The sequence below is a fragment of the Lissotriton helveticus genome, chromosome 9 (assembly GCF_964261635.1).
Source record: "Lissotriton helveticus chromosome 9, aLisHel1.1, whole genome shotgun sequence".
Lineage (NCBI taxonomy): Eukaryota > Metazoa > Chordata > Amphibia > Caudata > Salamandridae > Lissotriton > Lissotriton helveticus.
In genome coordinates, this window is record NC_136070.1 from 904,187,192 (window position 1) to 904,259,280 (window position 72,089).

Genomic DNA, 72,089 nt, shown 5'->3' on the forward strand with positions numbered 1-72,089 from the left:
ATTCTACTAATCTGACATCACAAATGGCACTGATTTAGCGATTGGTTTGACCACTTATCGTCGCTCAACATATGTGAAGAGTTCTCTGTTTGCTCTATAAAATAGACCAGCTGACGGCAGTACACCATATCCCCGGTTACTCTAATTTCTTGGATTGTTCACTGTCTTGTTTAATGTACAGATTTTCTGTGCCCTGAAGAATTCCTTTTGTAGGGACGAAACGCGTCGGCTGTTTTTAATCATCCTGATTGTGTTTTAATCCTGTCCCAAAATAAAAGAAGAACTTTGAGGAATACATTAGTGGACACAGATTTTGAAATTCTTTCTCCTTGTCTTGGTCTTTTGTGGTGCACCTTTGCTTTCTTTTTTAAACTGTGATATTCCTGTATTGGAATTGCATTGTGACAGTGGGTGCTTTACAGAGTGCACACGGATTTCTGGGTAGTTCTAGAGTATATATATATATGACATAGGAATAGCGGGTCAGGTTCAGTGGCTAATAGGGTTCCACTGTCCAGCTTTACTTTTGCTAAAGGCTTGCAAGTCCTTTATAACAGTACGGGTGTCAGCCGAACACTTTAGCCAGACCCATAGGAATCAAGAGCAGGAATCTACTGCAACCAAGATGTATTTGTAAGCCCCATCTAATTGTGGTCCAAATAAATGCACACAAGCTGCTTGTTTAAAATCAGTAGAGGTGTCAGTGGTGGGCCTGCTATCGTCGAGCCCTTCATCTGCTGGCAGATGTCACATTTAAGGACAAAGTACCTAGCCTGTTTGTAAAGACCTGTCCACCAATAGTGCTGCTGCAATAACTAATTGTAGCCGCCACCCCTGCCTGTGCAGACGCTAAGCTCTCGTGTGCTGCTAGGGTTAAACCCAACCTGCAATCTAAATTTGGTATTACTCAATCTCCCACTCCGGGAATAGTAGCAAATGGTATGTTTTTTGCACTTAACTGGTAGGAGTACTTTGTGGAAAAGCCTTTCGGAAGGTGGGTGCCATCGCATACAGCATGGACAGCCACTATAATGTCTTGATCTGTTCTTGTACTGTAATCAGTTATTGCAGCGACTGCAACAGTTCCACTGTTGCTTTTGTGGCTTCATCAGCCATTGAATGCCCTGCAACGTGTATGCCTACAATTTGGTGACCCACGGTGTGAATCACATGAGTCTGTGGTAAGCATGCTTTCAGCTTAGCCACCTGTCCCCAAAGCATTTTATGCTTTATTGTTTACCCTTTAGAATCTTTGAACTCATTAGGGCTCCATAAGTGAAAGTATTCATCGTACACAATAATATGAATCACACACTATTAGTATCTGCAATCTGGGATCGGTATTCTCCAGGGCTAGAATCAAAGCTCTGAGTTCTGCCACCTGTGCTGTGCCATCGCCTAGTGACTGCACGTAGGTTTTTTCAGGATGGAATTCTCCATACTGCATATGCCCTTTTACGGCTGCACCCGCTGCTGAAATTGATGTTATGTCCCTACTGCAGGCTGAGCAGAGCCATCAGTGTAGATGATGTAAACACACTGATCAAGAAGCATAACTTCATTAAACAGAGGATATTTGTGTTCATACTGTAGGAATGCTCGTGTTTGTATGTACAGTCAAAGACGTAGTATACATCTGTTGCGGTGAGAAAATTGACCCATTGTATCCATCGTGGATGTAAAGCTTTTGCGTTATGAACGCAGACCTTTGTCACAGCCTCTAAGGTCAGAACTTGGGTAACAGCAATTATTTGTTTCCCCTGAGCCAACGCTCTCTCTCTCTCACCACAGCAGTCTGTACCTCCGTCAGTATTTTTTCTGTCAGTGCATAACTCATTTTAGCATTAGTTTATAAATGTGATTTATAAGCAATTGATACAGTGTCACCTTCATTGAACTTTACATAAGTGGCTTCTGATTCCCCCACGATTATTTAAATCACCAGGTTTGTGGTGTTCATGCACATGTGTGTAAGTGTTTCGAAGGTAACATGTCTACCTGGACTGAGTGTAATATCTGTGTGTGTTCAGTTGTCCAATGTGTACTTGAAAAGTCTGGATGGATGAGGTTGGAGAATGGTTTAATCCATTCTGCGCAATCTAGAATGTATGTTCGGCCAAAATTTAGGAACCCAAATATAGATTATAGCTTCTTAAATGAGTTTGGTGGTTGAAAAAGTGCACACTTATATGTGTGATACATGGCTTTTGCCTTCATTCGACATTTCGCATCCCAGAAACAGGACATTGAGATGGGACATTTTTGATTTTTAAAGTTGAACTTGTAGCCCATGTGAGCAAATACCAGAGCTATGCGATCTACTCTTGTCAAGTGTGTAGAAAGGTCATCATCCATCCAATAAATGTAATTGACATAGGACAATGCTTTGTCATTAGATTGTTGTAAAAGTTCTGCAACCTGGGCTGAAGAACAACACAGGGCTGTTCTTATATCCCTAGGGTAAACAGCAGATCTGTTTTTGAGAACTCAGAGTGCTGAAGCTTGTCTGTCAAATACCTGCTTTCAGGTGCTATATTTTGGCAGAAAAATCCATTGGAGATACCTAGTGGTGTTTTGTATTTTCCACGGACTATATTGTTGATTAGTGCTACGCTGTGCGCACTCTGTACTGCAAATGTACATGTAGCTGAGTTTAGATGTCTGTAATCTAATACTAGACAATATGAATTGCCAGGTTTCATTACTGGAAATGGGATTTTTCAGAGGAGAACTGCAACTTTCTATTACACCTTGGTATTCAAGTTGTGTGAGAATTTCTCTAACTTGCTTTTTGACATACTTTTTGATGAGATACTGTATTTGAGGCTGTGGGGTTAACATCACTGGTATTATGTGATATGAGGAACTGTCATCCTGTAGTGTAGTTCCTATTATCCCAATAGGCTCTGCGCATTGGAATAATACCTTCAATAGTATAGGCCTAGACCAGACGTTAACTAGGTCTACTACTGTCGATATTAGACTTAAAGTTTTGGGTTTGCCAGCTTGCTCAGAGTTCACTAGAAACTTTCTCGAATAGGCAAGGAGGAGTTGAACCTCCCTGGATAGACAAGAAGGGATTTAGTTTCTAACAACCATAGAACATGACAACTTTGCTCTCCCCTAATCAAGAGTGTATCTCTAGAGTCGTGTGAAAACAAAAGACGACTTATTTTACTCAGTCAGTACGTGCATTCTTAGTCTCACCAGATTGTAGAGAAAAGGAAGAGACGGGCGTGTTCAATAAAAGATGGTATTTATTGATCAGTCTCTTTTCTCATACAAGAGAAATGGATCGATATTATTGCAATACTTATGGTTAAGTAAAGTGCATACAATAAAAGCAGAAGTATAAAATAATACTGTAAAAACATTTATATGGTTTCTAAGCCATATGATGGTTTAAAATGGATAAAATAGATACATACACATATACATTTGACTAATCGTACTCAACTGGTGTTTCTAACTACGCCTACCCCAGTGTACCTGACCTAAGCCTAATACGTGGGCGGGAATAGAAAGTAGCACTTTAAGTTAAGTTTGTTTTGCCAAGTGACTGACTCAAGAATTCTCTGCGAGGGGTTATTCAGTTCTGTACCTGGAATTTAGGATGAATGAGGGATGGTATCTCTCGTCTCTGGTCTCGATATTCCAGGCTGCCTGCGAGGGCTACCCGGAAGCGCCGGAGCTGGATTTCTCGGCAGGAGAAAGCAGCTTCTCGTTCTCAGCGCGTCAGGAAGGCGGGGCTGCGCCAGCGGGGTCTGCTCTGCTCTGGGCTTCGGCAAGTCTGGCTGCTCCGATCTCGTCACCACCGCGTGTGTTTGCATAGGGCAATATCGGTAATATTTATACCTTTAAGGTGCCGAGATTGACGTAAGGATGGACATAGATACGTCAATAAGGATTTCATACGACCTGGTCGTTAGCACATTCTTTTGCTGAAGTTCTCGGTGAAATCAAAACATTGGCCGCAGGGTTTTTCCCAGGTTGTCATAGGTTTGATTTGTTTTGAGAACTCCGTATGCCTTATCAGGGGCTGGAGGAATATCGCTTGTCTAATTAGATTGCAAGCGTTATGACCTAATCAGATAACACGTTCATGTGCCGTAGTGTGGCTTAATCAGATAACGGTTTCTGCATCATGGGGGTTGTCTGCATCATGGGATGGCTGCTAGTTAACTTGTTAACCAGAATAGGGTCAGGAATAGGGGGATTGATACAGAACCTATAGGAATACATCACACCCACTCCACGCTAACTATGGACATATTTACGAATCTAGGCATAGTAAAACATACTGTAGAGTATTGTGTATACCTTACCACCCCAAAATACATAAAATGCATTTTGAAATTATCAAATATACGGAAAAAACAGTCACATGTATTATATGCACTCAAGCTGTAGAATAACGCTAAAGTAATCACGCATATCTATACATTATCACTAATTTGTATATGAGAATTTACACATGAAATGGCTCTTAATACAGAAAAAAGGTTCGAGACCATTCCATCACAGAATAAAATAATTATGAACATACCAGCGGGCAGCTAATGTCTATAAAGTATCTAAAAATAGAAATTTTAGTTCTCTAAGAATAGTTCTTACTTTAAGCAGAAGATAAGTGTCCCGAAAAATTCGTAAAAATATTTTGGGGCTGCTGAAAAAAATTGCTGTCCGTGAACTGGAGGAAAAACTGTTCATGGTATTTTGCTATTCTAGCTGAAGGCCAAATTCAGGGAACGCCGTGTGCGAGCTTGCTCAAAAGTCTCTATTTCTGCTCTGGTGAGAACATCATATCATTTAGACTGTCGAAAAAGCTGTCAACAGCTTCCTGGGAGAGTTCCACTAACTCGGAAAAAGGTGTAACCATGCATTCGTGCGCATGATTGTCTCCATTGACGTTTTGATTAGTATTGCTGACAGAAGGTCGTACCTGATCAATGCTGCTTTCATCTTGAACTTCACTACCCCTTAATCGTAGTGGTGAAGCTTCCACGAATGCCGTCATCAGGATTGGTAGCCGTTGAGGGCAGCACAAAGCATGAGCCTTTATTGGACTCAACAATGTTTCTGCATCCATTGGCGCATCCGATTGTAGCGTCAGACAGGTGTCTAACACGCATTCTTCTCCGCATAGCAAGCACCTTAATACAGGTAAAACGCATCGATGCCACATTGGTCGAAATGAAAGAAACCAAGTCATGTTCAGGTCTCTAAGCCGGGAAAGTCCCAGGATTTTTGGATATCCGGTCCCGGTATCCAATGGCTCGGATTGTTTCTTCCCTTGTCGCAGGTGTTTTGTCTGTGACACGGTTTGCCATAACAAAATATTAGGACCAAGAATAGGATTCCTGCAATTAGTCCCAAAATGAGGGGAAATCCGCCAAAAATTGAATGGACGAAATCTGGAAAAATACCCAGTATGGCTTTGAATGGTGTTAATGCCATCGAAAATACTGTCTTAAATACTTTTGAGACTCCACTGGTATCAGAAATATTTAAGATTTCATTCAGGATTTCTGCGAAATATATGGGGGAATTAGTTGATAACAATGAGTGAATCTCTGCAGTCGTCCTTGCGACTAGGAGATCATACGTTTCTTTTGATGACGTGAGCCTTGTCGGCGTCTGAAGAAGCACTGTTTTCATTCTGCTTAAAGTATCTATTCGAATAGAAGTAATTTTCAAGTTGGGCCATGCCCTTGCCTCCCTGTCTGGAAAGGAGCTGGGGAACAATAAGCGTCCACAGCACTTGACCTTCGCAGTCGTAGTTACGAGATAAGGAGTCCCGGGCATAAGACTACAACATCTGCGATCCACAATTAGAATGTAACTCCCATTATAGAGTCTTTGAAAGAATGGTTCTATCTCTGTTGCAGGTGCGCCTAGCTGGTGACATGAAAGGTTATTTGAGTTCCCTTCACAGGCTCCATGCAAACTAATTCCATTACACAGAAGTGTACCGCTCAGTGACATTGCACAATTATTGCCACTAAGAAACACTTTCTGTCCTTTATTACTGACACATGCATGTGAATAGGGCAAGTTCCATGTTGTTTTAATGTACCCTTTTCCCAATTTTTCGTACATGCCAGCCTGTATATATTTTTGGCAGTATTGAAACCTGAAGGTTGATATTGGAATATTAATTATCCCATGTATTATCCATTCACTGACAGGTCTTTCTGTCATTGTCACTGGTAATCTCTCAAGTTTCTCAATGCTCAGGATTGTATAATCAGCACCCTTCTGTGCCATACTGATTTGTTTATCAGTAAGGTTAAAGATATTGAATAGTGACGTTGTGTTGATTAAACGCCAAGGCACATAGCCTGAACGCAGATTTTGTAACGTCCAGCCAAGTTGTACAATAGAACGCAATTGAGACTGACCGTGTTGTAACAACAGTAAGTCTTGCGATAATATGTCAATTGCTGAAGACACAATGCTGTCCAAAGAAAAAATTCTGGAGGACAGAGTCATTAACCCATTGTCCACTACAGAAAGTGATTTTTCCAAATTAATACGGTCAATTTCCCGTATACTTTCTGCTGTCTCAATTTGAGTTACCTTCCAGGCCTCGTTGTAAGCTGCATATACAGAGGCTGCTATGAAGCGTTTTTGACGCTGTTTGCGCGGTCCCATAATGAAATCACGCAAGTCAGCACCATCAGTAAGTAAAGTTAGGTGTTGCTTAATTTCTGTCAGTGTGGAAGTTTGTAGCCATTGAAGGCATAATTTGCCCACACTGTAGGTGGTTATTATCCCTGGGTGTTGTCTTTGGGAATATCTAGGGTCTGGCCTGGTCAATTTGAACCCCTGTGTTTTGTTCAGGAATCTGTCTTGACAGTTATTAGTATCTGTGGGCCAGATCAACCACTGTTTCCAATCTGGATGTGTTCTGTTTTGGTTTAATACATAATTTACGTCTATCTCTTCATCTGTAGAGCTATTGCTGTTCATCGTTGGTTTTGGAATAGACGGTTTATTTAAGTCTTTGATTTTGGCTAGGCCAAGACAGGTAGTTTGTTGAACAGTGTCATTTAAAAATATAATTTGTTCTGGGATCATGCAGGCTCTAAACAAAGATTCTATACCTTGTACTTGCCATTCTTTTGTACCCCAAACACTTTTTACTTCAACATTTTTGTCCCAATAATCAAAACCAAAAGTATTCATTTGTTCAAAAAATTAGTCTGAATATATCAATTTCGTGTTTGTTATCATGGTCTTTGTCCCTGTCTTATTTGACAATTTGAAATAAAATGTTTCCGCATTACTTGTGTTAAAACCTGAGAAGTATGAATATTTGTCATAAAAGGTTCTTGAGCTTTCTTTTGGAGGGGTTGCACAATGTTCCCATTGATTATAATTTAAAACATTTCTAGGTTGTGCAGATCTATGTAGAAAATGGTTACCATAGTGGTTATAACAGTACATACTATCATAATTTGTTGAACCCTGCAAATAATCATGTTTGGTAAATTTAGCAGACATCACTAAGTCAGACATCATATTATTTATACTTTCAAAGTCCCAATCATCAGCAAATGAGCTTGGTTTTACAAAGTCACTCAACGAGATCTTAATTTGGTGTGGATATTTCAGGATTTCAACCGGCCCATAAATTTCGTAGTCAGTGTTGTCCCATGCTACCCCGCCCGGTATAGGATTGGCTGTGAAGTTGACTGAAGAAAGTTCTCTTTTCTCGACGTGTGAAGATGTGTGTGGTTTGAGGATCAAGTTGATTTTCTGACTTGCTGTGTCCATTTTAGCATATTTTCCCTCAATGAAGCGTCCCAAAGTTAGTACCATGATGAGCCAAAGTATGAGGATAAATGCACCAAAACCCACCCAAAATTCAATCCATGGAGAAATCAGATATGTTTCTTTCAGTTGTTTCAAAAGTTCTTTAACTTTATCTTTAAAGGTTTTTGTTGATGGCTGTGTTTTTGATTCACTGAAGCCTTCAGAGGAATCATCGAAGTTTATGAAGTAGCCGGATGCAGTTCTGTCAATTGTTCCAATTGCTTCAGGATTACTGTTTCTTGCATATTCGTTTGTTACTTCATTGTAGGTTGGTGTGTCTCTGCTAAATGTTTTTATTTGGGTTTTCAGAGGTTTAAGTTCCATTGCATTGTTGCATAGTCCTTGTTGTTCTTCTGTAGGCGTTTCAAATGTGATTAGCCTCTTAGTTAGGACCTCTGTATTGGTAGCAAACCTTGGTGTTCTACTACTTATCGGGAGTCCACTTGGCCTACTATTTGTTATCGGCCACATGATTGTGGTTTTACCAGGTCGATGGATACAACTCGGTTCTCCTTTTTACCAGCAAGCGGCGGTAGTACAACTGATCTTGTCCCGTTGATGGACAAGACAGGAACTGCTTTTCTGTAAGAAGGCCCAAATTCCTTCTTTACCGCGATCTTTTCTCTGACTAGATCCCCGACTTTTGGAATCCAGACAGGTCTTGCTGGGACAGGTGGTGGTTCTTCAGTGGTTGTTGGCTGCTGTTTCAACTTTATGTTGCTCAGGTCTTTTCTTGTTTCGTTTAAGTCCTGCAAAATAGCCAAACGATCTTTGATATCAAAGCTTTTTTCCTTTACCACTGAAGTCTGACTGTCGAGATCTAAGACTAACATCCTAGTTCCAAACAATAATTCGTACGGACTGAATCCCTTCAGAGAATTTCTTGGCAGGTTATTTAGACTACGTTGGACACTTATTAGATGTTTGACCCACCCAGCTCCCGAACCTAATACCCTTTCCGTTATCTGCCTTGGTTTTTTCTTTACACCATCCCGTATCCCTCAGGAAGGAAGTGAGAAGAATCCCGCTGTGCTATGCTCATTTGGCCATGTTTCCCCACAGGCTTGAGGGCTAATGTGAAAACATTGGTCAAACGTAGCATGTTCCTAGCGTATATGCCATTTAGACTCGCAAATCTTTGTATAACAGTCCAGACGTCAGCCGAGTGCTGAGGATCTACATTATAAGTGGAAACTAGCCTGTATATGTTAATTGGACGCTTTGCTTTTTACTGTTGATCTTTTCTGGAGTGAAACGCCACGGTAGTATACCGTTTCTCTCGCCACTGCGATCCCTGTTGCAGTTCGGGCATTTTTTTACAAAAATGTGATGCTGCAGGCTCATGCCTGGCCACCAGTACCTTGATTGTAATTCTTCCAGAGAATCTTTTAGTTTGAGGTGTCCGAGACCCTCACCCATATGTGCGTCTGCAATTAATAAGGTTCTCCTGTCCATGTTTGGAATTACTCTATCCCCCACTCCAGGGATTCGAGCAAAAGGGACGGAGCTTGCATCGATTATGTATGTGTAATTGAGTGGATAGTTGATCGGTAGCGCTGAGCAGTCGCCTTTTGATGACGTTTTCACTGCCAGCACTGTTTCACCGTCAATGTATTTTAATGTACGCTTTTTTCTAGCTACGGAAGCCGATTTAGTTGCTACCGCTGTGGCTGTCTCAGCCAATGAATTCCCTGCAACGTGAACGCCATCACGCTGATGACTCAGTGAGTGTGTCACGTGAGTCTTTGGTAGTTCTTTTTGTAACAGAACTATTTGTTCCCAAAGCAGTTTTTGCTTTATTGTTGCACCTGTGTCATCTTTGTAACCGTTTTGAATCCATGTCTGCAAATCGTTGTTATATGATTTGACGCAGTAATATGAATCGGACACTATAAGTGTCGGGAATTCGCGATCCGCATTATCTAGCGCCATTTTCAATGCTATTATTTCAGTCTGTTGTTCTGAATTAGTTTCTACTGAGTGTGTTTTTGTTAATAGAGGTCTTAGTTTACCTCCGCGCCACACTTCTTTTGTAATCTCACATGTGGAGTTGTATGCTTGTTTTCCCCAAACGGAGGGTTGAGCATGTCCGTCTGTATAGATTACACAAGCGTATTGTCGTAAGGGCAGAATGTCGATTGGCAGAGGGAATGTTCTTTCATATTCTAGATTTTTCAATTCCTTTAGTTCTGGATCAAAGTAGTAGTATACTTTGTCCGTTGTAATTGAATTCACCCATTGTATCCATTCCGGATTCAATGCTGTTGTTGGTAAATTCCACGGTGTTGTTAATGCCTCAAAGGCTGATTCTGCTGTTCTGACTGTGATACGTCTACCGTCAGCTTTATCTTTTTCTCTAGCTATTGAGGTTTGGACTGCATGAACAATTTTTTCTTTAATGCTGAATTTCTTTTCAGCTTCTGTGTACAAGTGTGATTTGAATGCAATAGGTACCTTTTCTCCCTCATTAGAGGTCAGGTATGTGAATCCGCATCTTCCTGGGATGACTCGAATCACAAGATTGCGTGTGTTATCACGTGTTTCTAATTTTGTTTTAATTAACATGTCTGTTTGTAAGGATCTCAGAATTTCTGTGTGTATTTGAGTCCAATTGGTTCTTTTAAAATCTGGTTTTATTAGATCATAAAGGGGTTTGACCCTTTCTGCGTAATTTGCAATGTATGTTCTTCCGAAATTTAGGAAGCCTAGAATTGACTGTAGGTTTTTTAGTGTTCTAGGTGCTTGGAGTACGGCACATTTCTCTAGGAAATTGTCAGCCAGGCTTTTGCCTTCACTTGATAATTCATATCCTAAGAACAGGACTGTTAGATGGGCAATTCTAGATTTTTTAAAGTTGAATTTGTAACCCTCTGCTGCGAACCCAAGTATTATGGTGTTCACTCTCTTCAAGTGAGTATCCAAGTCATCATCTGTTAGGTATATGTCGTCGACATACGATAATGCTTCGGCATCATATGTTTGTAGTAATTCTGGTACTCTCACTGAGAATACCCCTGGGCTATTCTTGTACCCCTGGGCTAATCGACAGAATTGTTTTTGAGTGCCATTTATTGAGAACGCAGACAAATATCTGCTCTCTGGTGCTATGTTTTGACAAAAGAATCCATTAGAGATGTCTAATGTTGTTTTGTATTTTTTGCGCACTATGCTATTCATTAGTGCAGCACTATGCGAGTTTTGCACTGCAAAAGTTTTGCAACATGAGTTAAGGTGTCGGTAATCCAAAACTAGACAATATGAATTGTCTGGTTTGGAGACCGGAAACAAAGGGTTGTTCATTTGTGAGGTGCAAGTTTCAATCACCCCCTGGTATTCTAATTGATCTAGGATTTCTTTTACCTGTTTTTTAGCTTCTTGCTTAATTGGGTACTGTCTTTGTGCAGTAGGTTGTGATTTTAACTGGCTTTTGTGAGGAGGAGAGTCCGCATCCCATCCTACATGATTTTTATATAAAGCAGGAGCTTGAGCTACTGCCCACTTTCTGGCAAGTGTGTATTTTTTATGAATTGGGATATGATTTGAGAAGGCAGGCATAATTATTTCTTCGCCATGAGGGCAGTCCCTGAGAAACTCTGGTGGCCAGTCTTTTTCAGCTAGAAGGATGTCATAGCCCTTGGAGAGATTATCCCAAAATAGTCCCCTTATTTTTCTAGTCTTATCCCCTTCTATACGTAAAGTTATTTCATATATTTTGTGAGGTTTGCTAACTCTGGTGTCTGCAGTTTCCACTTGAAGGTATTCATTCGTGTCCACTGTCTCCAGATGATTCATAAGGACTTTGCGAGCTATGCTCACTTCTGCTGCGCTGTCTAGCATTGTCTGAGCCCATTCTCCGTTTTTCAGTTGTGTCCTCAGTATTCTCGGCATTGTTAACTACTTTAATACTGGCTACCTTCTTTTTTGGAAATTGTAATTTCTTTTTTAGATGAGCAGGTTCCTTGTCTTTGGACTTGGCGTGCTCTTCTCTTTGTTCTGATCGTCCTCTTCTTTCCGATTTCTGCGAGGAAGTCTGAAAAGATTGAGAGGGACGTGTATCAATGTCTTGATATCTATCAGGCTTCTTTATATTAACCCTATTTCTAAGGTTATATCTTTTCCCAGAGGGGTCACTTTGGGGTGACCTCTGTCTTTGGTTCGGAGATTTTTCTCTCCGCCGAGGAGACCTTCCTCTGGACTGGAATTTCTGTTCTTTAGGATTGGATTGTTTGTTTCCATCCCAGCTCTTTTTTTGTGATGTTGAATTATTATTAAAAAATATTTTTTCAGGACTTTCAATCAGTTGTGGTTTTACTGGTATTCCACCTAAACTATCTCTACCTAGTTCCTCATAGGACTTTTCTATAATTCTGGCAATTTCAGCTGGTTGGTCTGCTATATCTGTCTCTTTTAACCTCTGGCGGATCGCCACGTTTGCTGCTTCTCCCTTTATGTTGGCTAATAATATAGCCGAGACCTGCTTGAAGTCTTTTAGTAATTTCATACCAAGAGTTAAAGCGGGTTCTGGACCGTATTCGTCTTGAATTTGTTTTAGCACATCTGGTATTACCGAAATGGATGGAACACCGTGCGTTTTTGTGTAGATGGAAGCAAAGACTGTACCCCAAGTGTCACAGTCCTCCACGTGTGGTGCGATTCCCATTGGAAGACAGATAGTCAGAATCCTGTGTTTTTCTAACGGGGTGGTGTCTGGAAACACCGCCTCTATTTGGGTGATTTTTTGTGCTAACCAGAATGGTATTTGTTCCCGTTTAGCTGGTACTTTACCTAGGCAGGATTGTATGTTCTGTGGTGTAATTTTATTTGTGTTCCCCTGATGAGGGGTCAGTTGTGGAATTTTGATTGCTGGTTGGATTGTTGAAGTCCGCATCACATATTGGACTAATTGTCTATGTAATTTTATTAATTGTTTTAGCTGTGTTAAAAGCTCTGCTGCAGACATCCCATCGATGTCTGGATGTGGTGTGTATCCGGCTAGGACCGGCCACGTTGCTCCTGGTCTACCTAAGGGACCGAGCCTGGTGATGTGATTATTATGTTTTAGGGCGCCATTAAACAAGAGCAGGCGCTCTTGAAATTTAAGTGGTACTTCCACCTCCTCGAAAGGAGTGTACTCATTAGGAGGTTCCTCTGTTTTGTAATAGTGGAAGACCTTTGTTCAAGCATTAGCTGCTGGAAAGTTTATCCATGTGTAGAATACCTCTGTCTGCCGATATTCGTGTGCCTCAATTACGAATATGACTGTGCCACCTCTAGGTGTCAGTCCATTCTCTATAAGTTTTAAAGTTATAGATTTTCTTGTGTTGACCGGGATGATTATTATACCCGGGTCTGCTTCTTGCATAGCAGTATCAGCTGCTGCGAGTTCAGTTGCTATTCTAACTGCCTCTCTTTCTCCTTCACTGTCTGACATTGTACTGTCCAGAAGGTTATTTTGTTTATTTGCAGATCAGGTTCTTATGGAAACAAAGATTAGATGCACAATATTTTGGAACAGTGTATCCTTCAATGTTGACTAAACCAAGAACCATACATAGGAGTTTCCTCCTGCGAGGTTTGGCGGATATGACCTTTCACCCACTCCAGACGTCGTTGGAGTATTATGGGAAAAAAGGGGTCTGAGTGAAAAAGCACGACTGAGTTACTCTAAATGTCTTACGTTAGTTTTATCGCCTATCCAAACGCGTTGGGCGCCATGTAGTGTAGTTCCTATTATCCCAATAGGCTCTGCGCATTGGAATAATACCTTCAATGGTATAGGCCTAGACCAGACGTTAACTAGGTCTACTACTATCGATATTAGACTTAAAGTTTTGGGTTTGCCAGCTAGCTCAGAGTTCACTAGAAACTTTCTCGAATAGGCAAGGAGGAGTTGAACCTCCCTGGATAGACAAGAAGGGATTTAGTTTCTGACAACCATAGAACATGACAACTTTGCTCTCCCCTAATCAAGAGTGTATCTCTAGAGTCGTGTGTAAACAAAAGACGACTTATTTTACTCAGTCAGTACTTGCATTCTTAGTCTCACCAGATTGTAGAGAAAAGGAAGAGACGGGCGTGTTCAATAAAAGATGGTATTTATTGATCAGTCTCTTTTCTCATACAAGAGAAATGGATCGATATTATTGCAATACTTATGGTTAAGTAAAGTGCATACAATAAAAGCAGAAGTATAAAATAATACTGTAAAAACATTTATATGGTTTCTAAGCCATATGATGGTTTAAAATGGATAAAATAGATACATACACATATACATTTGACTAATCGTACTCAACTGGTGTTTCTAACTACGCCTACCCCAGTGTACCTGACCTAAGCCTAATACGTGGGCGGGAATAGAAAGTAGCAGTTTAAGTTAAGTTTGTTTTGCCAAGTGACTGACTCAAGAATTCTCTGCGAGGGGTTATTCAGTTCTGTACCTGGAATTTAGGATGAATGAGGGATGGTATCTCTCGTCTCTGGTCTCGATATTCCAGGCTGCCTGCGAGGGCTACCCGGAAGCGCCGGAGCTGGATTTCTCGGCAGGAGAAAGCAGCTTCTCGTTCTCAGCGCGTCAGGAAGGCGGGGCTGCGCCAGCGGGGTCTGCTCTGCTCTGGGCTTCGGCAAGTCTGGCTGCTCCGATCTTGTCACCACCGCGTGTGTTTGCATAGGGCAATATCAGTAATATTTATACCTTTAAGGTGCCGAGATTGACGTAAGGATGGACATAGATACGTCAATAAGGATGTCATACGACCTGGTCGTTAGCACATTCTTTTGCTGAAGTTCTCGGTGAAATCAAAACAATGGCCGCAGGGTTTTTCCCAGGTTGTCATAGGTTTGATTTGTTTTGAGAACTCCGTATGCCTTATCAGGGGCTGGAGGAATATCGCTTGTCTAATTAGATTGCAAGCGTTATGACCTAATCAGATAACACGTTCCTGTGCCGTAGTGTGGCTTAATCAGATAACGGTTTCTGCATCATGGGGGTTGTCTGCATCATGGGATGGCTGCTAGTTAACTTGTTAACCAGAATAGGGTCAGGAATAGGGGGATCGATACAGAACCTATAGGAATACATCACAATCCCACCCCACACGGTTGCAGTATAATGCATGGGCCAGCGCTTACGCCCACTACTTGGAGTATGAATGTTTGAATCTGGGACAAAGTCTTTAAAAGTAGGTAAAATTACTGTTTCTCCCTTTGGGTAGTCCATGACAAATTCTCGTATCTAATCCTTTTCAGGTAAGAGAATGTTGTAGCCGAACGGCAAGTTCTCCCAAAGAGAACCTTTATTGGACATTGTATACCCCCTTCAATCTGGAGCTCCATCTGGTATCAATGATGTTGAATGCTCACTCTTGTATACAGTGTTTCCACCTGGATAAAGTCACTCAATGCTACTACCACCAGACAATCCAGCCCGTTCTGGCAAACCGTTATGACTTCTGCCGTGCTGTCCCGCATGGTCAGAGTCCTTTCCCCATTCAGAAGCAGTGTCCTCTGGATTGAGACTTGGACTGTTTAGGTTTTTATGATGTAGTTAGATGAGCAATGTGAGTCCTTCTTTGGTTTCACGTACTCCTCTGGTCTGCGTTCTGACTGTCTACCACTCTCAGAGCCGTTTTCAGATGATACCTGAAAGAAATGAGATAAACATGTAACAGAATCGCAATACCTGTCAGGAGTTTTGATCGTTTCATGGTTGCACAGATTATAGCACTTTTCAGTGGCTTCTGTTGAGGAGACCCACCTAATTCTGTCAGAGAATCAAGTGCTGGATTTGATTTATCCTTTTTAGAATTACTCATAATTTGTGGTTTAGCAAGTCTGGCTCCCAAATTATCGCTACCCACTGTTGCATACGTTTCTGCGATAATGTTTGGTAATTTGTGCTCCTGTTGTCCGAGAGGCAAATCCCTTAGGTAATGGCGTATAGCCAGTTCTGCTGCTTCCGCTCTAATGTTACTTAATGTTACTTAACATTATTGCAGTTACTGTGGCAAAAGTGGCAGAAGTAGCCATCGCTTTTATTCCCAAGTCCAGTGCAAATGCTGCCCCGGGCTCATTTGGATCTGTTTTAATACTTCTGGTAAAGCAGCTACTGAGGATGTACCGTGAGTTCCGGTATACACTGCAGCGAAGACTGTACCCCAAGTGGCACAGTGCTGTACAAGGTGGAGCCAACCCCAGTGGCAAGCCTATGGTAAGAATCCTATGTTTTTCCTGGGATCCCATATGGGGAAACACTGACTCCAGCTGACTTGTTTTCTGTGAAATCCATAACTGAATTTCCTCCCGCCTGATGTGAACCTTCCTTATGACTGCATGATTGTTTATGGGCTGAAGCCCTGTGTAGCTAATTGTGGTTGTGCAGCTTGAACAGCCATCACAGGATTTAAAGTAATTGATCACATAACCAACTGTGTCAGGCTTCCATATATTCTGACTAAACTGTTATAAGGCGTTCGTACTTGTGCTGCTGTTAAATTAGCAATATTTGGATGTGATGTGTAAGACATGCCTTTCTGCTCACTCATTGCTAAGGGGACCAGGTCTAACTTCTTCTATGGTGTGTGGTAGGGTGCCATTAAACCAGTATTGGTGTTCTTGGTATGTTAGTGGAATTTCTAGATCCTTGTAAGCTGTATAGTTTTGGGGAACATTAGTTGCATTGTATGAGTTAAACAATCTCGAGCAATCGTCAGCTGCTGGGAATTTAACCCATGAGTAGAACACCTCCGTCCTAAATTGTTTGTGAGACTCAACCACAAAGGTAACATCCCCAACTGTGAGTGCAAGACCATGTTGATGCAGCATCCGTGAAACTAGATGGCTGCTGTTTTTAGCCATGTTTATTGCTGCTGGATCGGCCATCAGAGTATGTGGGAATCAGAGAGGGTTTCACTCTGGGACAATCCCTTGAAAAGTTCAAGTTTTGACAACCTACATCCAATACATAGGGGATTCCCTCAGCTGAGGAGGATTTTTCCCTAACAATTCGGGTGTCTTTGTTTGGTAGGGGAGTATGGTTCTTTGGGTATACAAAAGAAAACTACTCAGGCAATCCATTACATAAGAGCCCAAGTTATAATGTTGGTGTTGCCATGTCATACAGTTTTATACTTTCTCAGTAAAACCTGTGCATTTGTTGGACAACATAAATGTTGAGATGGTGCAAGTCTGATTCCTCACAGATGTAGGCCTATAGTCCTGCTAGCTCACAGTGCACCATCTGCACCTAACCTTACAGGGGAGCAAATGTGTGTGCAAACACAGAAAATGACAACCATAACTCCCCAAGTAATCGTGGTAACAGATTTAGAACCTTTTTATTCAGACTCTTATGCAATTACTAATACAATGAAACAGATTACCATAATTTGCAATACAAGAACAGTGGAAAGAATGAATAATTCCGCCATTGTGCTAAAACAATGAATACATACTGACATATATGTGGTGTACTATAGTATAATGTAGTGTGCTCCTACCTAATGCTCCCTAATCTACTTTGGCCTAGGGTGCATGATCTGCCAAGAGTTCCTGCTGGGTGTTCCAACTTCCCATTGCCTGTGGGCAAGTGTCATCAGGCTGTCCGTCATGGACATGACAGGAATAAGCAGAGCTTTAATTCTGGCGTGCTGTGACCTCAAAGTGTCAGCAGAGTGCTACTATAATTTTAACAAGGAAGTATATTCATATATATATTAAACAGTGTCCATGCAGGCATGCCAAGGTCTTTGTCAGGCGGCAATTATTTATGTTATCTAGATAGCATTGTCGCCTACCGGGCAACAATAAGCTGTGGCATTTGTGCAATGAACTCTATACATCGTACTGAATGTTCAACGTGTCATTATAAAATGCCTATGAAGCTGAAATGTAAGCAAATACGATTTCAGAGAATCCTATCCTGCACTGAAATTTACACAAATGTATGTCAAAAGTCACTGCAGAAAGAAGGCAACTTAAGAAACGTGAGCATAAAGATGACGTAGTTTCTAGCTGGGCCATGTGATGCTGCGATAATTTCACATAAAATTCAAAGAAATGTGCAAAACACTGCATTTTGTACATCATCTTTTTAAAACCACTTTGAACAGCAAAGCAATGAGAATTGTGTGTATCTATAGGCCCTACCACAAGTGTCACTATGAAAGAACCTCTTTAATAGGGGGCAACCCTCTGGGGGATATTCTCAAGAACGTACAATAATCATCGCCAAAATAGGTAAATGCAAATTTTCATATCACCGTCTATTGCGGGAAATTAACTCTGTCTTAAAGTTGTATTCACAACACGGCTGTAACATGCGATAATGCGTCAAATGTCTGCAGGAAAATCAACGGGGCGGCGATAAAAATCTAAACCCGAACGTAAAAAAAGTCGCGATGGGCCCAACTGCGATAAAAAGTTCCGGGATCTGCAGAGCCACACCCGCAAGTCCCACCAGTCAAGTCGGGAAAAATCACTATAAAAGCGGCAACAAAAAACACAAACAACTGCGAAGCACCATGGAGATAGCCGGAGCAAGTACAGGGGACAACCAGAACCCCACAAGCCCCATGGAGGACCAACTTGGGACAATCATTGGGGAGACAATGGCAGGAGTTGGGGGACCAGACACTGAACAACATGACCTGAGCCAACAGCAACAAGGTGAGTAACGACCAGGGACTGGAGGGGGGGTCCTGGGGGTGGTGGCGGTGTGTGTTGTAGCCCTCTTGGGTCTCCGAGCTCCATGATGAGTAGCTCCATGACATGTGTTGGTCTTCAGTTGTGGCTCTGGGCTGGGCTCCCTTTCATACAGCAGGTTGTTGTCCTGCTTAACACCAGTAAAAGGCAGGTGTTGAATCCCTGCTGCTAACGTGCCTTATCACCTGTTTTTGGATCGCATTGCATATCTGGCTGGTTGTTGAGAATGTCGCAAAGTGGTGCTTTTGTGTGTTTTTGCGCTGGAACGCCGACTCTGCATATCATTAGTGTTAGTTGTCGCTCTCATCCGTGGCGATGTTTTTGTGGCAGCTATCGCTGGAAAACTGACAAATTCGGCAGTTGCACCAGCTTGAGAATAGGGTGATAAATCTATTGCCACTTTTGCGGCGCTAAAGTGTCGATAAATCGACGGTAGGTCCTTGAGAATATGCCCATCTCTGTACTAGCTTGTTTTCAAATAAGATAGCACAAGGGGGCTAATGTATTGCAACGTTATTGTTTTCTTAACAGCTGTATATATTCACTCTAATTTAAAAAGTTTGTCATTAAAATACAAATATATACAGCTATATTAATGTTCCTGTTGCAAAATGTACTCATCAATTCCATTATATAATGTGGGCGGGAAGATGGGGTGGGTTCTGTAAGACAGTGTGCTTTGGAAATGAAAGTGAATTCAATCACACATGCAATAAACATTTTAGTTTATACAGTTGTAAAATAGAAGTTACAAAGAAAGCTCAGGTTTATACAATTGAAATCCTCCCGTTCAGCACAGGGTGCATGTACGTGCATAGAGGAATTCACACCACACATAAAAAACTTAAGAAGAGTAACTGTTACTAAACTCAATATTGCTTAAATGATACTTAAATTAGACTATTTAGAAGAGTGTACAGCATGGAATGTATATTGCATTGAAAGATAGTATGAAAGTGGCAATAAATGCTTTATGGTTTGAAATACCATTTCTACTAAATGCAATAATGTATAGGGGAATAACAAAGAGGAATATTGCAAGAAATGAAACTCAGCTATACCGAAAGCAATGATATATTGATTTAAAATGGTACCAGGTGAAATGTGTGTGTTAGAAATTACACTTTCTGCAATAATGTAGAGTGAAAATGATAGTGTGCAGAATATTGTAGGAAACCGTTTTTTTCTGAATGCAGTAATGTGTAAAATGAAAATATTAGTATACAGAATACAGTATGGAATAGAATTGAAAGTAAATACAATCATCTATATAGTGAAAATGATATTATGTGGAATATTCCATAGAATCGATTTTATACAGAATGCAATAATTTACAGACTGAAAATCAGTCTAAATGGCATATTGCACTCAATGGAATTTATTCATTCTGAATCTAATAACATTAAAAGTGAAAATATGTTATATGTGCAATATTGCATGGAATATAATGTATACTAAATGCAATTATGTTGAGAATGAGAAGCTACTATGTGGCGATTTGTTTGGGATGGGGTTTATTCTGAATATACTAATTATGGAGAGTTAATTATACTGTTTGGAATAATATAGGAAACGGAATTTCGACTATGTTTATAATAAGTAAGTGGCAACATTATGCTATGTGTAATAGTGTGGGGAATGGAATTACAGACTAAAACATTGCATGGTTTATAAACTATTCATCGTGTAATGAACGTGGAATTAAAGTAGCTCACAGTATATGCATGTAGCGAGGTAACATTGTTACATTTTTAACATAGAAATTATACTGAAGCCAGTAGAAGTGCAAATGTCAAGAGGGAAGATGGGTCGCCTGACCCTTGGCCTCTGAATTTAAAGGGATTGCCAGGCCCAGCCCCCAGGCGCCTCTGGCACTGACTGCCCACACTCTTTCTTCCTGGGCTCCTGCACCTTTCTCAGTCAGAAATTCACTGACGATTGCCCAGAAGCCTCTCCTGCCACCAGGGCCTGTTCTTAATGGCAGCACCCGATTAACTTGGATGTGCTTTGTGCATATTGTATGTCCTGAACAGCATACTGGTTGTAAATCTGGGTGGAAGGAATTCCCGCTGCCTGCACTGCTGCCTTCGCTAAAACATACTGGACATATTCATGAGTGGGATGTAATATATATTCTAAATGTCATATTACAAATGCTGAAACTCATTGTGGATAACAAATGGATTGTCTGTAGTGTACACGTAATGCAATATTGCATATACTGCAATTCATGGTGAGTATGATCATGGAATGCATGAAATGTATGCTGGGTTGAATGGATGGACTGAGAGTCATACTAGAATTCATTATAGTTGAGATGGAATTTATACTCAATGCCATTACGTGCACTGAAACTCATATTGGATATAGTCATGGATGGAATGGAATTCATACACAGGCAATGTTGCTGGTGCTTATACTAAATATAATCATAAATTGGAAGGCATGCTGTACTTAATTTGAGTCGATGGTTTCTGGTTCTCAGCACCAGCACTTAATTCTGAACACCAGCACTAATGACAGTCCACCACATGGTGGCACCGTAAGTCTAATTTTGAGATGAGCACAAAACAGTGTTTATTATGTCAATATACATTCAAAATTAATAATACCTGGGACCCACGTTATTCTTATAGCTTTGAGTGGTGTGAAATAGTCTGAATTGTCAAACTTATAGGAATGCAGTGGTTAGTAGTTGTGTTGGTACTGTCACTGGCTTGGACAAAGGGTGGTGCATGTTGGAGTGGCCTTCCGAGAAGGGACCTGCATGTACTTTTATACAAATTAAGCACTGTAATGTGCATCAAATGCAATATTACAGGCTCTGAAAGTCATAGTGCATTTAATCATGGATGGATTGGAATGTATGCTGAAAGCAATATTGCATGCCCTGATACTCATGCTGGATATAAGTAGGGATGAGGTGAAATTTATCCTGAATGCAATGCTACGTGTGTTGAAAGTCATACTAGATATAATCATGGAAGGAATTTAATTTATACTGAATGGAATTTTGCATGCACTGCAAATCTTGGTGGGTGAAATAGTGAATCGCATATAAATTATGCTGCATTCAATATTGTAATATTGCATGCTCTCAAAGTCAATCTGAAAATATTTAACGCTAAGATGGAATTTATGCTTAGTGCAATATTACATGCCCTGAAACTCATACTGGCTACAATCATGGATGGATTTGACTTTCTTCTAAATGCGATAGTATATGAACTAAATGTCATACTGGTAACTATCCTGAATGTGGCAACATATTTACTTTGTCATGTTGCATGCAGTGTAAGCCACACAGGTTATAATCATAGATGAGATGGAATACATAATCTTTGTGATATTTTAAGCAATGCCAGTCATAACGAAAGCAATAATTTGAGGTAAAAATTATACCAAATATAAGAGAAATTAATGTAATAGACTTTAGATTGAACGCAACATTGCCGTTGCACTCATAATGAAAATAATCATAGGTTGAATGGAATGTCCATCAAATGCAATACTGCATGCACCTCAACTCATAGTGAGTATAATAATAAATGGAATGAAATTTACACTGATACAATATTGCATACACTGTAACTCATGCTGGGTATATTGATGGGTGGGATGGAATTTATGCTGAGCTCAGTATTGCATGAGCAAAAATTCATACTGGAAATAATTATAAATTAGATGAAATTTACATTAAATGCAATAATAAATGCATTGAAACTCATACTGCATACAATCAAGGATGGATTGGACTTTCTGCTGAACGAAGCATTATACACAATAAAAAGCATTCTGGTTATAACTATGAATGGAGATATATGTTTAGTTTATGTCATATTGCATGCGGTTGAAGTCACACAGGTTGTAATCATGGATGAGATGGAATATATACTCAATATGATAATATATGGAATGGCAGCCGTAATGAATACAACAGTGTGAGGTAAAAACATATACTGTAATAAGAGTAATGAATGAGATGGAATTTAGAATGAATGCAACATTGCTAGTGCACTGAGAGTGAATACAATCATAGATTGGATGGAATATGCATCAAATGCAATATTACATATACTGCAACTCATACCGGATATTATCATGATTGGGGTGGAATTTATAATTAATGTTATATTGCTTACACTGCAAATCATACCGGGTATAACCTTGGGTGGAATGGAATGTAAGCTGATTTCAATATTACATGAACTTAAACTCATACTGGGAATAAGTAAGGTTGAAATTACATTTATAGTCAGTGCAACATTACACGCGCTGAAACTCATACCAGATATAATCATGGGTGGATTGGACTTTCTGCTGAAGGCGATATTACATCCAGTAATTGTCTAACTGATTGCAATCAGGAATGTGGTGAAATGTGCCCTCAATATAATAATGTATGCAGTGCAAGCCAAACAGGTTGTAATCGCGGATGAGATGGAATTCACAGTGTTTGTAATATTGTGTGGAGCTGAAAAGCTTACCGTAGTTGATAATATAAGGAATAGGAACCATACAGAATGGAATAGGGTGAGGTAATAAACAATATACTGAATGTAATAGAGTAAGGGATGGAGCTGAACTTGAATGAATAATGTATAGGATGCAAATTACACTGAATGTAGTAATGTGTGGAGGGGAAATGGTTCTAAATGCAATAGCGTATGCTACGGCCACGCACTGAATGCAATCCCACATGGAGAGGAAATGACTATGAGGCCCACACTTGCTATTTCTGGAAGTGCCTGTGTGCCGGCCTCCTCGCAGGGAGCTTTGCTGTGTGTTTGTGTTTACAAGCCATGCGGCTGCTGCCTTTCGATTTTGCCCTTTTCCCCCCCTGTTTTGATTCCTCTGCCTCTCCCCTCCTCCTGCACGGTTCATTAGCCGCCTTTGTCCATCTGTGATTAGTTCCGCCTCCTTGCACCAAGAGTTCAGTCCCCGGCCCTCCCCTCCCAGCTAGAACATTAGGCTTCTGTCATTGTTCCGAATCTGACAGGTGTATAATTGGATGATTAATGTGGCTTCATTACCCTCTAATTGAACCGGTGATGTTCAAGCAGCTTGCAGCATCCCCTAAAGTTACAAAAATCCAATCCCCGGCTCCTTGCCTCGGCATCCCCCCCCCCTTCCCCTGCTTGGCGTGACAGCCTCCGCGGCTTCGCCCATCTGCTTACAGCTGGCTTTGCCTTTGTCGCCGCGCGGAGATAAAATGTCCCTTTTCCCTGGCTCTCCTTTAAGTCTTTGAGAAATATAACTAGCGTCTCGGCGCAGGTTACGGAAAATAACCAATTGGTATAATCCGCTCGCGAGACTCTGGCTGCCAGTTAAGTCCATTAGCGGAATCAACACGGTGACAAAGAGCAGTCTGTGCCCCGCTTGGCCGTGAGATGGGCGCAGGCTGGCCATGAAGGACGCCGAAATAAAAATACTTTGACAAAAAAGAGGCTTATGTGTGGAATGGGTATTGGCCGCCAGGATATCCGCGCGCGCGCACATTATTATTACACTGCATGATGCTTCTGGCCTCTCGTCCCCGTTTGTGTTTTTTGGGATGTAGTTTCCACGGAGTCCAAATTACAATTTAATAACCTCTACTTTGAGTATTTGGGGAGTAAAGTAGCCCACGCCCATACATGCCCATAAACGCCCATAAACGCGATTCATGTCAAACTCCCGATTTTTTAAGCCAAAAATGACTTTATTTTGGCTAACTGCAGACTGAAATTGCATCTGCTTCAATAGAAGTCAATGGGGGGAAATACATTCTCCCAATCATTTTTTTTCTTAATTTCCCACTTTCCTCTTCGAAAATGCTGGCATGTATGGACGCCTATGAATCTTCGCCTCCCAGTTGTTCAATTGTTCTCTCAAGGAAATAATTGTTTGTGATACAGAGCAAAGTTTCAGGCAAAGGCAGAATTTCGAAAGGAAATACTTAAATTGGTCTAAAAAACCTACAACGTCACTTCAAACCAGAAAACTGTACGTGGTTAACTAACTCAGTGATACTAAGGGACATTTTTATCAAGAGTTTTGCGTCACCCTTGCACCACGACGCAAAACCTTTAATAAGATTTACCAAGCCTTGCAAGGCCACCTTTCATGGCCCTGCGTGGCTTGGTAAGTCTGGAGTGATGCAAGGCAGCGGAAATCGCCTCATTGCATTCCTCTGCCCAAGGGAGGAGTTCCATGGGTGGAGCGTGGGTGTTCCCACGTATCCACCTGTGGATTCTGAGGCATTCCCAGTTTTACTAATATTGGTAGACCTGGGAATGCCTCAGAATGCTACGCCTTCCGAGGGGAGGTGTTTTCTTATTTCTACGTGTTCTGCATTCTGCAGCACAAGTGAAAGAGGAAAAAGCCTCAGAGGATTGTTTTTCTGCAGGGAGGTGTCCTTTCCTGCAGAAAAACAAGCGTATCAGTAACATAGGCACCCTTGCCCCATTGTGCACAGGTGACTGTGTTTGTGCTAGTCAGCAGTTTGTGCGCCAGCGCGGGCAGAAAGCAGGAAGGCACATATCTTGATAGATATGGCGCATTCCTGCCCTGTCACAAGGTGCAGCTACCCGTCTTGCTGTGTGTGTTGCATGAAATAACGATAAATATCGCCCTTAGGCTCGTAGGGAGTTAGCCTGCCCTGATAACTATCTTACCCTTTTCAGTCAAGGGTACCATATACAACCTCGAACTAACAAACAAACTACCTAGCTAACTAAAGAGCTGTTGATAGTGGATGATGACAATTTCAATATTACGTGTTTCATTCCACCTCTCAGAATTTGGATCTCTAGCTCTATGTGTTTTTTTCACAATATATTCAGTACCATTACTCCCATAGCAACAGCCTGTTGTTTTGTAGCACCTACTGTACCAGAATTGTCATTGCTAGGACCCGGAGCACCCCAAGCTGTGCCAGACCCCCCCCAAAGCCCACACAAGTCAATGACAGGCAACAGCTGCTTTGGGAAGAAGGCCATATTTATTACATAAGAAACACAAACATGACATTTTTAACAATCACGTCATTACTTTAACAATGAATCATAAACTTTATTCGACAATTAAGTCATAAAAGTATACATAAAATCCACATTTTACCATAAAAATTCCAATAAAATTTGTACAATAAATATTTAAAAAAAGAATTAAACTACAAGAGACAATTGCCGAATCAATTTACATAATTAAATAAAATCCAAAAAACTCATCAATATATATACAGTTCAAGGAAGCATTGGACCAAACTCATTTCAGTAGAACAATCCACATGTTTACGACTATCTTATGGCTGATAAAGCTTGATATTCATACCTCTGCCTCAATTTGTTTAGCCCGCATTACCCATGCCCATCTCAGAAACTTGGCTACAGCAATAGCGATTGGGGGGCTAGGGTCTGTACATAAAATTCTTAAGGCCTCTTCGTGCCTGCGGGTGCCAAGCAATTTACAAATAGGCTTAACCCACATAGATCTAGGGGCAGCATACAGAGGGCAAAAGAAAAGGAGGTGACTTAGAGACTCTTGTTCCTCCCCACACCTTGGGCATTTGTCATTATATTTTTCTCCTGCCCATTTAGCTATAAATGACCTTAATGGGAGGGAGCCAACTCTAAGTTGAAAATAGAGTTTATGATCCTGCTGTTTCTCTATGGCATCCCAATATATTTCCAGCTTCGGTTGGGCCTTAAACTCCAGAAAACGGCCTGTTAGATGTGAGGAAAGGCCCTTTGTACAGACTTCTAAATTAACCATCTCCCAATACTTTTCTTTCAAAATTTTCTTAGAGGGGAATGCAGCATTTGCCGGGTCGACCGATAGCTCCCTCATCCCAGTCTGAATAACAAGGTCCTAAGGGCCTTTAGCCAATGTATTTTTTGGGATGAGTCTTTGGCGATTATCTCCATCAGGCCCCGTGCGTAATGCTGTAGTTCTTCCGTGGTCCAAATCCGTCGCCAGTACAATAACGGGTGTAGGCAGGCAAAGTCTTGGACCGCTTTTTTCCCAAGGTCCCACATTAGAGGTATTAACGGGGTATTTATAGGAACACTAGTGGCTTTTCGCAGAAATTCATTTTCTGCTAATGTCAGATTTCTTAAATTCTCAAAACCCCAAAGTTCGGCACCGTAGAGTGCCAAACTTACCACCTTCATTCCATATGCTTCTAATAATGGACTAATGGGCTTTGTCACTGAAGAATTAAACATTTTCAGAAGGATACCAGCTGCTGGCGATGTTTTAGCACTGCAATGTCTAATTGGCTATTCCACCCCAGATCTCTCTGGAGGGTTACCCCCAGGTAGGTAAAGGAGTCAACCGGCTCCAGCGGTGTTTCATTCATATATAGCCTCCCTATGAAAGGTCTAACAAGCCCAGCAGGTTTACGGCCAGTAAGAACCATGAACTTTGTTTTTGCCGTATTTATTTCAAGACCCCTATCCAAACAAAAGTCCTCAAAAAGCTTCAAAGCACGCTGGAGCCCACTTGGTGTTTTCGAAATTATCAGGGTGTCGTCCGCAAACATGAGGATCGGGACCCGCTCACCAGACATCGCCGGGGGCATCGGTCGGGACCAGGGAGAGGAAGTTCGCCACCTAATTCACAAAGAGCGAGAACAAGGTAGGCACCATGACGCAACCTTGTCTCACTCCCCGTTCAACGGGGAAAGGGTTCCGTAACCTCTCCCTGGCAACCCCATTGAACCCGAGCGAATGTATCCTCATGCAGGCGGACGATCAGGCTCAACAGTTCAGGTGCCATCCCTAGCCCGGCAAGCACTTGCCACAATTTATTACGGGGAACCAGGTCAAAGGCTGCCCTTAAGTCGACAAATACGGCATTTTGGGTACCTTTCTCCAAGACCACGTAGACAGTATAAGATGACGAACCGGAAGACCTGATCTATAGTACTGGTTTTTGGGCGAAAGCCAGCCTGGAGATGACTCAGAATGTTATCATCATCTATCCAGGACTGGATTTTACCCAAAACCAGCCGACCCATAATTTTTGGATAGAGTCAATCAGACTTATAGGCCTATAATTGCCTGCTGACGACTTGTCCCCTTTTTTATACACCAGCACTATTTCTGCGCCTTTCCGTGATTTGGGAACTTCCATCCCTTGGGCTATGGCATTCACCAAATGCAGGATATAAATCCGCCAGCGACTTCTATTACTTAGAAAAAGGTCAGCGGGGACACAATCCATGCCAGTGGCACGTCCCTCAGTGACTAATTCGAGAGCCCTATCTACTTCTCTTGCTGTAAAAGCAACTTCATTATAAAGAGTATGAGCAAACACCCCCTCACTAGTATCAGCTTGTTTCTCGCATATTGGGGCTTAAAATAGTCAACCATGAGTTTCGTTCAACATTATTTTGGGGGCTCTCCCGATGCCCTCCCCTATCCCATTTAAAAATATTCAAAAAAACCTTGGGATCCTTAGCCATACACGCCACTTTAAGGTCCTGCCACCTACTCTCTTCCCAAGCTTTTTTGCTATATGTTGTTTATGCCTATAGTTTGCACGGGCCATCTTAATTTTACTAATATCTTTTTACTTTAGTTTAGTGCTTGGCCCAGGTCTTCCCTAGCTTGGCGACCAGTGCCGTCATACCAACTCTCCAGTTTTCTGGTTTGGCTTCTATTACCCAATCTAGGTTTACAAAAGCATGTTTTTAGTTTAGAAAAAATCTATTGTGGGCCTCCAGCAAGGATTTATGCGGAAGTCCATGCACTAAGCCCTCCTCCATTTTTGCTATCACCCCTTCCAAATCTAACTCAATGTCAGAAATAAAGTCTTGATGATCTACGACATGGAACCACTTAAGGTGGCGTTCGTCATTAGACATTACCAAGTCTGGGAGAATGGGTCTCCTCATTATCTCATCCACTTTATGTAAAGCCAGATTAAATACCGCTGTCAGGGGATTATGGTCACTCTCGATACGAGCCAATACCTTCATATCGAGGAGAGTAGGCCACAGCTTAAGAGGAACAAGTAATTAATCAATATTACTTGCCCTAACACCATTGTCGAAGGTTTCCTTACCCATCTTGTCCGACAATGTTCGCCCATTGGCAGCCCTCAGCTGATTCCCCATATAGAGGCCCTTAATCTGTATTGCGGCTGCTGTCCATTTTCTTATGGGTTTAATGTCAGGCTGAGGAACTCCCCATCTACCATCCTCATCCTCTGTTAGGTGCATATCGTCTAAACCAAGAGGTTCAAAAGTGGTGTTAAAATCCCCTGCAACCAATGACAATATTTTTGGAGGAGTGGCTTGGAGTAAAGTATCAAGCTCCGTTACGACATCAGATTTTCTACCCCCAGGGAGGCCCCTGGCATAAACATTATAGATATCAATTTTTATATTTGCTGGGAAGCTAAACCTGATGGCAAGAATATCGCTAGTCGTCAGAGAGAGCAATTGAGTGTGACATTTAAGGCTCTGCCTAACCCATATCACAAGCCCCCCCATAGGGCGCCCCTGGGGTTTTTTAACAATAGGGACAAAAAAATTCAAATAGCCTACTTTGAACACCGGTTCAACCGCCCAAACCTCCTGAAAGAGGCAAATATCAAAACGGTCAATTAATTCCAACCAAGCAGGTGAATTAAGTTTGGTCCCCACTCCCGCCACATTCCAAGAAATAAAAGATCTCTCGCATACTAGCCCATTAGATATTATGACCAATTCTCCCAACAGAGGAGAGGCACTAGGGTCTTGGAATGCAGAGTCCTGATGTTCCAGTGTCCGTTCTTCTATGCTCACCTCTGCATTAACTAAACCTGTAATATTTAGACCACCACCAACATTCCCTACCTGCCTACTACCCAATGTAGTCACTTGACCTATTCTCCTATCCACATCCTCCTTCAGTCCTCGGGCTTTAGTATACGAGGTGGGCCTTTGAGAAACATACTGTCAATCGCAGTCCCCTAACCCCGACAGAGCCTGGAATCTATTGAACAGCCTAATGTTCCCCAGTGGGCAGGGATTTGGTGCTACTCCCATTGAAAAAATATCCTTCTCAAGGGAACCAGAAGCGGGGGTGCCATAAAAATAGGACAAGGGGAGTACTTGAATCCCAAGGGACTGATCGTTTTGAGGCCAGTTACAGATGTGATTAACACACCTCTGGTCCCTAAAATTAATGATGATACAGTCCCCCGCCACCGTCTTACATCCTCTTCCTATCCAATTTACTCTCCTGGCGAGCAGGATTTCTGCCCGAATACTATTCGGTAGTGGGCGATACTTATTAAGCCAGAAGATACACTTATGTTTAAGGTCTAGATATGATTCCAGCTTCCCCAGTGCCACTGATGGGACCCCTACCAAAACTACCACAAAAGGATCTGATTGAGGAGGGAGATCTATATTAGGTTGGGGGGATGCACTATGTCCCGTGGACAAAGAAGGCAAGTTATACTGCCTTGTTGGCAAGCTAGTGCCGTCTCCTTGATGTGATCTATTACTCAATACAGATGTCCCAACCCCCAATAGGTTATGAGCCGGGGGTCCAGCATTGGGTGCCAAAATCGCCTGGTTCGTACTATTGTTCTGTGCTATATTCCCGGCCCCTATCGGGATAGAAGGCGGGGGGATAGCAGTGGACTCCTTGTTGGCAGACTGTGTAGAAGTAGCATTAGAGTTATCCCCCCCATTAGGGCAACACCAGCCCTTGGTTCAGATGAGCTATGACCTAAAGATGCTTTCAACGGGCAAGTAGGAGCGCTGTGCCTAAGTCTCACCTGTTTCTGAGCTGAAGCCAGCGCGAGCTCAAGACACACCAGTCTATTTTCAATGGAGTCCAACCGCTCATGGATTGGATGACATATTTTCTTGAAAGTCTCCTCCAGTCTTTTCCCGAACAGTGGACTCAGATCCAAATATGCATCCTCCCCCACAGATTCTGGGTGACTACTATGCCCTTCTTTATCAGGTACTCCAAGCTGTATAGGGCTAGTAGCAGGCATAACAACAGAGGCCTCCGAGGGAGCAATGTTTTTTGAAATCTTTGCTTTTCTCCCCCTGGCGTGTGTTTGGGCCCCAGGACGCTTTCTTTTTGCAGGCACCCCCCTCCCATTCTGCTGGGCCAATCCTGATTTTGCTTGGCATGCAGAGCGAGTTTTGATATTAGGGGAAGGGGCTCTGCCTGCATCCTTGTTAAGGTCCGTACCCCTGGGGGAGATCTCACGTATATCAAGGGTAATCGCTGGCTGAGGTGATAAGGGTCTTGCCTCTACTCCCGACGGAGGAAGCGTGCCCTGAGAATCAGCTGCTTGATATGTTGGCGACCTGGCCCTTGCCAGAGGACCCAGAGAAGATCTCTTATCAAGGATAGTGTCCAGGGATAGTCTGTTTTCTGTAAGTTCTATGTCCTTAGCCAATGCTGACGATACCCTAATAAGGAAGTTATCCAAAGTACCCAATAGTGAACCTCCAGTGGATTTCCTACCTATTGAGCCAATGTCCGGCAGGGTATCCATACTTGCTGGGGACTGGATATTACTTTAAACGATTGGCTTACAATATAAGTCACACCTAGGCTATCTTATAGATCACTGACCTTAAGCTGCTGCAGCAGATGTTAAGGGGGTGGCCCGTCCCCTCCTTATCCGGTCTTTAACGGGCCTACATGGGCCCGCCCTTGGCCCGGGCTTCGCCCGGCTCGTCCCGCGCGCGTCCCGCAGGAGATGTAGTCCCGGGGCGACGGAGCGAGTAGCGGTGGCATCAGGATTTGTTAGCTGCTCCCCAGTATGCAGGTAAGTGCCCCAGTTGCTCGCTGACACTGTACAACCGTTCACGATGTGGCAAAGACTCCCCCCGCTCCACCAGGGTCCGCGGCTCTTAACGCGCCTCCTGGCACTGTAATCGTGTCACTGGAGCGCCCGCCGCTGGGGAAGCCGGCAGATGTAGTCCCGGGGCGGCGGAGCGAGTAGCGGTGGCGTCAGGATTTGTTAGCTGCTCCCCAGTATGCAGGTAAGTGCCCCAGTTGTTCGCCGACACTGTACAACCGTTCACGATGTGGCAAAGACTCCCCCTTTAACAACATATAGTAGTACATATCTAATAAAATTGAAGAAAAGACATTTTACATTTTCATAGTTGTATGTACATGCTCCCCAGTATGCAGGTAAGTGCCCCAGTTGCTCGCCGACACTGTACAACCGTTCACGATGTGGCAAAGACCCCCCCCGCTCCACCAGGGTCCGCGGCTCTTAACGTGCCTCCTGGAGCTGTAATCACATCACTGGAGCGCCCGCCGCTGGGGAAGCCGGGAGATGTAGTCCCGGGGCGGCGGAGCGAGTAGCGGTGGCGTCAGGATTTGTTAGCTGCTCCCCAGTATGCAGGTAAGTGCCCCAGTTGTTCACCGACACTGTACTACCATTCACGATGTGGCAAAGACTCCCCCTTTGACAACATATAGTAGTACATATCTAATAAAATTGAAGAAAAGACATTTTACATTTTCATAGTTGTATGTACATAGGGTCGCAAAAACGTTTAGTAAGTGCCCCAGTTGCTCTCCGACACTGTACAACCCTTCACGGTGTGGCAAAGACTCCCCCCGCTCCACCAGGGTCCGCGGCTCCTAATGCGCCTCCTGGCGCTGTAATCGCGTCACTGGAGCGCCCGCCGCTGAGGAAGCCGGGAGATGTAGTCCCGGGGTGGCGGAGCGAGTAGCGGTGGCGTCAGGATTTGTTAGCTGCTTCCCAGTATGCAGGTAAGTGCCCCAGTTGCTCGCCGACACTGTACATGTACAACCGTTCACGATGTGGCAAAGACTCCCCCAGCTCCACCAGGGTCCGCAGCTCTTAACGCACCTCCTGGCGCTGTAATCGCGTCACTGAAGCACCCGCCACTGGGGAAGCCAGGAGATGTAGTCCCGGGGCGGCGGAGCGAGTAGCGGTGGCGTCAGGATTTGTTAGCTGCTCCCCAGTATGCAGGTAAGTGCCCCAGTTGCTCGCCGACACTGTACAACCGTTCACGATGTGGCAAAGACTCCCCCCGCTCCACCAGGGTCCGCGGCTCTTAACGCACCTCCTGGCGCTGTAATCGCGTCACTGGAGCGCCCGTCGCTGGGGAAGCCGGGAGATGTAGTCCCGGTGCGGCGGAGCGAGTAGCGGTGGCATCAGGATTTGTTAGCTGCTCCCCAGTATGCAGGTAAGTGCCCCAGTTGTTCGCCGACACTGTACAACCGTTCACGATGTGGCAAAGACTCTCCCTTTACCAACATATAGTAGTACATATCTAATAAAATTGAAGAGAAGACATTTTACATTTTCATAGTTGTATGTACATAGGGTCGCAAAAACGTTTATAATCTAATAGCTATATTCAATAAAGTCATACAATCATATTGGAGCCTCCCATTCTTTACCTATCCAGAATTAAGGTGAAAGTCAACCTTCATCCCAAGAAGAACCACACAGGTGTACACCACCTTGGTCCTACAGGAGCCGTCCCCAGTACTCCTATCCTTGTCTACAACCCCAGGGGCCCCATGCACTACACTAACTGTGAGCCCTTGCCCTAAGCCGGGGTGAACCTTCACTTTTGAGGTTCAGCTTGCTGTCTCTCCCCTCAGTGCAGCCCTAGGCAGTGCGTTGAAGGACTTCCCTCGCTGTTGTACAGCGATCTTGGTCTTCACCAGGGCCAACCAGTCTTTCGCCTGCCTCACCAAGGAGTAATTCCATAGTAAAGGCCCAGATTCCATTGATAAACAAGTCAGTGTCCAAGTCTCACAAGTGAACCCCATCTCTGTGAAACATTTGGTCCCCCCTGTGCAGCTTGTGAGGTATGTTCCAAAGCCGACCCTTTTCCGGGCACAATTTGGCCTTTCCAGTGTTGTGGCACCTGCCTGATTCGTTCAGAGCCCTTGATCTCACGTCAGGCCCCAACTTGCATCGCAGGATCATGTCTCATCAAGCTATCAGCGACCCGGGAAATGTCTTACCCAACCAGGCAAACTTACCTAACAGAGTCTTACTGACTGCCTCTAGGAAGGTAGGATCCTTCGGCATGGTTACCCCCACTTTTTGCCTGTTCTAAGCTGTTTGTGACTAGCCTGACTAGGATACTGCAAATCAGGACCTCAGTCTCTATATTTTCTCCCTTAAATTGTTATGTTCAGTACTTAGGTACAACCCAGATTGGATACTGGGGTACCCTTATAAATCCCTAGTATATGGTACTAAGGTGCCCAGGGCTTAGGTCCCCCAGAGATCCCCAATGGGCTGAAGCATGTATTAAGCCACCCATGGGAGACCATTCAAACTGTAACTGCAGGCCTGCCATTGCAGCCCGTGTAAGCTGCTGCTAGCACCACTTACTAAAAATATAGGTTTCCTATATTTAGGGTCACTACGCTTAAAACCTATAAGTCACTCCTATAGCAGGCATTTGCAATCCTGAAGGCAGGGTGCTTGGTTCTTAGTGTGAGGGTTCCCCAACATGAGCAGGACACCTCTACAGCCTATGGAGTCCATTCTCCCGGGTCGTAAGTGAAGCAGCCATATATCATATAGAGGTACCACATAAGTACGCGATGACCATCTCGAAACTGGCTGCAACAAATCCTATCATGTTTGGTATAAAACATGTTGGATTCATACCCTCACACCGTAAACAGTATGGGACGTATGATTCCAAGCACTGGAAGAGCCCTCCGTTAGGCTCTCCATGTCCCTGGTACCAGTCTTCCAGGCATGGACAGCACAAAATGGTTGCTGTCGACCAGAGACACGATTCTGCCTTCCTACTGCTGAGTCAAGCTCAGGCAGGGGGTGGCAGAAAAATGGGCATCCTGTCACAGGGAGGTGTGACCACCTACCAAACAGGATTTAGTGTATTGGGGCAGGGTGGGTGCACCTACCAGCACCACTCAGTCGGTCTGCACGAGGGGCACATTTGAAGTCCCCATGCATAGTCCAGTTCAAACCAGTCCTGGGAGCCATTGGCTCCCGCTCTGGAGCGAAACTGGACAATGGACATGGGAGTAACCTCCACCCTCTCCAGGCCCTCCCCTAGAAGGGGCCCCTGATTTGCCCAAAGCTTTCCTAAGGGTACTTAAGGGCTTACCTGTTGGTGGGTCCCTGGATTCGCCGTGGATACGATTCAGATCAGATACCACTTCTTTTTCGACCATCTGAGCTCTCTGGATTTCGCTGGACATCGTTTGGGCTCAACTTCGCCTTCCTTCCAGTCTGTTGCATCGTCTGTGCCAGTGCACCATAGAGAAACCTTCCAAGGCCTGTGGACATCAAAGACCCTGGAAGGAATCTCCCTTGGAGTGAAGGAGTCACTCCCCAGCATTTGAAGGCACCGCAACTAAGTTGACCAGTCTGCTGATCCTGAGCTCCTCCGGACTCCGTAATGTTCTGCAACACAGTTGGTGGTTCTTCACAGCTCCCAAGGCCTGCCCTGGTCTCTGACCAAGTTTGAGGCCAGGATCCCTGGGGGGGGGGGGTTCAATAACTGAACCCCTGTGCAGTACGTCAACTTGCAGTTGCAAAGGCATGTTGGCTTCCTTCCAAGAAAATCTCCGAGCTCCAAGTAGCTCCAACCTTGAGTACCACCAGTGACCAGAGTCTTTGGCCATACCACATCGTTGTGCATCGTGGCTTGCATCTTTTGGTGAGCTGCTTGAGATCCTCTAGCAACTCCAGTGCATCCGGTCTGTGGGTCCATTTGAGGGTCACCTTTGTTTCTTGTGGGCTCCCCTTATTGCTCTGGACTTGTCCTGACCCCCCTGCTTGTGGTGAATCCTCTGGAGCTTGCTGGTCCCGACATTGCACCTTCTTCGACTTCTGCGTTGGTTGCATTTGCCAAGGTTTGTTGGTGCACCCGCCGGACACCGTCCCGTCAGCACTTGACATCCAATGTGGGACATCTTGTACATGGCTCCAAGTCTTCCTCAGCATCGCCTGGTCCTCCAGCTGCAGAGTCAATGTCCTCGTCAACTTTCCTGCAACTCGCAACATTGGTGGAAATTCGTCTTCCAGATCTCCTGGTCACTCCTGAGTGACATAAACTCTGTCCCCTCTGCTTGCAGGTACCTCTCAAATAGAATCCACCTTCAGATTTCACCTGACAATTTCTCCTTCGTCAGCAGCGGAACTTTCCTGAAGTCCTCCATTGGGTTTTCCGACACCACTTCACACCTATGCACCTGGCTTCCCTGGTGTAGGTAACGTGGGTACTAGGGTATCCACTGGTGGGATGGCTCTCCAACCTTCTGTCTTCCATAGGGTTTCTTCAGGGTCCACTGGGAAGGGTCCTTAATCTTTAAAAAGCCAACCACGACTTACACGTAGAGTTGAACGAAGCACGCAGTCGTTTTCCCACATTGCACAAGCTTTCCATGGGCTTCCTAGCTAGTCAATCCCCTTGGGTGGTTCCTTTGGTCCCCGGCACTTATATGTCCTCTCGACATTGTCCTGACCCGAGTAGTGGTTCTTATACCACTTTCTTAGTATATGGTTTGCCCCCCCCCGGAGTCCATTATGTATTCTGCGCTATTTACTGTATTTTTTTGCAATGTATTGTGTCCATTGTCATTATCTCCAGGTAGGAGATACCTAAACATATTAGAGAGTATTATATAATAAATTCATATTTTTATAAGTACCTTGTGTGGTTCTTTTCACTTAATCTACACTATAAGATAGCATTCTGGTAAAACAAGTTGCTGTACACTCCTTCTGGACTAAGACTGACACTGCCCTCCACAGCTACCATTTAGCTTTCTAAGGTTGTCTAAGACCTCTTACATCACCATAAGGGTTGTCTGACTGATGCAAGGTGCCCACTTACATTAATGGACATCATATACCAGGCCAGGTTCTCACACTGCCCTAAGCCCAGATTAACCATATGATTACTGCTGACGTGTATAATGATCAAGTCCAGGAACTGCAGTCCCATGTGTCCCCTTGTCTCCTCCAGCAGCTGGCGATGCTGAGCAATCTGGAGGCCCTCCACTCCATCAGAAAAAGATGTCATCCAAACGTGCAGTTTTTGGTATGCAATGCTGTGGCAAACGGTAAGCGACCCACCGCACAAAGAAGTAGCCCAGCACCCATACCACTTTGGAAGGCGTACTACTAAAAGAGAGAAACCAGAGTGAGAACAACAGCATCACACCAAGGATAAGGTGCAAAACACAGAAAGTCACAGCAATTCAGGGCATACGTAATGCTGAAAACATGATGATGACCACCGACCAATCTGCTTCACCTCATTCAAAGACAACCATGCCCGGCAGCTGAAGTCGCTGCCCCAATCCTGAATGAGTGAGACGAATAATCCACTGGGTCAATCCCAAGACTGCAGATCCCGGCAGATACCTCAACAGTCAATCTCCATGCGCATGAACAAACAGTGTGGGGATTGGACGTGTGATGGGACAGAAATGTATGCCTTCATAACTGTAACTGGGCACATAGAGGATCCCTGTGCTGTCCTGAGCTCCACCATAGCTCCCTTTCCTGTAGGATCATTCTTGGACCTTCATAACTTAATCGTGAGCCTGTCTAAAAGTAATTGGGTGTCCAACAATTGCAGACCACCCAATACATCAGATTTTGACTTTCAAACTAACTCACCCACTCTAAAGGCCCCATGAAAAACCACAGAGGTTCCCAGGGGAACTGCAAACTAGATGGAGATTGTCCAGCATTGTTGGACAGGCCGCATGGTCGGGCTGTCCCCCCTCCCCGCAACGGGACCCGGACCCTGGCTCTCCCTGAATCCCCAACCAGAGTCCCCGGCGACCACCCGAAGTAACCTGCAATCCCTCCACCACAAGACACCAGCTCCGGACCCAGCTGGCCCGGGTCATCATCCGCACCCCGGTCTCGGCCCAGCCGCCATTTTGGGGTACTACAGCACGAGGCCGCGTGGCCTCAACTCGACCCTAACCCTGGGCCCGGCCGGCCCCGACATCGAGGCACCAACCTCCTCCCAGGAGGCAGAGTGACCACTTGGCGAGTCAATGGGAGAAGGAATCGTCAACGGCTCTCCTCCGCCAGGTGTCGATCACCCCGGGTCGCCGTGGGCGCTGGCTCCACCCCCCTGCTGGGTGTCTGGACTCCCTCATCCCGGACCTCCCGGCCCCCAGGCGCGAGGGTCCGGACATCAAAGGGGACCAGACCTATAACTGGGGCAGGGCCAGACCAGGAAGGCAGTTGTATCCTGGAGTCGAGAGACCCGAGAAGAACTCATCCGCGACTGGCCTGCTGGCGCTGCCGCGGCCCTCTGCCTCGTGAAACCATCGTCTTGGCCTGCTGGCGCTGCCGCGGCCCTCTGCCTCGTGAAACCATCGTCTTGGCCTGCTGGCGCTGCCGCGGCCCTCCGCCTCGTGAAACCATCGTCTTGGCCTGCTGGCGCTGCCGCGGCCCTCTGCCTCGTGAAACCATCGTCTTGGCCTGCTGGCGCTGCCGCGGCCCTCTGCCTCGTGAAACCATCGTCTTGGCCTGCTGGCGCTGCCGCGGCCCTCTGCCTCGTGAAACCATCGTCTTGGCCTGCTGGCGCTGCCGCGGCCCGACTTGCAAACTCGCCAGCTCGAGGATTGTGAGCTCACCTCTTGCCACCTCCTGTACCGACCTGGTACCAAGACTGTCCCGCTACCCCCTTTTCCCTACAGAGACTAGAAGTGAGAGGACCCTCGGGTCCGAGATATCCTGTATCGCCAATATCCGTGCCCTACAAACCTTATATAAAAGTATTGAACTCAACCTGGTGTGGTGGCTGTTTGTGGGGAGGGAGGTGACATATCTGTACAATCGCCGGAGGTGGTCCTCATCGGGGACCTCTCCCTCAGTAGACGGCCGACCCTCAGGGTCCCCGTCTAACATTGGTGGCCAGCGGCGCGATCCGAACCTACGCATAATAGTACAGAGAGTCACTCTCCCCACGACACACAACCACCATGACAACAGAGAGCGGAACAACGGAAAAATTCCAGATGGAAAAATTGGAAGACTACAACCACCGGGAACTGAAGCAATATTGCATAGAACTTGGCCTTCCAACCACAGGTCTGAGCACAAAGGAAGACTTCAAACGAGCCCTAGAAGCTTGGGCAGAAACGGGTACGGCCGTACCCCGAACACGAACAACAGAGACGGGCCCCGCACCAATTGAAGAAAGAAGAGCGGGTCTCTCCCTGGAAGAGATCCAAGAAAGAGAAAAAAGCAGACTCCACAAATTAGAACTGGCCCGACTTCGCTTGGATGGAGAACTCAAACTGGCGGAACAAAAAATAACTCTGGAACACTTACGGCTCCGAGAGGAGCGAGAAGAGAAGCAAAAACAGAGAGAGCTAGAGGAAAAGAAACTAGCGTACGAACATGAGCGCAATCTCAAGGAACTGGAAATCCAGAAACAGAATAAAGAACTCGGGTTCCCCGAACGACCGACCCTGCCTGCCTCTACCGCGCCCAAGGTTCACATCCCCAAAGATGTCATCCGGGAATACCACAAGAACGATGATATACAGCAGTGGTTTAAAGCCTATGAGGTGGCCATGACCTCCCACCGGATTCCACGGAGCGACTGGGGAGCCGGGTTATGGGGGAGGTTTGTCAACGAAGGGCAGGACGCCCTGCTGCAACTCCCGGACCATCTGATGACATCCTACGACCACATGAAGGCCGCCCTCCTCACTCGATACGGGCTCACACCCGAGATGTACCGCCAGCGGTTCCGCGACTGCAAACGAATTCCGGGTACGACTTGGGTGGAGTACGTGAACTTCTTTAGTCGAGCCTTCGAAGGGTGGATCAAGGGCAACAAAGTGACCACCTACGAACAACTTTTTGACCTTATCGTATGGGAGCACCTGTCTAACAACTGCTTCGTGGAACTCCGGCAACACCTCTTGGACAGTAAACTAACCGAACCTCGACAACTCGCCGCCGAAGCCGACCGGTGGGAAAGCACCCGAGTTGGCCGGAACGGACCCAGTGAATCATCCAGACCGTACCCAGGGCCCCATCGCCCCCGGGGAGGAGGAGGAGGGGGCCAGGGTCGGGGGAGAGACCCCGGCCCCTTGTCGCCCACAAGCAGCCCCTCGACCCCGGCCGGCCGAGGGAGCCCGGCCATCCGGGCCGGTTTCCGGGCCAACGTTATGTGCCACAGATGCCAGCGACCCAGCCACTACGCCAGTGATCCCAACTGCCCAAAGAATCCGAACACTACCCCCCGCCAGGTCGCAGCGGCCGCCCTAGGGGAAGAACTAATCCCGGACGACCAAGAAGAGTACGAGACCGACCCCTCTGAGTGGGCACCAGCCGCCATGGCGCTGGTCTGCTTGGGGGAGAGAGAGATGATTCCGCGGGCCCCCCTTCCCGCCAACATGCAGAAGTACAGCCAGTGGGTCAACATTAATGGCCGCCGGGCGGAAGCCCTCCGCGACACCGGGGCCAGTGTAACGGCGGTCCGACGCCACCTTGTCACTCCAGACCAAATCCTGCCGAACATTCTTTGCCCTGTCCGATCAGCAGACAACTCCGAAAGTCTGTGTCGCATGGCCTGCGTCCCCTTCGAGTGGGGAGGGGTAACAGGGATGTTAAAGGTAACTGTCCGCGATGATGCCCCCGTGGATTGCCTCCTAGGAAACGACCTCGAAAGCTCTCCCTGGGCAGCCGTCGAACGGAGAGAACACCTGGGGATGCTCGGCCTCCCCGAATGGGTCTGCGTCACGACCCGGTCCATGACCGCCCGCGCGGTCCCCAGTCTAGAAGAGCCCGAGTGGCCGGAACCTCCTCCCGCGCTCGTCCCAGAGGAGGCCGCCCCAGAAGCCAGTCCCTCGACCCAAACAGAAGAAGGATCCGACCAGCTTCGGGATGTCCCTGACCTGGCACAATGGCGTCAGGAGGGAGGCCCCTCTCAGGAACAATTCCGGGCCGAACAGAAAACATGTCCCTCTCTCGAAGGACTCCGGCAGCAAGCCCTGGCCCAGAGCACAGGGGATACCTCGGGGGCCCACTGGATCTACTGGGACCAAGACCTGCTCTACAGCGAGCAAAAAATTGCAGAACTAGGAGCCAGTCGGGTGCTGGTGGTGCCCCATCGCTTCCGAGACTTTCTCCTGAACTTAGCCCACGATGTCCCCCTTGCCGGACACCTGGGACAGGATAAAACCTACGACCGCCTGGTGACCCATTTTTTCTGGCCCCAAATGCGAAAGGATGTCACCAACCACTGCAGGGCCTGCCCCACCTGCCAGGCCAGCGGAAAAAGTGGCCGAAAAATCAAAGCACCTTTACAACCCTTTCCTGTCGTCACCACCCCGTTCGAACGAGTGGGAATAGACATTGTGGGGCCCCTCGACCCCCGAACAGCCCAAGGACACCGGTTCATCCTGGTCCTAGTAGACCACGCCACCCGCTATCCCGAGGCCATCCCTCTTCGGACTGTGACGGCCCCCGTGGTGGGCCGAGCCCTGATGGGGATCTTCTCCCGGGTGGGGTTCCCCCGGGAGGTCGTCAGCGACAGGGGCACGAACTTTATCTCCAGATATATGAAGTCTCTCTGGCAACAATGCGGGGTCACCTACAAATTCACGACCCCCTATCACCCGCAAGGAAACGGACTGGTCGAGAGGTTCAACCGCACCCTCAAGGGAATGATTATGGGCCTAGAGGAACCCCTTCGACGCCAGTGGGACGTGCTACTTCCATGCCTCCTGTTTGCCTATCGGGAGGTCCCGCAGAAATCCCTCGGCTTCAGCCCATTTGAACTCCTGTACGGGCACCCCGTCCGGGGCCCCCTCAGCCTAGTCAAGGAAGGTTGGGAGCAGCCTCCCCAGAAAACTCCCCCAGACATCTACAGGTATCTCCTGGCTCTTCGCAACCAGACCCGGCGGTTCCGAGAAACCGCCAAAGCCAATCTCGAGGCCAGTCAGGAGGACATGAAGAGATGGTACGATCAGCACGCATCCTCCATTGAGTTCGAACCGGGACAACGGGTCTGGGTGATGTCCCCGGTTGAACCCTGTGCACTCCAAGACAAATGGTCCGGACCCTTCAAGGTGATCGAACGCAAGGGGCCCGTCACCTATTTAATCGACATGGAGACTGCCCGGAACCCTCTACGGGTCCTCCATGCCAACAGGCTCAAACCCCATTTTGTGCGATCCGAACTCAGCCTCCTGATGGCTACCGATAACGGGACGGAAGAAGACTCCGAACCCCTTCCGGACTTACTGAGGACCCTCGAGCGGGATGGCTCAGTGGAAGGGGTCCAGCTCTCCGAGGCCCTGTCCCCGGAGCAACGCAAGACTGTCAAGCCCTCCTGAGGCGGTTCGCCTCCCTGTTCTCCCTCACACCCGGAGTCACCCCCTGGTGCCTTCACGATGTGGACACCGGGGACAGCCCTCCTATTCGACACCGGGCGTACCGCGTACCAGACCGGGTGCGCGCCTGCATCCAGACCGAGGTGTCCAAAATGCTGGCCCTAGGAGTGATCGAACCCTCAGACAGCCCCTGGGCAAGCCCAGTCGTCCTGGTTCCCAAGGCGGCCGCCCCGGGCGTTGCCCCTGAGCTCCGGTTCTGCGTGGACTATCGGGGGCTGAATGCAGTTACCAGGACCGACGCTCACCCCATCCCCCGGGCAGATGAGCTAATTGACCGGATGGGGGCCGCCCGCTACCTGAGCATCTTCGACCTAACGGCGGGCTACTGGCAGATCACCCTCACCCCTAGGGCCCAAGAACGTTCCGCCTTCTCTACCCCGGACGGGCACTACCACTTTAAAGTAATGCCCTTCGGCATGAAAAACGCTCCGGCAACGTTCCAACGGCTGGTGAACCAGGTACTGGCGGGCCTGGAAGACTTCAGCGCCGCCTACCTGGACGACATTGCTGTGTACAGCCATCATTGGACCGACCACCTCCGCCACCTGCGGGAGGTTCTACACGCCCTCCAGCAAGCCGGGCTCACCATCAAGGCCAGCAAGTGCCAGGTTGGCCAAGGGTCCGTGACCTACCTGGGACACCAAGTGGGAAGCGGGCTGGTGGCCCCCCTCCAGCTCAAGATTGCTGCCATCTAGGCCTGGCAACCCCCTACGACCCAAACGGAGGTCCGGGCCTTCCTGGGGCTCACCGGATACTACCGGCGGTTCGTGAAGGACTATGGCAGCATCGCGGGGCCCCTCACAGAGCTCACATCCAAGAAGAGCCCCAAAACAGTCAACTGGACCCCGGACTGCCAATCGGCCTTCGAGAAATTGAAGACCGCCATGTGCACGGCCCCCGTGCTCCAGGCTCCCGACTACAGCCGGGAATTCATTGTGCAGACGGACACCTCCGATCATGGTGTGGGGGCCGTCCTCTCCCAACTCAACCCCGAAGGGGTCGACCAACCAGTGGCCTTCATCAGCAGACGCCTACTGCCCCGAGAACAGCGCTGGAGCACCATTGAGAGGGAGGCCTTCGCCGTAGTCTGGGCACTCAAGAAGCTCCGGCCCTACCTCTTCGGCACCCACTTCCGGGTGCAAACAGACCACCGACCCCTGCAATGGCTGATGCAAATGCGGGGGGAGAACCCGAAGCTGTTGCGCTGGTCCATCTCCCTACAGGGGATGGACTTCACGGTGGAACATCGTCCAGGCCAGGACCACGCCAACGCAGACGGCCTGTCACGCTTTTTCCGCCTCAGCAAGGAGAGTCCCCAGGAAGATGGCTGACTCTCCCCGCCTTCAACTGGGGGGGACGCATGTTGGACAGGCCGCATGGTCGGGCTGTCCCCCCTCCCCGCAACGGGACCCGGACCCTGGCTCTCCCTGAATCCCCAACCAGAGTCCCCGGCGACCACCCGAAGTAACCTGCAATCCCTCCACCACAAGACACCAGCTCCGGACCCAGCTGGCCCGGGTCATCATCCGCACCCCGGCCTCGGCCCAGCCGCCATTTTGGGGTACTACAGCACGAGGCCGCGTGGCCTCAACTCGACCCTAACCCTGGGCCCGGCCGGCCCCGACATCGAGGCACCAACCTCCTCCCAGGAGGCAGAGTGACCACTTGGCGAGTCAATGGGAGAAGGAATCATCAACGGCTCTCCTCCGCCAGGTGTCGATCACCCCAGGCCGCCCTGGGCGCTGGCTCCACCCCCCTGCTGGGTGTCTGGACTCCCTCATCCCGGACCTCCCGGCCCCCAGGCGCGAGGGTCCGGACATCAAAGGGGACCAGACCTATAACTGGGGCAGGGCCAGACCAGGAAGGCAGTTGTATCCTGGAGTCGAGAGACCCGAGAAGAACTCATCCGCGACTGGCCTGCTGGCGCTGCCGCGGCCCTCTGCCTCGTGAAACCATCGTCTTGGCCTGCTGGCGCTGCCGCGGCCCTCTGCCTCGTGAAACCATCGTCTTGGCCTGCTGGCGCTGCCGCGGCCCTCCGCCTCGTGAAACCATCGTCTTGGCCTGCTGGCGCTGCCGCGGCCCTCTGCCTCGTGAAACCATCGTCTTGGCCTGCTGGCGCTGCCGCGGCCCTCTGCCTCGTGAAACCATCGTCTTGGCCTGCTGGCGCTGCCGCGGCCCTCTGCCTCGTGAAACCATCGTCTTGGCCTGCTGGCGCTGCCGCGGCCCTCTGCCTCGTGAAACCATCGTCTTGGCCTGCTGGCGCTGCCGCGGCCCGACTTGCAGACTCGCCAGCTCGAGGATTGTGAGCTCACCTCTTGCCACCTCCTGTACCGACCCAGTACCAAGACTGTCCCGCTACCCCCTTTTCCCTACAGAGACTAGAAGTGAGAGGACCCTCGGGTCCGAGATATCCTGTATCGCCAATATCCGTGCCCTACAAACCTTATATAAAAGTATTGAACTCAACCTGGTGTGGTGGCTGTTTGTGGGGAGGGAGGTGACATATCTGTACAATCGCCGGAGGTGGTCCTCATCGGGGACCTCTCCCTCAGTAGACGGCCGACCCTCAGGGTCCCCGTCTAACAAGCATAGCCACTAAAACCTACACATCCAGCAGTCTCCTTCTATCCTTAACTGCGCCTCAAGCCTGGCCCATCCCACTGAGGCCTTTCTCACCAGGAAGTAACCGCCCACATCGCATATGCCCCATAACTAGTCAAAGAAGCCAATGACTACCAAATGGGCTCTCACTTAAGAAACTGGTCTGCCCTGTGACCTCAATGATTCCAGGAAGAGGCAGGCGGCAGGGGACGAAAAAAGATTTGATACCCTTATCCCTGTAGGAAGGCCCTGTAAGTCTTAAAATATTTCTGGGTTGCCATGTGAGTGCTCTTGCTTAAAGAAGCTGCCATTAAATCCCCTTTGGTATCGCTTTGTTCGCCCTAAGTTGGCAGGGTATGCCCAGGCGTGGGTCCCTTGCTCAATTTGCCACTGGATTCAAGATAGCCTGGCTGATGAGGGTTATGAACCCGAAACCGGTCCCAGGATGCTTGTTTCTGGTCCAGGGAAGACATGGCTTGGCAGTTCGGGCTGGACTGTTCCCATGAGGCACAGGGTGAGACTGATTTGCATATGGCCATGTCTGAACTGGGGTGGTGGAGTGAGCTAAAGAATGATGATGGATTAAACCCAGATCAGTTGAATGGGGGTGAGTGTTTGATTTGCTCAAACGCTCCGTTCATCATCCCCTTTGGTATCGCTTTGTTCGCCCTAAGTTGGCAGGGTATGCCCAGACGTGGGTCCCTTGCTCACTTTGCCACTGGATTCAAGATTGTTTCCGGTCCAGGGAAGACATGGCTTGGCAGTTCAGGCTGGACTGTTCCCATGAGGCACATGATCAGACTGATTTGCATATGGCCATGTCTGAACTGGGGTGGTGGAGTGAGCTAAAGAATGATGATGGATTAAACCCAGATCAGTTGACTGGGGGTGAGTGTTTGATTTACTCAAACGCTTCGTCCATCATCCCCTTTGGTATCGCATTAAATGCAATAAGGCAGGACTCCAGTCTTCCAAATAGATGTCTGGAACTCCATCATCCGCTCTGTTGCTTGTAGGTGAAACTTCCAGAAATTCCTGCAACTTGGAGCGCGACAAAGCATCAGCTTCCTGATTATGAACTCCAGGGATATGCTGAGCCTTAAAGGCAATGTTCAGCATCAAGCAAAGTAAAGCAAGATGCCTCACTATCTGTCTACAAGAAGCACCCTGCATGTTAATAGCCTTGACAAATGATTTATTGTCTGACCAAAAAACCACCGTCCTGTCCTGGAAAAGATCAGACCAGATAGTGACTTTAAAAACAATGGGAAACAGTTCTAAAAAGCCATTCCTAATCAACCAGCTCTCATGCCACTCAGCCGATCAGTCAACCCTGCACAATTGTTGCCTATGGATGGTCCCAAAACCGATACTGCCAGCGGTGTTAGTAAACATGCCCAAAGCCTCGCTAGTAACCTGCGAGGTTGGCCAGACAACTGACCCATTAAAGTGCTGCAGAAATTCCTGCTAGGTTTTTGAGTCCTCCCTCACATCACCTGCAGCCTAGTATGATGATGTTTCTGTGTGAGACCAGCCATTGCCCTTGCTATGGGCCTGGAAAATAGGGAGCCTATGGAAATAATGTGGAGAGCAAAATTGGGTTGACCCACGAGAACCTGAAGCTGATGTAACACCACTTTTGTACCTGAGAAAGTGGAATCAATCGCCAGGGTCAGGAGGAAGCCTGCATTCAACCCCAATGGTGTCAATCTCGATTCACAAGAAAGACATACAGGTGGATGGGCCAACTGTCTCGTCGAGTGCTAGTGGGACCTCCAAATCTCTAAACAAAGAAATCAACTCCGCCAGAGCCCAACTACAGGCCCCAGAAGCAGGCTGACTCATAACAAGGAAATCATCAAGGCAATGTATGACGTCCATGTAGCCAGTTTTGCATGTAAACAACCATTGCAACATTGAGCTGAACTGCTCAAAGTAGTTACAAGAGACTTCACAGCCCACTGGCATAAATCTGTAATAGAAATTTTGACAACCATACTGAAAACTAAGCAAGTGATAATCATCAGGATGAACAGACAGAAGCCTAAATGCTAACTCAATGCCCGTCTTTGCCAAATATGCCCCGGGGTCCAGCTTGTGCACCTTCAATCATGCCATGTCAAACAATGGGTAGGTCACCAAACACAGTGCAGGGTTGATCGCAACATTGACAGATAAGCCCTTGGGTGCTGAGAGATTATGGATCAGGCAGAAGTGACCAGGATCTTTCTTCGGGACCACACCCAGAGGGGAACAAACAACATTATAGAACAGGGGTGCAGGGAAAGGACCCGCGATTCTGACTAATGAGCCCTCATTCTCAAACTTCTGGGCTACCACCCCTAGGCCTGCATGCACAGACAACAGATTTTTGCAATGCACAACAGGTGAAATACCTTGAGCCCTTATGCAAAAGCCAGAAGTGAAACCCTGATATAATAACTGAGCCGTCGTCTTGTTAAGGTACAAATTAAGCCAAGGGAGATGCTCCTCAATAGTAACCGGGGGGGGGGGGGGTAAGGGCTTATTGGTTGGATTACTTTGAGTCCTTTCCTTTTCTTTCAAGTTTTTTATGCATTTGAATTCAGGATGGTAGGGATGCCTGCAGATGAGCATGCATGTTTAAATTTGAAAGATTCCTCTGGCTGGTTGCACAACTTCCTATTTAATGCCAAACAGGTACCTTTTTTGTCACCTGTACCCCACTGCGCATGAAAAGGCTGTTTAAGTGGAGTTTTGCTGTTTACACTTTCCAGCCATACATTAACCTCCCTTTGGTCCCATACAATCTTGGGGTCCTTAACCGTAGTACATCTGAAATCCCTATCGTAATCCAACAAAGCTGTCCTATCATACTTGTAATGCGCTTTCAGTATCTTATTGCCATAAAATATCATGGGCGAGGCTACTTCTGGTTTCCTTTCCAGCATAATAGTCAAAAAAAGATTAAAACCAAACAGCCAATTAGTGATGAATTGGAGGAAAAGTTTTCTTCTGATCGTCCAGGAAAGGGGTATTACCAGAGTACAAATTCCAGTGGATCAAAGGGGCCCGTATGTTCAAATGTCAGTGGGGGGAACGATCAGAATTTTCTTTTGGATACTGGGACCACCAGGTCTTCTATTGCACGTCTGTCAGTCCCGGAGGCACCCCTTTCTGGCAATATGAATGTCTCCGTGGGTTTTGCAGAAACACCTGTGACCAGCCCTGTCTCTGAACCCCTCCCTCTCGATATTGGCCCTGCACATGTTGACACTCCCTTGGTCCTTACTACAGGTTGCAGTGAAAACCTGTTAGGCATGAATTTACTGAAAGCTCTGTATGCGACCATGTCATGTAGTCCCCAAGGTGTATCCCTAACAATTCCCCCCACCGCAGCTTCCTATATGTATCTATCAGGTCCCCTCCTACCAGAGTTGCAGTCTTTACCTTCCTCCCTCTGGGCATCATCAGACACAGATGTAGGGTGTCTCAACATATCCCCTCATGTGGTACGCATCCAGACAGGTGTACTTCTCTCCCGCCTCTGGAAGTATCGACTGCCCGCGGAAGGAGAAATGGCCCTTTTAACAATAATATCTGAATTAATGGACAAGGGCGTAGTGGAGGAAACATGTGGCAATATCTGTAACAGTCCCATTATTCCCGTTCTTAAAAAGACCAATGGAGATGCTCTCTCCCCTAAAATATACAGATTCGTGATTGACCTGAGAGCCCTTAACAAAATAACAATCCCCCAATATCCTGGTGTCCCCGACATTACAGCCCTCTTAACGATGGTCTCTTCTGACGCAACGCACTTCTCTGTCATAGACCTGAAGAATGCTTTTTTCAGCATTCCTATACATCCTGACAGCAGACATTTTTTTGGTTTCTCCCTTGGTGGGCGGAGCTTTAGATTCTGCCGGGCCCCTCAAGGTTTCACCGAGAGCCCCAGTATCTATAGTCAAGCCCTAAAAAGTCAACTAGATTCCTTGGAGCTCCATGAGAATTCCACACTATTACAATATGTAGATGACCTCTTCATTGCTGCAAATTCTGCCCTAGCAAGTATAGAAGCTACTCTCTGTTTGTTACGCCACCTTGCCCTCCATAATCACAAAGTCTCTTTGAAAAAGCTTCAGTTTTGTCAAGAGAAGGTGACCTATTTAGGTCATCTCCTCTCGAAGGAGGGAAGGCAGCTCACTGCTGATCGTGTAGCCATTATCAATGCTATGACGGCCCCAAGAACACAAAACCAGGTGCGAGCCTTCATAGGCCTAACCACATACTGTAGACAGTGGATTTCCAATTTTTCGGCCATGGTCAAACCTCTTCTTGCCCTCCCCACTAAAGACATATCAGACAGCTCCTTTCCTTGGACTAGAGAGCATGCGCAGGCCTTCCAAGATTTAAAGAGTGCTCTGTGTACTGCTCCAGTCCTCGGTACTCCTGATTATAACAAAGAAAATATATTTTTGTACATGAGACAGATGGCTGTGCATGTGCTGTCTTGACCCAGATGTTCGGAGGTCACCATCGGCCAGGTGCCTATTTTTCAGCCACCTTAGATCCTGTTGCGAGGGCTCTACCAGGATGCCTACGGGCGACCGCTGCGGCCGCTCTCATGGTCCGTCAGAGTGCGGGGATCGTCATGAACTCCCCCCTGACTCTGATGGTCCCCCATTCTGTAGATACCCCCCTTAATAACAGCAAGACACAGTACCTCACTAGCGCATGACTCACAGGATATGAACTGACACTCTTTGCCAGCCACATTAACATCAAAAAATGCACTGTACTAAACCCCGCCACATTACTCCCACTGGATACTCATGATGCCCGCTTAGACCCACATGACTGCATATTAAGGACAGAGGAGGAGACGAAGGTACGGGTTGACTTACAGGACACCCCGATAGCAGAACCAGAAGGTACACTGTATGTGGACGGATCATGTCTCAGAGGGTCAGATGGTAATACCTCAGCCACCTACGCCCTCACGACATTAGGGCAAGTAGTAGAAACAGCTCAGATTCCGCAGTGCTCTACTCAAGCAGCAGAATTAGTGGCCCTCAATAGAGCCTGTGAGTTAAGCAAAGGGATGATGGTAAATATTTATACTGACAGCCAATATTCCTTCGGGGTGGCCCACAACTTCAGATGTTTATGGAAAGAAAGGAATTTCCTTACTTCCCATGGGACCAAGATTCAATATGGCCCCCTAATTCACCGAGTGTTAGACTCCCTGATACTCCCCAGAAAGGTGGCCATTATAAAATGTAAAGCCCATAAGAAAGTGACAGATGATGTTGGGAAAGGTAATACCCTGGCTGACCAGACGGCCGGACAAACAGCTCTTAGGAAAATGGAAGGAATGTATGCAAAAGGTCCCACTAGGTGGGTGGCATACGAGGGCATGGTTGAAAACACAGTACAGAGTGTGATTGATATTCAGTCCCATACTACTCCTGAGGAACTAAGGGTGTGGAAGGAGCAATTAGCAAAGGAGGGAATTGATTGTTGTTGGGTCCGTACGACTATGGAAAGACAATGAATGTTACCTGACAGTCACGTGCTGCCAGTAGTTGCGATGGCCCATGGTCCTGCTCACATCAGTGCAAAAGGGATATGTAAACTGTTGGAACCTACATGGTACAACTCTAAGATACCAGCATATGCTGAAAAGCTGGTCAAAACAGGCATGATTTGCCTAATGTATAACCCAGGAAAAGGCACAGTTACTCCTAAGGGAGGATTCTATCCTCCTACCTTCCCTTTTGAAGTCCTCCAAATGGATTATATCTAGATGGACAGATGTCACAAATTGAAATATGTCCTGGTAGTGGTCTGTGCCTTCAGCCGATGGGTGGAGGCCTACCCCGTCAAAGACTGCACCGCTATCACCACCGCCAAAGTGCTATTAAAGGAGTACCTCCCACGATTCGGTTTGCCCCGCTTGGTCTGGAGTGACAACGGGATAAACTTTACGGCTCAAATTATGGAATATGTCTGCACAGCATTGGGTATAAACCAAAAATTTCATGCACCTAACCACCCCCAGTCAGCAGGTCTAGTGGAGGTGTACAATGGCATCCTAAACACTAAAATGGCCAAAATAGTAGCCGAGAAAGGTGTCACTTGGGTTGATGCTCTACCCTTGGCCCTACTGTCCTCAAGAACAACGGCCCACTCCAGAATAGGGCTATCCCCCATGAGATTTTGTTCGGGAGGCCTGCCAATGTGTGGGGTGTCCCACGGCCTAAGAAACTGTCTGATGTTGAATACCCTGTATTAACTGATTATCTGCACAGTCTAACTAATACCTTCATACTCTTTATCACTAGGTGCATGAGGCCATACCTGACAAAAACGAGGCCCCAGGACACGTCATCCAACCTGGTGATTGGGTCTTAGTGAAAAACTTTCAACGTACTAAGAGCCTCGAGCCCCGCTGGACACAGTCCCGTCAGGTGTTGCTGGCCACCCGCACCGCCGTGAAAGTAGAAGGTCGGAAGAATTGGGTGCATTCGTCTCACTGCCGGCGTGTGCCTCTGCCCCTCCCCTATGATCAGTGGGTAAGGGAAGGACAAGGAGACTCAGAAACAGAAACAGTCCCGACGTTTGTCCCATTCAGCGATGCCAGACTGCATTCTACATCCACGGAAGCAGAGAGTGACAGCATACTGAAAGGAAGGGTGGAACCCTCCCTTAACTCTGTTCAACACCAAGAACAATTGTTTCCCGACCATACTGTCCCTACTTCCGACCGATACAACTTGCGCCCCCGAGGGAAGGCTTGCCTTTGACTTCGCCAAGTACCTATAGGCTGTAGGACTGTGATCTTCCCCGGCTGAGAGTAGTGCTGGTGTGTCAGACTAAGGTACGCCATAGGGCCTTTGGCACCTGTGCCCAGTGAAGAAACCACCAATCACAGACAGCCACTAGAGGTCCCTGGCTTAGCACAATGGCTGCCATCCAAAACACCTGGATCCAGAAACAATATGTCAGTCTCCGACATAGTAAATGCATCATGGCCACCGTGGTGACGTTTGTCTCCCTCATCCTCTCTATCCTTGGTTTGCGGTTACTAATCTACCATCCTGTTACCTCACCAACTCCTACCCCGACTCCTGTACAGCACCAGTATTACACGTTACCAGCCCACGAATTACCCCGCCGTGCAGAATTCTTCAATAAGATCTTCATCCAAATGTTGCATCATCACCAGCTGATCATGAACACTTCCAACTGCTGGGTTCGTGGACTGATGCCGCATTCCATGATACACCCTGTCCCATTCTTTCCCTACCCCTTTTCCATATCTGGGTCTTGTCTTGCATGGTGGATGTTGATGCATGAGGCCTACACTGTCAATGGTACTGCCAATTCTGCCCTTGGAACATTTCGGGATGACCTCTGGCGGAACAGATCCGGCCATGCCAATGCTCCTTTTTGCCCGACCAGCTCAATCACATTGCTACTATCACCAGATGAATTCGGTGAGATGGTAGTATTCAACTCAACCACTCGACGAACATTTTCTAGATTCCGCACAAGAAGGTTACTGCCTGATGAACGAGACACTGTGAATGTCATAAATGTGCAAGACCGTGTCTGCATCCATGGCCTAGGGACTAAGAAAATTGGTACCAGTACATGTGATATCACAAAAGCTTTAAACTCTACATCTCCTCCGAAGCTGGTGGCCTCCCCAAACACCTATTTCATCTGCGGCACTGCCGCCTACACTTGGCTCCCCCGTAACTGGTCTGGTACCTGCTATCTGGCCTTCCTCCTTCCACCAACGTATTCTACCCATGGAGGTTACCACCTCTCAATGAAGGGCGCTCTGCGCCGCACACGTAGGGGCGTCATATCAGCCAAGGATACAGCAGGTCAGGAAACCGGGGACTTCTTTAAAGGTTTCCTCCCTTTCTGGGGCCCCATGGCCAACAGTCGGGCTGTACGAGGACTGACCAGGGTCCTTGAAGCCACCATCACAGTAACAGCTGGTGCCCTCTCCAACATCACTGCAGAGCTACAGGTGGACCGCCTCATAACGCTTCAGAACCGAAAGGTCCTAGATGTCATCCTTGCTGATCGTGGTGGTGTGTGTAAATTGACTGGCTCGAGCTGCTGCGTGTACATCCCAGACAACGCACCTACAGTGTACGATGCCATCCAACGTCTGCATCGCCTTTCTTCCGAAATTCATCTGGATGAAGGCAACTGGTCCCTCACTGGCTGGATCTGGGGCCTCCTTTCCCAGTGGGGGTGGAGGGTCCTCATCTTCCTTGCCTTGGGAGTAACTGTCCTGGTTTCCTGCTGTTTGTGCTTTTAGTGCCTGCCAGTGCTCTGTACAATGTGTGTCCAGACCATCAAGCCTCCACCCTCTAACATTCACAACACCAATATGATGATGATGCTTCAACAAGAAATCGATGGCCTTATGAAGATTGACATTTCTTAAAGTATTTGCCACTTAATGGCAAAAGGAGGGGCTGAGGAAAAGTGTTCTTCTGATCTGCATCATTTGTACCAGGACTCCATTGTTTTTTCATTGCCATCTTGTGTCAAACACTTCCACACGACCCAACTGGTCGATTCTGCTGATGCCTGAGGAAAATCTAACTAACACGACAACAGCCATCTTGCAGCCTGCCTTTCTGCCCAGGAACTGTCGCACCCCCCCCTGTTCTTTGCAGTTCAACAGAAAGCCATGAGACACTCACACCCTGTGATTTGTTTTCCATCTCCTGCTCCCAGCCTGGTAAACGTCCTTGACACCGTGATCAGGTTATCTGGACAATGGTCTGACTGCTGGGCCTTGATCAGGGTGATTAAACAATGACCTCAAAGACCGGGCTTTGACCAAGCTGAGTGAACAATGACCTGAAAGACTGAGTCTTGATCAAGGTAAGTGAACAATGATTTGTGTACCAAGCCTTGACCAGGTCACCATCTACAAACATCGTCTGGATCTGGTTATCAACTGCAAACACTGCCCTGAATGAACAATGAACTAACAGCCAAAAGACTAGAATGGAAAAGTATAAAAGGCTTGTAAGCTGCTGAGTAAAGCAGCAGCCTCCTCTGTCTTGTTTCTAACGAGCTTGGCACTCTGTTCCATAGCCCGGGCTATTTGAATAAATCTGGGTCCCTCCTTCAGACGAAGGCTCCTGTGTCTCCTTTTACTACGTATGAAGGGTATGGAAGACTTGGGCGGTTCCCCCGCCACCGAGACCCAGTAAGTGGGTTATTCCGGTTCTTCAAATTCCTCGACTTTAGGCTTCATGTCCTTCGAAGAGCCCTCCTTCCCCTCTTTTTCCTTCACCTTGCCCTCCTGTTTCTTGGGTCTAATCAGTAAAATAATGCCGACAAAGTCACCCTTCCATATTTTTTCTTTCACTTCCATAAGAACATGCTACGCTAACGTTCCTGGCCTGGTCAGTAATGTGTTTTGCCCACCCAACACGTTTCCAACAGGGCTAGAGTCCTGGCCAGTACACTTGGTCCCTTTACCTGATGCGGCTGTAGCAGGGTCCTTGGATGACGACGGGGGTTCGAGCCCACGCTCTGAGCAGCAGGGTCAACCCTTTACCCATCACGTGCCTTCACAATGGACTCTACCTGCTTCTGCAAATCAGCCATGGCCGACAGAAAGGTGGGTGAAGGGGCTGTAAGAGTGCGACCTCCGTGAAATCCTGATGGCGGATCCGCTAGTTGAGACAATAAAGATGCATCTGATGAAAGCACCTCAGGTGTGGGGTCTGGAGGGACCCCTGACCGCCCAGAGAAACCGGAGTGATTGCCTAGTTTGGGAGCTGTGGGGGCCACCATCACCCCTAATGATTAGGAGCCATGGACTAGTGTCTGTGACACTGGATGTGATAACCCAATGGATGAGTTGTCTACTAACCCCTGTAACTGGAAGCAAGGGACTACCTCAAGTTGTCCTGAAGAATCGCTCGTTTTCTGCTCTGAAAGCAGCTTCCGTGACTGTCTATTGTCAGCTAGCATAGAGAGGACCTCATTTGAGCCTTGCATTGCTTGCTGTGAGGCAGCAGGTGCAGAGGGAGCAATAGGTGGCAAGTATAGTACGACTGTAGTGTCCTGCCTGGTGCCCTCGGTAACAGAATTGCCCAGGGACACCCCCCCCCCAGCCTCAGAACCATTAAAGCCCACTGCATCCTGGACTGACTGCTCCTTCTCCCTTCTCTTTACCTGAGGGAAGGCAGCCTGAGGACGGATTTTAGAGAGCCCTTGGAGCTCTTCCACCACTTGCTCTCGTTCAGGCTCATTTTCATATTAGGATGCTGATCTGCCAGACTCCCCACTCAACTTAGCCAGGACATTTTCAAAAGCTGGCTAACTCTGGGTCACCTCCCTTTCTCTTGCCCACTCTACCACCCTTGGCAGGCATCGTACCCCCGAAACCTAATGGGCAATAAAGTATTCAAACACACACTCGACTGCCACTCACCTTAAGTCCCTGGTCCATGTTCCCAGCCCAACTTTGCTGTAGCAGAAGGCGCAAGAGTAGCCCGCGCCATTTAAGACAGCAGCCCTAAATTAATGCTAGTCAGGGAAGGGGGAGGGTGACCACTCTAGACAGGTGAGGGCCCACTGAGAAAGCCAAAGGTGCACGCTTGCACTAAATGACCACAACTCCCTTTAAACAATTGCACCCCTCACACCTGTGCCTAGACACACCTTGCAAAAGCCTGATTGCCTGCCTTCACCTTAATTCACTGGTCCCAGGTAGGACGTGAGGTGACTTAAAATGTGTAAAATTGAAGTGCCCCCACACCTTCGTCAATAGCGCAGTCCCCAGAGGTAGAATTAAGTTAGGGACACAATTAGCCCTCGTGCACAGAGGAAACCGGGCAAAATACGCTAATCAGACCTTAAAACTACCTCATGTGCCCACACATTACCATCTAACACTCAGAAGGGAGGTGGGGCTTCCAGGCGAACACATCAGTTGGGTTTAACGCACCTTCCTATGAGCTGCAACAAATGCCTTCAACAATGAGGCAAAATTTGTTCCTGACACTATCTGTAAAACCAAGGTACACTGTAGTGTCAGCCTGTAGTGTAGCCTGTGTAATCAGCCCCTGAATATCCTCTTTAAAAACCCTGTTAAACTTGGAAGCCCAAAGATCTACTTCCCCTTCCTTTAATAGCCCGCAGCGCGCCACCGAGTACTAACTTGGGTCGCGTGAGAAAACTCCAGTCCCTGTGGCTCCCGCGGGCATATGCTGCAAGCTGCTGCCTGGAGCGTGATGTGCAGGGCGAATCCTCTGACATTGCAGTGTCAACCTGCAGAGAAAGACAAGGACAAGAGAGGACTGCTTGTGCCACTAACCCACTCCCACTGTCGCAATGTTGAAAAAGGAAGGGGCCGGGCCGACGCGCCATAAATAGGCCCCTTGACGGTGACGGCATGAGTGGAAGTGATACTCAAACCACGCACTGCCTGTGGCCCAGAAGGAGTCAAGCACCCAACCTTCCTTTCGGCCAGATAGTTGGGATGGCCGAACAAGCGGGTCCGGCCCTCGGTGGCCCTGGGTCCTAATGCCAGGCTCAGGTAAGACCAGTCACAGCAGGCATGACTCGTTGGTGGGGGCACGGGGGTCGTGTGGGGAGGGGGGTTAAGTAAAAACAATTTTTAACTTACCTTCGCCTCTGTTCCTGCATCGCGCCTTCTCTCTCTGCACCTTACAGGAAGCAGGCAGGCTCCCTGTCCTCCCCTAAACCAATCACACCACTGCAATGGCCGTGTTGTGATTGGATGCGACGTCGACCCCACAGGCGTCTATGGGGAGGCCATTTTCTCTATGTAGGCTGCATGCAGCCTAAATATAGAAAATGAAGAGTGTGCATGACTGGTTTGATCAGCCCTGGGGCCGACCAAATAGTCATCTCCCACAACAGTAGGCAAGCCACTCCTCCCCTGTCTGGAGCAGGAACGCCCACCCGCCTGCCCCCAACCAAACTCTGCCTTCTGCTTTCTCATAGTGCAAGAAGCAGAAACATAAAATGGTATTTAAAATACAATTTTATGTTTCTGCTTTTTCCACTGCGAGAAAGCAGTGGGTCAACGCTCCTCTGCCCACGTGGAGGAGCTGCCCCTGGGTGAGGCATGGCGCTCCGCCATAAGCATTGTACAAACAGGTGTTAACACTGAACAATTCATTGACTGAAAAAGGAAGAAATTCAGAGTTGGCCCTGCTGTGATAAAAAATTGTGACTAGTAAATCTCACCAAATTTAAGCAACAAATAATTTTCTGCTCCACCTTCCCAGCTCCAGAAACCGCTGGATCGAAGAGCAGAAGGATATATTTTGAAAACAAAGAGGCTTTAAGAGAGCAACGTTTCAGAGTTTAACCAGTTCAGAATATTGCCTCGCTGAGGACTTTCATTTGAGTTGAAATATACTGGAGAAAATGTAATCCCTAATCTTCTGCTGTAGTGGTTCCCAAACTTTTTCGACCCGCAGCTCCCTTGACCCATTGGCCATTGCCTGTGGCTCCTCACTTTTGCTTTTCTTGAAGGGTGTATATAAGCCCGGCCTCAGGAGTACTTGCATTTTTCTCCCTGAAAATAATTGGGATGAAGCTGATGAAGGTATTATAATCATATACGCAGGGTGTTTCGTATTACTAATGCGGCCCCTCTAATAAAATATTTGCGTTATACTTCTTTGCCCAGGCCTTTTTTTTTAAATACCCTCTCAACCTTTTTTATCCCACTTACAGTGCTAGATAGCACCACTAAGCATGTAGGCCCCATTGCCAAAGTGTTGCTGCGCTTGAAGAATATTTGCATGCACTTCCATTTCTACCCATGTCATACGTGCCAAGACACCTGTCTCAGCAGGGTGTCTCACGATTTTTTACACCACATACAGCTTTATTTTTGCTGTCTCCTCCCTAAAATTGCCTCCAAATGAATGCAAAACAAAAACATTTGTCTGATTTCTTATTTTTAAACGTCCCTCTTTTTTGCTTCCAAATTTTGGCATTATGCTGTATATGGTGTTTTACTTCCCTGTGCTCAAGGAAAGAGCAGGCATGCCTCGAAATGTGTGTGTACTGAAAGAAATATGTACTGGAACTACCTATGGTTTAAGTACAAGTGTCAATACATAATAATACTTAATGTGTTTAATAGACAGGACAACTGTACTTTCCTGATAACTTGCAGTGGTGTAAAATGCAGTTGGAAAAACGAAACTATTAACAAGTCTAACAAAATAAATCAGGCATCTTCCACTTACTTTGCGAGTGGGGATCCAGTGAAATATGGAGGTCATCTCCCTCGACATGCCATCAATTAAGCACTACGTTTACAGCTTTGGACATGTCACTTACAAACCATCAACATCATGCGTTTAAGCCAACATTAAATGCATTAAAATGCTTGGTGCGCGGCTCCCTTGGCTAGGTTTGGTGGCTCCCCAGGGAGCCACGGTGCACAATTTGGGAACCACTGTTCTACTGTATACTTTGAATGTGTGGGTAAGTTCTGATTTGCCGTGGTATCAGCCCATATGTACATACCTTTACGCCACACTAGACAGGAAACAATTTAGTAGACAGCAAGCATAATGTATGAGAGAATACTTCCAAACACTGCCCCTACGCAAGAGATATGTGATGTATTAAACAATTTTTTTGTGGACAAAATTGCAACCATCAGATCAAGCATCTCTTCGTCGACTAACATAGCATGTCAGAATGATGTTTCCAGAAACTCGGCTACTATAACCTCTCTCGCTGCTTTATGCCCCAAAAACCTCCCGACTTACTTGTCCGGGTAAAGTCCGGCTCTCCGAAGGACTGTTGCCCTCCAGCCATCATGAAAGATATATTTAAAGCACTGCCACATAGCATCCTTCCTTTTTTGAATGCATCTTTGAATCAGGGGATAGTGCCGCCTGCTTTTAAGGCCGCCACTATCGTCCCTCTTCTGAAAAAACCCGGGTTAGACCCTCTTATCCCTGCCAACTACTGCCCTATATCGCTCCTCCCCTAGCTGTCCAAAATTCTGGAGGCACATGTGGCCAGATGTCTATCTGGCTTTGCGGAACAAACGGAATATTTGGAGCCTAACCAAGCGGGCTTTTGACCAGCCCATTCAACAGAGGCGGTAGTTCTGGCTGTCCTGGATACCTTACGAGCCAACACGGACAGGGGAACTCCTCAGGCCTTGGTGCTTTTGGATTTGTCGGCAGCGTTCGACGCGGTCGATCATAACATCTTGTTGAACCGTGTGGAATAAGCAGGCATCCAAGGGTCTGCCTACAACTGGCTCAAATCCTTCTTAACTGGCAGAACGCAAGCTGTACGACTGGGCACCCTTACCGCCCCAGCCATGACCATCGCTTGTGGAGTACCACAGGGTTCATCCCTGTCACCGTTACTGTTCAATCTTTATCTGAGGCCTCTGCTCCACTCTTTAAAGAACCGAAAGGTCACCGTCTTTAACTATGCTAACGATCTGCAGTTGATCTTCCCCCTAGACGGGCCAAATGCTGCTGTGGAATTTCAAACCACCATGCTACATATCCAACATTGGATGGATAGCAATCAATTGAAGCTTAATCCGGGTAAGACAGAATTGGTGTTGCCTGGGAGGAGCGAGGATTGTTGGGGTCCTCATTTTTGGCCCAGCGAACTGGGTCTCCCGCCCGTTCCATCTTCATCAGTAAAAAGCCTTGGGGTAATAATCAATGCAGACCTCTCGCTAAAGGGACAGGTGGGTGCAGTGATCTCCCCATGTCTTTATCAGCTTCGTAAAATCAGGAAGATTGCTCATTTGCTGACTCATTCGGCGTTGATCCAGGTGACGATTGCACTTGTTCTTTCTCGCCTTGACTTTGCAAATTCCCTCTATATTGGCATGCCCCAGTATCTAATGAAACGGTTGCAAATGGTGCAGAATCAGGCAGCCAGATTAATATATAAACAACCAAAATGGCACTCTGCTAGACCATTGTTGCTCAAACTCCACTGGCTTCCTGTGGAGCAACGGGCGGCATTAAAGATCGGGTGCCTTGCTTTTAAGACACTGCAAGGCAACAGCCCAAAATTTATTAAGGCCATGATGAATAAACATGTTTCTCGTCGCAATCTGCGCTCATCCTATCTGCATCTTCTTTCTGTCCCGACCATAAAGCTCAAACGGGCCGGAGGTTGCAGATTTTCTTACCTGGCACCCACCTTTTGGAACTCTCTCCCGGTAACAATTAGAAGCTGCAACAACCTTTTGGGCTTTCGCAAGGCACTCAAGACGTGGCTGTTTGGACGAGCCTACTAGTGGGGTCTGATGCAATAATTTAAGCAGGAGTAGCGCCATGAAACCCTGGGGTGACCGTGCGCTTTATAAGTACATGTTAAGATAAGATAAGATAAGATAATGTAAGCAATTTGACATACTTTGATCAGGCATAATATATTAACAAGTAGGTCTTCATCAGGAAAAGCCAGGGTGTTAAATATTGGAACATACAACATGCTTTATCCTGACAACAAGGCTTCCTATATGTGTCTCTCCTAGCAAATTGTTAGGCTCTGTGGTCTTTGATTACAATTTGAGTGATCTTAAGTAGGACATAGGAGGTAAAATCCAGGAAATTATAAGCAGGTCACAAAGTTCTTGAACAGGAGAAGTTTCCCCGATGTTTTGAAACAATGATGAGTGTATCAGCCATTTTGAAATTTAAGATGAACAGATGTGATTCCATGAGAATTATATCATTTGTTAATTAGGTATTCTCTGGATGCAAATTTTTCTGAGTAAAGATGTAAGTTGTTAGTTTTATGTGAGTTTAAACTTAGTGAGACCCTGTGGCTGAAAGTAATCAATTAACTCATTGGCTTTGCAGTTAGATCATTGTAATTTTAAACTGTCTGCCATTTGAGGAAGTCAAGGGACTGATACTGCATGTAACCACTAGTAGCATTATGGAGTCTCTCAACAAAAGAGATACACCTCTTTCCACATCTTTCGAATACACTAATTTCCACTGGAAATACAGGCTTGCTTCTTTGAGAAAACCCTTCCAAATGCATTGGCAATGTCCTGAAGTACACTGGAAATCATAGATCAGTGGGGCATGGTACTGGTCATGGTGCTTCTGGGACCAGGAATGTTCAGTGTGTCAAAACTATGCATTTCCAATGCCAGTTCTTTGGTCCAAATATATTTAAACCTGTGAATACTGTGAATGCTTCATCTTATTCCTATCGTAAAGTTCAATTACCCAATTCCTGATGATATGTCTTGATGCTTAGATGCTTGTATATAGGTTTTTACCCATAACTGAATACTTGTTCGCTTGTAAAGTGCTCTGATGCACTTGGGCCAAGTTTGAACTTTTTAAAAATTAAAATAAACATGTAAATTTAAGGAGACCTATTTATCTGATGTTTTAGTGAGTAATTTCTACTGCTGCCAAAATACTGTGGCACATCACAGTTCATAAGCTCATCCCTATTCCTACCAGCTGAGAGGTAGCTCTTCTGATAAAAGCTCCACCTGCCCTGAGAGTGACACACCTCCGCATGTTCTAGAGAGCCGTTAGGTTTCACCCTACAATTCCAGTACCAGGTCAATGACTATTGGTGGGATAGTGAAGCCCCATTACTCGAATAGTCTGGCTAACCCTTGTTACCCACTGCTTCAATAGTTTATATGGGGCACAACAAGCTCCTTAAAAGTTATTCTTTGCCATTTGCTCATCACAGAATGCATAATAGGGGCAAGGTTGATGAGTTTCAGTACACGTCTACTAGTTCTGTAGCAAGCCAGATATTAAAGCGTTTCCTAACCCCCTTTCTGTAGACTCCCTCTTGTTCCATATATGTGTAGTGTAACGACAAGGAAACAGACCTAGAAGACTAGCCCTCATATCCTATGATGTTCTTTTTGGGGTTGTATGACGTTACAACGCATACTTTTACAACGCATACCTTTACAATGCATTTTTTTACAACGCAACATCCATTACAACGCATTCCATTACAACGCATTCCATTACAACGCATTCCATTACAACGCATACCATTACAACAATTTTTTTTAATTACCTTTACAACGCATTCCATTACAACGCATACTACCTTTACAACGCATGCCATTACAACGCATAACATTACATTGCATGTTTGGTAACTATTGGATAGTGTAGGGGTAAAAATTACTATTCTAACTCCAGGGGGTGTGACAGTAGGGTAAGTGTTGGATAGTGTAAGGGTACTATGCGTTGTAATGTCATGCGTTGTAGTGTCATGCGTTGTAATGGTTGCGTTGTAATGGCATGCGATGTAATGGATGTTGCGTTGTAAAAGTTTTGTTGTAATGGTAGTGCGTTGTAAAAGTTGTGTTGTAAACGTTGTTTGCCTCTTTGTGGTAATGACAATAAACACAATAGGGCAACGCAGTATCACTTGTTAGCGTATGGTCTGAATGAACTCTCATGTTGGTGCTGCGCCAGTCTCAACCTGTGCTGGTTATCTTGATGTCTCATGGTTCTGACTCTCTGAATACCAACCAACCAAGTGCTGAAACTTCAGAACTTTTTCCACATGTCCTCCCTTGCTGTTACTTGCTTCCTTTTGGAGTATTTGCACACAATCCTCGACCTGAGGCCCCATGTTCATAAGCAGAGTCATCAGATGTGGGATGGACTTCTGTGAACAGACCAGACTAGGAACTCTGCAATCACCCAGAAGGAGCAGGCCTCTCTGGGGATTCTATTGAGTTGGTAATGCATATAAACAGTTGAATGAGAAAAAGTAAGGACATTGTTGGAAGGTTCTCCCAGAAAGAAGTGATGCTCTGAAGGAGATAGCTAGTCGTTCTATGAGCATTAGTTAAGTGCTCATGGAGGGTGTTTATTCTAGGTCTGTGCCTCTAGTTATGGAATTACCTCCCACTTGGTTTCAGAACAGCTTTGGATCCTCACAACGTTCATTAAAAGGTAGAAACCGAACTCTTGCTCCCAAGACTTGCAAGCAAGCTTTTTAGAGTCAGTGCTGACACCAAGGGACGATTGATTGAGTGCTTAACTAAGCGTGCACATAAACACAAATGCAAACACAGACGAGGATGAATTTGTCTAAGAGAAATGCAGAACTCTTGGCAATATGTTTTCACATTCTAGATCAGTAGCCAAGTAGTCACCAGCTTCAAAGTCAGTAGGCAGGAACATGGTTCCACTTTAGATTATTATTTGGGTAGGAAGTTCTAATTTAGTAAACAGAAGACAGAACATAACAAGGAAAAACTTGATATGCAATGGCTATACTAACTATTCTAACATATCTGTGAAGAACTATCGTGAATGATCTATCTACTGTTTTTAAAGCCAAGTGTAGATAACTTGCCCACTGCAAGGGTGCCTTGAAAGGTTGCACCACTAGGTAGTGTAGTTTTGTATGAGGGAGGGGATTACTGCACCTGTGCTCACTTACCTAAAGGGAAATATTTGCTCCTGCTTTAAATGGCCCAGCATCTTTCAGGTATTCAGCACATTGTTAATTAGTCTACATCACTGTGGATTCATTTCCTACTGTCGATGTTCCTGAAACACTCTGGAATCCACCATGTTGACATCCTGAAATTGCACTGTCAATGTCAACGTTGTCCTCTCTTTAAAATGTTTGATTGCATTTTACCATTTGACAACACATAAAACAGGGATGTATGACATTACAACGCATGCATTTACATCGCATGCCTTTACAACGTAAGTATTACAACGCAGTCCATTACAGCGCATAGTGCTTTGGGGTGCTGGATAGTGAATAGTTTAATTTACTATTCCAACTCCAGTCCCCGTGGACACTAGGGAAGGTTATTGGATAGTAAATTAACCTATTCCATATCCTAGAGCGCCCCCCAGAGCAATGCGTTGTAATAGTTTGCGTTGTAATGATTGCGTTGTAAAGGCTCTGCGATGTAAAAGTTGCGTTGTAAGTGCTGTTCACCATAAAACAGAAAGTACATGGAGGCAATCTGATAGTAAAACTCAGTAGAGCAAATCCTCATTACATGCATTTTGGCAAATGGGCCACTGAACCCTGTGGCCATGTGGGTGAGGAAGAAAGAGGGAGGTTAACCGTTGGAGTATGGCCATATACACCTTGCACTAAATCCCATGTCCCCTGTGAGTCATAACACAATCTATACCACTTCTGGATGCTGTGGACATTACCAGGAAATACTCCTGGTCTACAGCATCTGCAAGTTAAGTTATCTGCACCTTATTATCTAACCTGTTGACCAGAGCTTCCCAGGCAATACAGGAGTACCCTGCCAGCCCCAATCTAATTGTGCAGCGTCGGAGCTGAGGAGCACTGTGTCTCAGTCTCATGACATTTATTTAATTTTACAAATGAAATACAATTTTTGCAACTTTTTTGTGTCCATCTTAAGTTGTAGCAAATCAGGAATGAATGCAGAAGTGCTCTGATGCACCCTCACAATCTGCCAGAATATTCATTGCCAACTATAGTGTAGTTCTACCATATATAGGAACACATTCCATGCTTAGTTTATAAATCACTTCCAGGAGGTGCAAGAGCCAGTGGCAGTCCCATGTTTTGTCCATCTCCATTGGAGTGGAAGACTTGAGTTAGATTCTGCCAGGAAATATTTCCCCCCCACCACAGAATTATCCAGGGGAAGGTCTTCCTCCAAGCCATCCCTTTCGCGTGGGTTTAGGGGTAACTGGTAATTCAGGGGGTGGAGCAAAAAAGGGGTACGGTTGGGACTTAAATAAAAGATTTTGCGCCAGAGTCCCAGGGACATGCACATTCAAGCACTGTTGTTCTTTTTGCTGCCTACCCTCACACCGAGTCCAAGTGTTTTAAAAAGGATAGAGGCCCCAAAAAGCAGAAATGAGCAACCACTATCGGTCAAGGCCTACTCCCCGGTTAACTGGCAAGCAATTGCCTCATGGTTGAATGTTTACAGCAATACAGTGGCAGCTAAGTCTTTGTATGAGGGTTTCAAGAATCGTTTTAGGATCCCCGCTGAGGGTTGTGTGGACATGGCATACTGCAAAAATCAGCCGTTACTAAGGACTAACCCTGGAATTGCAGATGCAGGCAGGAGTACGGTTGGGGTAGGTGCACAAGAGCCAGCACCCGAGCAAAACTCTCGATAAGGTGCTGGCGCTCAACATCTACTAGCCTATGGAGCAACTCTCCTCTCCTTTTTAGGTGGTATCTAGGAGCGGCCAATTTCTAACTAGCAGTAGCAGTTAGAGTGCAGGGTACAGTGTGACTGTGCATACCCGGATACACACTCAGGGCAGTGACCCTGTTTTTCACGTACTATCACTTGCACCACACTGCACTTTATTTTGTTGTTTTGGTCCTGAAGAAGCGCCACGGATCTGTGTGGACCACCCAGGCACGAGACATGTCAACTTCTTTAGTTACCTAGGGCACATTGAGCCTCCATAGATAACACAAGACCTACAGGTTTTTTAGTCTGCCAAAGGTGTCCCTCTTCATTAAAAATTCTATTCGGATAACCCATAGGCAGTTTTAGACTCACTCTGCACACACCACTGCTCCCACTTAGAGGACCCACACCACACACCTGCATGCACCATATAGCGTTTTGTCTCAAAAGATCTCCGCTAAAGTGGCCCTTCGGGGGACCCGTAGGGCATTGCAGCGCCGGCCCGACGAGGAGCAAAACGCCCAATGATGAAGCATGACATCCCTCAGGAGACAAGACATGCTCTTTCCCCTCACACGTGGGCCTCAAGAAGCCTAGGACTATATACCTCTTACTTACTTATCCTAATTCTACATCGAGTGGGTAACAACTTGTACCCCTCTTTTGGAACAGTGCCCTCTGTTTTTACTAAGACTAACCCTGCCAGGAATAAGATTTTGAGAGGAACCTGGGGAGGGTGGCAGATTATTTTGATTCCATGCCTTTGGAGAATTTTGAGTGTTCCCTCTTCGGGCTAATACCAAAGAAAGACCTAGGGGAGTCACATTTTATCAACAACTTATGTGCACCTAAAGGTAAATCTGTCAATGAGGCTATCGATGGGATACTGTGCTCAGTCAAGTATGCCTTGATAGATCAGGCAATTGCAATGCTGCAGGAGCTGTGACCTGGGACATTACTAGCAAAGGCGGAAATAGAATCTGCCTTTAGGCTGCTTCTGGTGCACCCAGAGGAATTTCATGTATTGGGCTTCCAATTTGAGGGTGCGTTCTACTTTGAGAAATGTATGCCTATGGGCTGTTCCATCTCCCATGCTTGCTTCGAGAGGTTTAGCACCTTCTTGGAGTGGGCATTTAGGCAGAGATCAGGGCACCAGTGAACAATACAATACTTGGATGATTTCCTGTTCCTGTAGATGGTAATTGGACAGTTGAATTTTGCACTTCATATCATACCCATGGCCGCCCTTTTTCCAGGTCAATCTCACAGGCCATGTCTGGTAGAAAGTTGGGGCACCACCATACTAGGATGTCAAGCGAGGCACACCAGGATATGAAAATATATGAAGTATTTTTGAGGGATTTCAATGGGTCAATAGTTTCGCCAAGCCCCACCAAGACCAATAAGGAGTTTGGTGTGTTTACAGATTCTGCAGGCAGTGCAGGCTTTGTCACCAATGGCCGGGTGACTGAGTGATATCTTTTTTGGTGGCAAATATTGACTTTCTAGAGCTCTTCCTCATATTGGTGGCCCTCACAATATGGCTGGGTCAGTTCAAACATATGCAGATGACAGTGAGGTGCTCATGAAAGCTGATGTGTCCAGTTTCCAGTATGAGGGCCTTGTGGGGTGTTTAAAAGAGCTGGGAGAATGAATGAACACATGATGGATATGTTGAATGGGGCACAACAGGAAGATCTATTGTTCAAGAGAAAATTACAGTTTGACATCCAGGACTTGAGGAAGACTTAATCCAAAACTCTAGAGTAGGGCCACCTGAGGAAGTAAAAGAACTGCAGGCTACATAGATGGCTGTTTATCAATGATACCACACATTGGGAGCATCATGAAAGTTGCTTTTTCATCTGGCTATAATTAGGAAGATCACAGAGCCCCTCGGATGAATTATACCGTGAGGAGCTGTTCAATTTGTGTCTAACCCATGGCAAGAGCCTATGTGTGGTGCTACTAAAACTTAAAGGTAATATCATGATATTAACGAGACAGGACAGTCCCATGTTTATTTCCAATATTCACAATTGGATGATGGCAGAATAAATAAATAATGAATTCATGAAGGCGGTGCCATGAACTGTTATGCACACTGAGGCCAACAGTGTACGTATAGTATGTATACTTATCCGTCACAAGTTATAGCCATTACAGTGTTGATGTTTGGGGGTGTGGCCAAGCCAGCCAAGATGGCGGACGCACTTTCCTAGTGCTCCGGTCGGCTGCCCGCAAGCAACGCACTTAACTCTGCGCAGATGGCCATGAACCTACCCAAAATCCCTGTTAACTGGTAAAGTGCCCCAGAGGAGGTCGCCGATGTCTTCAAACGACGCCCGCACACAACAAAAGACTCAGAACGGCATGAGAGCGAGGACGCCCGGGCTCACCTAAAATGGCAGCACCCATCTCCCGACCTTAAGGAGACTGGAGAGGGAGCACCCGGCACCCGCGAGGGCGACGACGCGGTGCGGCGGTCCCGCTGAAACTCGGAGACAGCCCAGGTGCCGATTCAGCCTCACCGCTATACCAACGTGAGTACGCTGCGGGAGTTTTGACACCCTGGGGCGGAGCGGTGCACCCGATCACGACCTCCCCGAGCCACCCAGTGTGCTGCCGCCGGCGGCGCCGCTCCCTGCCCCCTAGCGCAAAGTCGGGGCCTGACTACTGGGTCCCGCAAGGCAGGAGGAACTGTGCGGCGGTCCCGAGGGGCGGCGGAGAGACAACCTTACCGGGAGCCACCCCATCCCCCCGAGCACGAGCCCCCCCTCCTCCCCACACTAACCATCGAGGGAAGGTTCACAGACTCCGCGCTCAGGCGGGCACGTGCGGTGGGCCCCCCCGGGAAGGTGAACACAACGCATCAAGTCCCAGAGCACCCCGCAGCTGCCAAGCGGGGGCCCTACGACGGAACACTGCAGAGACCACTGCCGGGAGGGCTCTACCTCCCCCATCGCGAGCGCCAACAACAAGGCAGATCTGCGGTGGGCTATGGGTATTCCCCCAATGTGATCTGCGATACCGAAGGGCTGTAGTGGCCCGCCTCACAGACCCCCACACTAACAGCAGCATTGGGGAGCCAGGACACTACACGCCATCATCCCAGCCTGCACGAAATGGCGGCTTGCGTGGGCCGCCCCTGCTAAGCCTGAAACGGCCTGTGACCTGAGCCCAGTGATCACCCTTGCGGCGCCTCCACAGGGAGCACTAGGGACGAGCTAAAGAGCCATACTGGACTACTAGGTGCAGGAGGGCTCCGGGTAGCCTTAGAGAGCCCCCTGCCCGCCGTGGGACTTCCCTGAGAACACACCGAACCCGAGTACCGCACAGCTGGGACCGACGGCAGGCGACACCGATCGCTGAGCAACTACGGGGACCCTTTCCCTTGCACAGGACCAAGGACACACGCTCTCGCAGAGAGGATGAAGACGGAGGGAGCCCCCTCCCCCGCAAACCCAGTGATATCGGGCACTAAAAGACTCCTCCCCAACGTCGGTCGACCAACGGTGGTAGCAATGGGGAAGCCGCAACATGCGATGACCACAACGCCAGCGCCGGCACTGAGACGACCACCCTCCCCAGGTTCCTCAGGAAGGCTAAAGTCCGGAAAACCGCCGCGAGAAGAGGATATGTCGACTAAGCTGGATAAAGTACTAGCGGCCATAGAGCACTCCCGACTGTCCATGGAGAACAAATTCGGGGAGCTCGCCTCAGACATTAACCTCCTACGAGATGACCACAGGAAACTAGCTGAAAGAGTGAGCCTAGAGGAAAGAACTCTTCATGAACTAGGGCTGAGGTTCTGTGATTTCGAACCAGACTCGATTTTGTTTGAGTTGTTCGTGACGCTATTTTTGTGTTGCCCTCACGTAGGCCGTGGAGGTAACTGAACAAACAAAGTTGCATGGGCCTCATTGTTCATGTATGCATTAACAGGCCCTTTTCTGACTTGTGAGTGAATTGCAAAGACGCTGACCCCGTCACCTGAAACTGACCCTTTCACGAAGCCAATTTCTCTGGCTGATCGTTGTCTAAAATTGCCAATCAATGTTCAGGATATCGTTAACTTTTAGTTTCTTGCACATATCTTATCCTACTCAACATCTGAATTGTTTCTTTCCTTACGACTTTTCATTACATGGGTAGTGCTTTCAATTATGGGTTTGTCCGGCTTGTGGAAATTGAATTTGGGACAGTCCTAATAATTAACTTTTGGGTTGGGTTACTGTAAATTGGGTTTTTGTTAATGTGATACTCAGTTAGAAAATGTGTCCTATTGGTCAGAATTTTGCGCAGTGGGTGTACATTTATAATGAGAATATGGTGTATAAAAAGTGATGTCTTGCTCTATGAAATTGAGCAGTCTCCTGAGTTGTACACCGTGTTGTATTGCTTGGTTTACTGTTACTAGCTGCAGCTAATAAATTTGATCTCTGACGCCTCCTAGAAGTATTCCGTGTCTCTGTATTCCAAGACAGGAGAACTCGAAGACTTCGGGTGTGTCCCTGGCACCGCTGGGTTCTAAGAAAACCCGATTCTTCAGGGCCACAGGTCCAACTCCACCAAGAGGCCATCACAGAATTGCAGAACAAAGTAAAATCCCTGGAGCAAAAGGCCGACGATTTGGAGGGTCGCTCCTGCCGGAGCAACATACGAATTCTCAACTTGCCGGAAGGAGTGGAAGGGGCGGACCCCATACACTATATAGAAACTTGGATAAAGACATTCACCCGGGCCCAGGACCTCACACCCTTCTTCTCGATAGAGAGGGCACATCGGGTTCCGGCCAGAAGACCACCTGCAGGCTCCCCACCCAGACCATTTTTGCTTAAACTACTACACTATCAGGACAGGGACACGATACTACGCGCAGCCAGACAAGCGAAAACGCTCAGAGCGGAAGACAAACATGTAATGTTGTTCCCTGATTATTCTCAGGCCGTACAATGCCAATGGGCCACATTCCAGGCGGTCAAACAAACCCTCCGGCAACACAATGTGCAATATGCGCTCCTTTTCCCAGCTCGCCTTAAAGTAATATATGGAGGATCAACGCACTTCTTCACAGATCCGGCAGAAGCACGGCGCTGGCTGGAACATCACGATGGCGACCTACCTGAACGGCGGGCCACACCACAGCACACTCTCTCCAACAAACGGAGACTGCGATCCAGGAAGGTTGCCCTCACACAGCTGCACCACCCGGCGGTCCCCAACACCAGAAATTCCCCGGATCTGGAACAAATAATAGCGGACCGACGGAGGGCCCTGCGAGCGGCGACGGAGACCTGGCACGCAGCTGAAGACTCAGGGGGAGAACGTGGCCCCCACATTTTCGCGTCAGAAGAAGAACGCAGCGATACACGCACCTCCAGAGAGGGCTCAGTCTCCCCGCCGCTGGTAACACCGCAAACAGCTGACACAATAGTTTGAGCAACAAAGGGCGGCGAATTTGGTAAGATCAGGAAGCTCCAGAAAGGTGGACGCCGGAGGGCATAGCAATGCAACTCCGAAGGTAATGGCAGCTGCGAGCGCACTCACAAATACACTATGCAGTGGGTAGCCAGACCTCAGACCCTCAGCGGCAACGCCAAACCACCCCCTATACGAAACGGACTAGACACAGTACGAGATGTACAGTTTGGACTTATTGTGCCAAGCGATAGGCCCCTTATGTTGGGACGGTTTCCCAAAATTAGTTATTACGTTTCCCAATCCCTCATCCTTTCCTAATGCCTTTGCGGGGGCGGACAGCTGGAATACTAATGGACATGTGGGAGGTGATTGTACGGGCAGGGGTGGTCCCAGTTGTGCACCACGAACACGCAAAATAATGCCATACATGACAGGGTTGCAGACATGACAAAACTCCCTAACACAGACATAACATTCATTACACTGAACGTGAGGGGGTTACATACGGCATGTAAACGCTATGCAGTATATGCCTATCTGAAGCGACAACAAGCACACATAGCCCTCCTGCGAGAGACCCACTTGACGACTACAGAGGTCGGACGCTTACAGAGAAAATGGAGGGTCATTGTCTGCGCTATGGGTACTCCGCGTTTGCCAGAGGGACGTTAATTTGGGTCAGGCCAGGTATCCCATTTAAAGAACAGCTCAGGGTGGTGGACAAGGAAGGACGATTTGTAATGCTGGAAGGCCTATTGGATGGGCAATCAGTACTGATAGGCAGTATCTACGCTCCTAACAAAGAACAGCACGTGTTTTGGAACACCCTCATGAAAACACTGACACACCATACCCACACCCCCTGGATATTAGGTGGAGATTACAACTGCGTCCTCGACACGGCCATGGACCGCTCCCACACCCCCGGCACACTCACCATTATACAAACAGACGGAACTGTTTAACTCATGGGTGAACCAATGGGCGCTGGTAGACACATGGAGGGCCCAACACCCCAACACAAAACTATACTCATTCCATTCTATACCTCATGATCTAAGGGTACACCTGGATAGATTTCTCTGCTCCCCAGCCCTACACACGAAAGTACAACACACAGACTACCTGGGGAGGGTGATCTCGGATCACGATGCACACTCACTGACCCTTAGGTGGAAACCACCACACCCCCCTGTTCCTACATGGAAGCTCCCCCAGGACTGTCTCACGGATCAGGTCTTTACACACGACCACGGGGAACACTTACAGGACCATTTTACACCTAATGCGGGGACGGCATCCTCTAGACTTCTAGAATGGGACACACATAAAGTGGTAGCGAGGGGTCACTGCATACAGCAGGTAGTGGGTGTATGTAGGCTTCTGGAGCGGACTCTACAAGACTTGGAAGGCACGTTAGCAACCCTAACAAAATCAGAAGACCGTGGTGAGGTTACTCCGGAGCGAGTGGCCGAAGCCAAAACGCGGTATGCGGAAACACTGAGAGACCTCTGCAAGTATAATTTCAGAGCCTACGCAGCTAAGGTACACTGTGAGGGCAATAGGGGATGGACACGATTGGCCTGGCTTGCTAGACAAGACCCTGGCGTGAAACCAGTTACTGAACTTAGAGACCAGGCTGGGCAGCTCCAAACCTCCCAACTTGAAATTCTACAAGTCTTTTACACATATTACTCCAGCATTAACCAGGCCCCGTGGCAGGGAGACCCCCAAGCAACAGCCAATTTTTTCCACACTCTGACACTCCCTCAGATCCCACCGGAGGATAGGAAAGAGCTGGAGCAAAAGATAAAACCAGCAGAGGTGAAACAGGCGATAAGGACATTAGCCAGGAATAAAGCCCCCGGGATGGACGGTTTCCCACTCGAATACTAATATTATAGCACCTTCTCGGCCCAATTGGTCCCGCGTTTGGTCATCATGTTTAACGAAGTGCTCGAGGCAGGAGAATTACCAGGCTCCCTTAGGG